The sequence below is a fragment of the Mauremys reevesii genome, linkage group 7, assembly GCF_016161935.1.
Source record: "Mauremys reevesii isolate NIE-2019 linkage group 7, ASM1616193v1, whole genome shotgun sequence".
NCBI classification, from domain to species: domain Eukaryota; kingdom Metazoa; phylum Chordata; order Testudines; family Geoemydidae; genus Mauremys; species Mauremys reevesii.
Genome location: NC_052629.1, coordinates 89,855,000 through 89,915,947, shown reverse-complemented (window position 1 = coordinate 89,915,947; position 60,948 = coordinate 89,855,000). Strand labels below are relative to the sequence as shown.

Genomic DNA, 60,948 nt, shown 5'->3' with positions numbered 1-60,948 from the left:
TCAAACAAACCCTGTCAGCGACCACAAGACTTTTTTAAAGAGTAATATAAACAACACTTCTGCATTAGAAAGAAAAAGAAAGAAAACCCTAGAGCAAACTCCAGAAATCATGGCTGGCATTTTAACACAACCAGCCAAGTTAGAAATCAAATTCACAGCATGATCAGTTTGTTTCCTGCTAGCATGGAGAAGAGCTGTCTTTTTTGGTCTAAAGAAACTCACAATGGGATGGGCAGGTTACTAGAAAATCAGTAGACAAATGACTTTTTAAATGGATAAAACAGGAGACATCTTTGTGAAACCCTGGAAGCACAAATCAGAGCTATTTAGTTTTCAATTAAAAAAACAGTCCAAAAGATTGTATTTTAAATTAATCTGATATTAATTCACATTGCAGAAAGCATACGCTTTACACCCTCACACTTACATTCCTAAGGGAAGCAGCCCTAACTGAAGAATCAGATTTTATGTTCTTTTATTAGCGTATATATAAATATTAAGGACAAAATCCTGCTATCAACAGGAGTTTTGTGCATGTTAAGAACGCAGCACAAGGACCCTGGTAGTGGAGTATAGATGCTGATAATAGCACAGCGTACAATATTCAGGAGAAAACAACAAATCACTGAGTAGAGACAAACTTCAGTTTTGTTTAGGTCAATGGTAAGTATGTGTGCCAGGTAAAATGTGATAAAGGGCTAAACTTTCTAGAGAGCTCAACTCCCATTTAGGCATCTAAATGAAAGGGCCAGATTTTAAAAAGTGTTCTGCACCCCCCATTGTTTTTGTTATTAATTATTTGCATTACTATAGCACCTAGGGGCCCTAATCATGGAGCAGGACCCCACTGTACAACCACAGAACAAAAAGACAGTTCCAATGGGAGTTTTTGCATATTTGATCACTTCATTTAGTTGCCTAGGTGTGAGCAGAGCAATTTTGAGAATCTGGTCACATCATGTAGTTAGAGAGGAAACACCAGCACTTACTCGTAGGTGTTATAGGCAGAAGGGAACATCATGATCATCTGATCTGCAGGCCACAGAACCTCTCCTACCACTCCTGTAATAGGCCCATAAACTCTCACTGAGCCTGGTGTACACTACAAGTTTAGGTCAAATTTAGCAACGTAAGATCGATTTAAACCTGCACCCATCCACACGACGGAGCCATTTTTGTCGACTTAAAGGGCTCTTAAAATCAATTTCTGTTCTCCTCCCCGACGAGGGGATTAGCGCTGAAATCGACCCTGCTAGGTCGAATTTGGGATAGTGTGGATGCAATTTGATGGTATTGGCCTCTGGGAGCTATCCCAGAGTGCTCCATTGTGATCGCTCTGGACAGCACTCTCAACTCAGATGCACTGGCCAGGTAAACAGGAAAAGCCCCGCGAACTTTTGAATTTCATTTCCTGTTTGGCCACCATGGCGAGCTGATCAGCACAGGTGACCATGCAGAGCTCATCAGCAGAGGTGACCATGGAGTCCCAGAATCGCAAAAGAGCTCCAGCATAGACCGAACGGGAGGTACTGGATCTGATCGCTGTATGGGGAGACGAATCCGTGCTATCAGAACTCCATTCTAAAAGACAAAATGGCAAAACATTTGAAAAAATCTCCAAGGGCATGAAGGACAGAGGCTGTAACAGGGACCTACAGCAGTGCCGCATGAAACTTAAGGAGCTGAGGCAAGCCTACCAAAAAAACAGAGAGGCAAACGGCTGCTCCAGGTCAGAGCCCCAGACATGCCGCTTCTATGATGAGCTGCATGCCATTCTAGGGGGTTCTCCTACAACTACTCCAGCCCTGTGTGTGGACTCCGTCAATGGATTCTCACGCAACAGGTATTCAGATTTGGAGGATGAGGAAGATGATGAAGAGGAGGAGGATGAAGATAGCGCATGGCAAGCAAGCGGAGAAGCCATTTTCCCCAACAACCAGGAACTGTTTATCATCCTGGAGCCAGTACCCTCCCAACCCACCGAAGGCCGGCTCCCAGACCTAGAAGGCGGAGAAGGGACCTCTGGTGAGTGTACCTTTGTAAATATTGTATATGGTTTAAAAGCAAGCATGTTTAATGATTAATTTGCCCTGAAGATTTGGGATGCATTCACGGCCAGTACAGCTACTGGAAAAGTCTGTTAACATGTATGGGGATGGAGCGTAAATCGTCCAGGGACATCTCAATGAAGCTCTCCTGGATGTACTCCCAAAGCCTTTGCAAAAGGTTTCTGGAGAGGGCAGACTTATTCCATCCTCCATTAGCATGCCAGGCCAGTAGCACGTAGTCTGGAATCATTGCACAACAAAGCATGGCAGCGTATGGTCCCTGTGTTTGCTGGCATTCAAGCAAGATCCGTTCTTTATCTCTCCATGTTATCCTCAGGAGAGTAATATCATTCATGGTCACCTAGTTGAAATAGGGGAATTTTATTAAGGGGACATTCAGAGGTTGCCATTCCTGCTGGGCTGTTTGCCTGTGGCTGAACAGAAATCATCCCCACTGTGCGCCACACGGTGGGGGGGAGGGGTGAAGCGATCATCCCAGAGAATAGGGTGTGTGTGTGTGAGGGGGGTGTTAGTTGGGTTTCTGCTTCACGTTAACCTGAAAACCGCAGCCCCTCCCTTTAAATGGCCAACCCAATGGGTGCTTGGTATGGGACATGAGGACGCTGCTGTTTGAAACCATTCCCACATGTTATGAAGGTTAAAGAAGCCAAAAGACTGTGGCTTACCATGTCTGCCTGCAAGCCAAATTCTGTTGCCAGCTGGCCCTGCATGTGTGATCTCTCACACCAAACCAGCAGGCCCTCAATATAAGAGGCAAAATGCGACCTTGTAAAGAAAGCACATGTGCTATGTAATATTAACAGCTTGGTTCACCGTGAAAGAGTCTACCCATTGTTCTCTAAAATGTGTCTTTATAAATACTACTCTCCCTTTTTTTTCCTCCCGTAGCTGCAAATGTTTCAATGCTCCCTGTATCATCTCCATCCCAGAGGCTAGCAAAGATTAGAAGGCGAAAAAAATGCACTCACAATGAAATGTTCTGTAAGCTCATGTAGTCCTCCCACACTGAAAGAATGTGTGGAGGCAGACAATGTCAGAGTGCAGGACAGCACAAAATGAAGGCGAGGACAGGAGGGACACGCGAGAGGACAGGTGGCAGGAGCAAGAGGAAAGGTGGTGGGATCAAGATGATAGGTGGTGTCAGCATGATGAAAGGAAGCAGGAAGCAATGCTCAGGCTACTGGAGAATCAAACTGATATTCTCCGGCGTATTGTTGAGGTGCAGGACAGGCAGCAGGAGCACAGACCGCTGCTGCAGCCCCTGTGTAACCAAATGCCTTCCTCCCCAAGTTCCATAGCCTCCTCACCCAGATGCCCAAGAACGCGGTGGGGGGGCCTCCGGGCACCCAACCACTCCACCCCAGAGGACTGCCCACACAACAGAAAGTTGGCATTCAATAAATAAGTTTTGAAGTGCAGTGTGGCCTTTTCCTTCCCTCCTCCCCCACCCCACCTGGGCTACCTTGGCAGTTATCTCCCCATTTGTGTGACGAATTAATAAAGAATGCATGAATTTGAAACAACAATGACTTTATTGCCTCTGCAAGTGGTGATCGAAGTGGGGAGGGGAGGGTGGTTGGCTTACAAGGAAGTAGAGTGAACCAAGGGGACGGGTTTTCAAGGAGAAACAAACAGAACTTTCACACTGTAGCCTGGCCAGTCATGAAACTGGTTTTCAAAGCTTCTCTGATGCGCAGCGCGTTCTGATGCGCAGCGCGTCCTGCTGCGCTCTTCTAACTGCCCTGGTGTCTGGCTGCGCATAATCAGTGGCCAGGTGATTTGTCTCAACCTCCCACCCCGCCATAAACATCTCCCTAGAATTTGCTTGTGTTATAGCAGGAACACTGTCCAGTGGAATGAGCGTTCAATGAGATGAACAGTATTGGAAGTGAAAAGTTGAATAATGGGTTTTGAGTAGACATCAATGCTTTTTTTTTGCTCATAGCGAATGTTAATGCCCAGAACTCTAAGTTACTGCTCAGAAAACCTCCACTCTGAGATGTATGTATGTGTTGCTTTTGTTTCAGAAGAGACACTATCATACATTTAGTTTAATAAAGTAGTTTGTCTTTTATATGACTATTCTGTGACTTATGAAATGTTGCCACAAAAAAGTGTCTCGGTATATGATTTTGAAAACATGATCTCCTTAGGTTAAACTGTGAGGAGAAGGGGAGGCTGTTCTAAGCATACTGGTGACACAAAAAAGGGCAGTGTTTATTATATTATTATTATATAAAACAAAACAGAGCCAAAGTTAACCAGCTCTTGAATTCTCCAATAAGGATTTTAGAGTTTTCTTCTGGATCATTACAATAACAAAGATATGGAGACAGAAATACTTTTAAAAATCTTTTGTGCATGCAAATGAAGAAACAGGAGCACCTGCTCCTACAGCTCCTAGGTTCTTTTGGGAAGAAAGGCAGGTTAGTTTGAAACAATTTTCATACTTCAGTGACACAATAGTCAGTGTCAAACCTTGTGTGGGGTTTTGTACTCCCACAATATGTAGAGGCAAAACTAACAAAAACACAACACTAAAATGCTACAAATTGCAGTTCATATCCTGTTACTTCTCATAAAAATATGCATGATGGAATCCAGCACTTCGAATGAACCCGTAGGAAATCGTATGCTACAGAGTCCAGATTCACTTCCATTTTTTGCACAGAATAGAAGTTGTAAATAGTTTTAAAGCTGCATCTGCTCTTGAACAATATTATGAGGACATGGCACTGGCTATTGCTGGAAATAAACAATAGGGGATCTTAAAGTGACAGTGTAATTGCCTCGAAAATAGTTTGTTCTTGTAGTTTATTCTTTGGCTCATATAAATTGTCACACAACTGAATGTCAAATGCAATCTAATTTCCTCTGTTCTTTCCCTACCACATCACAGCCAACCAAACACCACATAAAATTTTCAATACAAATTATAGCAACTGTGGGAGCAGAGCGTTAGCTAGTCACTCTATGGCCACCACGCTAGAAGGATATTACTGCAGAAGGAGGCAAAAAAAAAAAAAAGCTGTAGCATTATTTTACACAATTAACAGATAAGAACACAATTTAAAAAGGGACAGAGTCATTTGGACCCATATTTAAAATTTATTTTCTAAAATAGTCTGTAAGTGAGGAAGAGAGAGATAAACTGTTTAAGCAATGAATAGTTAGTAGACACACAGTACACACAGATGTTTCTTATAGAGTACAAATAAAAAGCTTCTACATGAGATAAGATTGCCAGTCTAAAAATGTGAGCTTTCATGTATGAGACCTAACAATATGTATAATGTTTTTAATCCATGGGCTACTTATTCCTGTTGGGTCATATCTGCAAAATCCTCTCTCTAAATGGCAGAGTTCTACTTTTTACAATCTTTAAACTCCTTGCCTCTCTTCATTCTCCTGAATTGCATCTTCTAAACAAAGGCTTGCCCCATACAATTAACTGCGCCAAAATGTGTCATCAAGGCTATTTATTCTAAATATTCCCAAAAAACAAAACAAAAACTTTGACAAAAAAAGTATAACATTTTTTCGCAAAAACGATGACAAAAATTTTGAAAAAAAGACAGAAAATTGGTCGATTTCACTGGTGTCCCAAGTTGCCCAACTCTATGGTGTTGAGCAGAGGGCAAGGCCAGATGGCTATAGTAAAGTAGCGAGGAACAGGTATGTTAGCCTGAGGCTAAACAAATCCCTGGTACCATGGTAACCAAATGGCAGTTGTTCCAGGTTAATCAAGACACCTGGGACATAGCTAGGTTGATTAGGACACCTGAAGCCAATCAAGAGCTGGCTGGAACTAGTTAAAAGCCTCCCAGTTAATCAGTGAGGTGCATGCATTAGGAGCTGTAGGAGGGAGCTGCACTGTTGGAGGAACTAAGCAGTACAAATCCATATCAGGTGCAAGGAAGGAGGCCCTGAGGTAATGGTGACGGAGATATTGAGTGGGGGCTGCTGTGGGGAAGTGACCCAGGGAATTGTACATGTCCTATTTCCAAAAAGTCAGCTACCATAGCTGCTACTATTAGGGCCCCTGAGCTGGAGCCCAGAGTAGAGGGCGGGCCTGGGCTTCTCCCTCCCCTCCCCAATTAATCACTGAGACTGGGAGACAACAGAGACTGTGCAAGGGAGGGTAGCTTCTCCTCACCTCCCTTGCTGGCTTATGATGGAAAATGGCTCAGTAAGCTGTGACCCTTGCCTCTAGAGAGAGAGAAGGGCTACGTGGAGGGTCACAGGGAGGCTCTGAGGCTAGCAAAATCCACCAGGAAACGTGGGACCTGTGGAAACAAGGACAGAACTTTGTCACACCATCTAATCTGTATTTTAGAACAAAACTAGGTTTTTTTCACTAAATGAGATTTTTTTCATAAAAAAATCTCATCTGCTTTTTGTGGAATATTTTGTTGGAAAACTGTATACCTCAAAATTAAAAGGTTTTCAGGTGAAGACTGAAATATTTAATCCAGAAACCAAAATATTTAGATTCTGACAGGACTGGGTTTGGGAAGGAGGGACCCATTAGAGAACACTCCTTTTCAGAACCAGGCAAGGAACCCAAGATTGCTTTTGTCTCAACATTCCTCTGTTCTCAGCAAATGGCTGTGAAATCACTGGCAAAAGTGTGTCTCATCCCCTCTAATGGCTGGTCCACAAAGCAGTGGTAGGTTGTCATAATCTGTCAGTTATCATTATTGACTATCTGAATAGTGAGCATGGTAGAATGCTATCATTGTGTCAACTGCACTGTGCCTTGCAGGATAAGTGCCTAGGCAGCAGAAACAGAAGTCCCACTAATAGGCTGGTTTGGTTTAGTTTGTAGCCTCAAGTGGCTTGTTGAAATTAAGAGTTCTTCTCTATGCTAGTCATCAAGAGCATGTCTTAGCCCAAATGATCAGCATCTGAGTTAACCAGTGAGCAGCCACCCTGCAAAGACCTACCCATGTTACCATGTCCTCGTGGATGCTGCACTCCCTCTGGGGAGGCATTCCATGGTTCTTAGTGATGCAGTAAACTAAGCTACTATGATTCTTTCCAAATGAATTGTAGGAGAACTTCTGGGCACAGAGGGAATTGTGGGAAAGCGCTGCGGGACAGAGAATGCAGGACAGTTTAGCCTGCATCCTCACTCTTAAGTGGGTAGGTTACCAGCCCAAGTGAAAGTGGGACATGGGCTTTAACCGATGCTCCCAACTGTGCCAGCTCACCTGGGTTGAAAGCACCACCAAACTTGGGTGAAAAGTCTTGTGTACGTGGGCAGCAGGGTAGCTAGGGGCAACACCCAATAAGAATCATGCCATGAAGATATATCCCCAAGTTGTCTGAACCTGCAGGAGGAGAACATAATTTGTTTACATAAAAATCCTCTAGCTTGAATAATAGGACAGGCACAATTTGGTCTCCTTTCAGAAAGCACTAGGAAGAAAAAAGAAGGCTACATTTATTTTCTATTCTATTGTCTGATAGTCAACTGAATAGAACTGAAGACTATATAAGAAGTCAGTGTGAAACTGAGTGCTGCTGTATCTAGAATGTGAAATTAGTCCTGCACATGGTAATGATTGCTAAGCACATCACTATGGAAATTGAAAGCTCACAGCAGGCATAGGGAGCCCTTAGAAAGCTGGCAAATCAATGTGCTCTATGCTGCGGCAAAGAACAATTCCAGCAGCACGACCTTTAAACAACTTCACGTATTGTAAGTAAATAAAAGGGAAACTGAACTGAGACAAGTATAGTGAAATAAAAGTATACTGTGGTCCTGTAGCACCTTGGCTAGCAACAAAGGATCTCAAAGCACTTTGCAAATAATTGAACCTCACAGCACTTCTGTGAGGTAGGGCAGGAATACTAGCAGGGACTACTTACCCACTGCTGGAGTGAAATAGGCAGCTGTTTAACAACAATATCACAAAGGAAACTGCTCAGTGTATCCAAGTAGAAAGAGTAGACTTAATGAATTTGCCCAGGATAGCAGATTTAACACCCCCACCCTTAGGAAAGTCACATGGCCCTTTTAGATGAGAAGTGGTCAGTGTATTGGGGGTAAAGAAGGTGGGATATCCTTCTCTCCACACTATGGGAAGGGTGGGCTTTAAGGCACTGGGCTGGAATTTAGGAGATGTGGATTCACAATTCTGTGCCTTAGCTCCCAATCTTTTGTCCCTTTCTCCCACACATTTTCCTCCTTGTCTATTTAGAATGTACACTCTTCTGTGGAAGGATTGTCTGTTACTCTGTGTTGTTGGGTTTTTTTGTTTTTTTTTTTACAGTGTTTAACTCCAAAACCAATACAAAATTACAGAAGCAGCTATTTTCTGATGTCCCTTGGACAGGAGGAGGAATGGAAATACTAGGTTCATATGGCTCAGAAAGGAAGCGTGGCAACTGATTTGAGCAGCTGTAGAGGACAGGAGTGAGGATAGTGTATTAGTGACATACAGTATATGCAAAAAAATGGAAAGTAAGGATTAAAGTAACGGAGTGTGGCAGGAAGAGAAAAGGTAACAGAGGGAATGCGAAGAACAGGAAGAGAGGGTTGCAGAATAATCAATCACCCCAAAAGAGATGAGTGCCTGATCTGAGTGTGAGCTTCCAGTGGGAGATGTTGGATTTTTTGGCTGTGATGGGGCATATAAGCCCCATACAGGAGAAGAAGGGATTCAGGAGCAGCTGTTACTTTGTGCACAGTCTGCACTTTGTACATAGATTCCCTGTTCCATTGATGAAATTAAACTGGGCAGGCAGCAAGCAGGTAAACACACAGAAAGAAAGTGTAGGAAGGAAGAGAGGCGAGGGATAGCAGGATTGCTCTCATAGATCTTTTGGTTGGGCCTGAACAGACTAAACAAAATTAGGGGAGCTGAAAAACCTTTCAAGCAATTTTCCAAAGGATTTTTGTAGTGTAATGACATCTTGTTGAAGAGCATTCACCAGAAACTTGAATTTTTAGTCAAATTAGCCTCTTTTTTTTTTTTTCCTGAGTGACCACAGGAAGGAAATAATGGAGGGGAAAAGGCCATGCAACACACACATACAAGGGAAGAGAAGATTTCTGGTTATCTCACCTAAGCTAGAACAGTCAGGACCTAAGTTCTATATCTCATCCAACACCTCTAGACACTCAGCACCCTTGAGCGGAGGCATGGTTCCCACATTTTCTCAGAGAAGAGTGCCACATCTCAATGACCATCACCATTTCCTGCTGCACCTCCTTGCTCCTCAGAAGTTTTCCACCAAAGTACTTACATGACCTAACCATCCTCCGCTTGTGTGGTCTGGTAGGATTCCCTGTACAAGTTTGTCTGGCCCCAGACTAATGCTTATCCTGTTTCCCAGCATATTTTATTTCACTGTACAAAGTGCAGTTCTCCCTTCCATGTATTTCACACTTAACAAAGAGAGATTTCCTGGTATACTGCCACAAGAACATCATCAATCTTTCTTTTATTTTTATATAACTTTATTTTACTAAAAGCAAGCATGGCACAGATTAGTACTGCAGGAAGCTATTGAGCTCCTATAACTTAAAGCTCTGCTGTCAGTACTGCCCTTGATAAGGATATAATTTTTTTTAATAACTGGACCCTTTATTTACTAAGTCAGTGTAGCTTACTGGTCAAAGCAAGGGACAAGAAATCAGAATTCCTGGGTTCTATTCCCAGCTCTGTTACCAAATCACTTACCTTATAGGAGGTTGTGAGACTTAGGCCAGGTCTACGCTAGAAAGCTAGGTCGACCCAGCTATGTCATGAAAGCACCTCTGAATTCTGGGTCTCCACTGACCAAGGACAACAACTCTGAGCGGGATGTGGTGGAAGGAGAAGGGAGGGGCACGTAAAAGGAAAAATTGTTTGTTGGACTATGTTTTAGTGACTTTGCTCCAGAATACTATATTTGTGACTGGGAAACTAATATAAATATACATTTCCTAGTAGGCCAATATTTTTTAAATGCATTATTTGCCAAGGTCATTATCTCATTGTCACTATCTCAAGAGATCACTATCTTGGGGAGTTTCTGTACTAAACATTTTTATTATATTATAAATTACTTTTTACATAAGAACGGTCATACTGGGTCAGACCAATGGTCCATCTAGCCCAGTATCCTGTCTTCTGACAGTGGCCAGTGCCAGGTGCTTCAAAGGGAAAGAACAGAACAGGCAATCATTGAGTGATCCATCTCTTGTCGTCCACTCCGAGCTTCTGGCCAACAGAGGCTAGGGACACTCAGAGCATGGAGTTGCATCCCTGCCCATCCTGCTAATAGCCAGTGATGGACCTATTCTCCATGAATTTATCTAGTTCTTTTTTTGAACCCTGTTATAGTCTTGGCCTTCACAACATCCCCTGGCAAAAAGTTCCATAGGTTAACTATGTTGTGTGAAGAAGTACTTCTTTTATTTGTTTTAATCCTGCTGCCTATTAATGTCATTGGGTGACCCCTAGTTCCTGTGTTATGAGGAGTAAATAACACTTCCTTATTCACTTTCTCCACATCAGTCAAGATTTTATAGACATCTATCATATCCCCCGTTAGTTGGCTCTTTTCCAAGCTGAAAAGTGCTAGTCTTTTAAATCTCTCCTCACAGAGTTGTTCCATACCCCTAATCATTTTAGTTGCCCTTCTCTGTACCTTTCCCAACTCCAATATATCTTTTTTGAGATGAGGTGACCAGAACTGCACTCAGTATTCAAGATGCAGGTGTACCAAGGATGTATATCGTAAAAGCGGTTTGCCAGACTGATCAGCAAACCAATGCTGACAACCTATGTGAAAAGGCTGCAAAACACTACGCCTCTGGACTGCATCGGCATGCAGAAAACTTTATCAACCAATCACTGTCAAAGCCAATTTTAGAAATACTTAATGTGGCTATTAAGAATGCTGGCGAGAAAACACAGTTTATGCAAACAACATGGCTGTCATATCATACTTTCTATTTAAGCAAGAGATACTACAAACTGGAGGCCAATGTTAAGTACATTGTCACTTGTTAATCCTGAAGTTGGACACTGGTTCTGACCAAATTCTCACTATTTTTCTGCAAGAAACTCAACTGAGTGGTTGGAAGCATGCAGCGCAACAGTGAAAGACTCAGCAGTTGAAAAAGCGAAGAACTCTCACCACATTCAGAAAATGTGCATACATGGCCGATGAATGCACCAATGCAAATGGACATCAAGTATTAAGTCATTGCGTACATTATCTTGATGTCAGTGGTAGGCCATTAGATGCATTTCTAGATATTCAGGTTATAGAAGACACATCGGCTGCATCTGTGACATCTTAGAGTTAAATGCTTATAAATTCAACCCCGAAGAGATGGCTACTTGGCTTTGCTCAGGGAAAAGTATAACCCTAATCTCTCCTATACCTATTGCAGAGGCTATCTACCCTAACTAGCACTAGTACGAGCTGCAGAATCTTCAAAAAAGACATTTAAAAAGCCATAAATGTAATGTCTTTGTTATACTTTTTTTTTTCCAGCAAGAATCCAAAAGGACTAAATGTCTTGGAAAAAAATAGATACACTGGGACTGAAGTTCAAAGAAGTCTGACCTGGGAAAACCCACTGGCTTTCTCATGAGCGATCCTTGGCTGTCTTAAAATTATTGCAACCTTTATTATTGGCTTTGGAAGGAAACCCCCAAGATGGGACAGATCTAAGTAGTGAGGCTGATGAACTACATTTGTTACTAAGTTCAGAGAAGACTATCACCATTCTGTCTCAAATAAGTCTATTGTTGAAACCACTTGGGTCATTAAACAATGCCATACAGGCATCTGCTACAATAGTAGTAGATCTTTGTCCAGCAATAGAAGCTATGCTTGGATCAATCAGAGAGCTATCCATTGAAAACATACTGGAAGAAGCAAAGACTTCAGTTCAGAAGCTGACTACTCAAGGCGCTTATATTGAATCCTTAAGTGCAGAGGACAAGCAGTGTTTAAGCCAGCTGAAAAAGTACACAGACTTGATTCTCACAGATCGAAAACAGCAACTTCTCGATTCTACTCAACCTCTATGTAACTTTTACAGATGCATGTTGTATAAAACACCGACAGTTGAGTGGAGTGCGGTACTACCAGCAGTGGGGCTGCTATGTGATCAGGACACAGAGAATTTGAACACTGAGTGATGTATCATATGACAAACAAATGAAGATTTGACTTCGACTTCTTTATCATCACTAATGCTGCGAGTTTGTCATGGAGGTCATGGAAGTCACAGATTCTGTGACTTTCTGGGACCTCTGTAACTTCTGCAGTGGCCAGTGTGGCTGGTCTGGGGGCCGCATGAGGCAGTCTTGGGCCCAGGTGCCCCCGGCCCCCACAGCAGCAGGAATTTGGGTGTGGGAAGGGGCTCAGGGCTGGGGCACGGGATGGGGTGAGGGCTCTGGGCAGCACTTACCGCGGGGGGGAGGGCTCCCTGGAAGCAGCAATATCCCTCAGCTCCTAGGCGGAGGCGCAGCCAGAGGTTTCTGCATGCTGCCTCAGCCTGCAGGCACCAGCCCTGCAGCTCCCATCGGCCATGGCTCCTGGCCAATAAGGAGCTATGGAGCTGGCACTCGGTACAGAGACATCGCACAGAGCTGCCTGTCCACACCTCCACCTAGGATCTGAGGGAGAGGGATGTTGCCACTTTCCAGGAGGCACGGAGCCAGGTAGGGAGCCTGCCAACCCTGCCGTCTGCCCCCAAACCCACCCCCAGCGGCACCCTTCTGGCTTTCCTGGCCTTCCCTCTCCTCTCCCCCCCCAAGATTTAGTCAGGGGTATATAGTACAAGTCATAGACAGGTCATGGGCTGTGAATTTTTGTTTACTGTCCATGACCTGTCCATCAATTTACTAAAAATACCCGTGACTAAAATGTAGCCCTCATCATCACTAGTGGTTAAACCCAAACTTTGTGTTCAGTTTCCTGGGATGAAAGAAGTAAGAATTCATCTCTTGCTACTCCCAGTCACAACAGCCACAGTCTTTCCTCACTGAACAGAATTTTGTGTTCTGAAAGGAATTGCCTTCTGCCTGATCATGAGCATATTATGAAAGACTGGAAGTACCAGACACACGAGAAGCCACCAAAGATCAATGCACTGCATTCAAGAAGTTCATTAACAGAGTTGAGCAAAATTACAAGAAACCAAGAAGGGTGTAGATGTAGTGCTTCATAGTAGGCTTGAGTAGCCAACTTTAATTTGTGTCAGGATTTTAAAAGATGAGTGAAATCTAATAAAATGGTCGCAAAACATTTCAGTTTTTACTATCGTGCCATACAGCCGACCTTCACCCTCCTGGTCTTACCCCGCGTCAGCCATCACCCTCACCCCCATATAATCGAATACCCCCCCCCTAATTTCAATTCCTGGGGAAAAACACAGTTGCAATCCCCATGCAAGGAACTCGCAGTTTGGAGGCAGCTAAGAGACAGGATGCCTGGTCTACACTTAAAAATTAGGTTGACTTAGTTAGGTCACTAGGGGCCATGAAAAATGTCAAGCCATGAGCACCATAGTTAGGTCAATCTAACCCAGTATAGATGTGGCTAGGTTGATGGAAGCATCTCAGAAAGGCAGATTAACTACATAAATGGCAAAACCCCTTCCGTCGATGTAGGAGGCATCTACACTACGTGCTAGTGGCACAGCTGCAATGTTGCAGCTATACTGACACAGTGTAGATATGGCTTGTCAATCTAAAAATCCCCTGCTAAGTATCTTTGCACCCTCTGGTACCCTAAACAGCCTCATTCCCATGTAAAAATTACTTTCAAGGGTGGGATAGAGCTTTCAAAAACACAATCAAAATCCCAGCGGCACTGGATAGAACAAGCAACTGACCATGACAGTTGCCTGGTCTGGTAGGTTTCTGGTTCAAATTCATTCAAAAGCAAAAAAAATAAAAATTTAGGGCTGTCAAGCAATTAAAAAAATTAATTGCATGATTAATCGTGCTGTTAAACAATAATAGAATACCATTTAAATATTTTCAAATATATTGATTTCAAATTACAATAGAATACAAAAAGTGTACAGTGCTCAGTTTATTTTTTATTACAAATATTTGCACTGTAAAAAACAAAAGAAATAGTATTTTTCAATTCACCTAATGCAAGTACTGTACTCTTTATCATGAAAGATGAACTTTAAAATGTAGAATTATGTACAAAAAATAACTGCATTCAAAAATAAAACAAATGTAAAACTTAAGAGCCAACAGGTCCATTCAGTCCTACTTCTTGTTCAGCCAATTGCTCAGACAAATAAATTTGTTTTCATTTCCTGGAAATAATACTGCCTGCTTCTTGTTTACAATGTCACCTGAAAGTGAGAACTGACATTCGCATGGCACTGTTTGTAGCCGGCGTTGCAAGGTATTTACATGACAGATGCATTAAAGATTAATATTTCCCTTCATGCTTCAACCACCATTCCAGAGGACATGTGTCCATGCTGATGATGGGTTCTGCTCAATAACAATCCAAAGCAGTGCGGACTGATGCATGTTCATTTTCATCATCTGAGTCAGATGCTGCCAACAGAAGGTTGATTTTCTTTTTTGATGGTTCGGGTGCTGTAGTTTCCACATTGGAGTGTTGCTCTTTTAAGACATCTGAAAGCATGCTCCACACGCTGTCCTGATCAGATTTTGGAAAGCACTTCAGATTCTTAAACCTTGGGTTGAGTGCTGTAGCTATCTTTAGAAATCTCACATTGGTACCTTCTTTGCATTTTGTCAAATCTGCAATGAAAGTGTTCTTAAAACGAACAGCATGTGGTGGGTCATTATCAGAGACTGCTATAACATGAAATATGGCAGAATGCGGGTAAAACAGGGCAGAAGGCATACAATTCTCCTCCAAGATTAAATTAACACATTTCTTTAAATGAGCATCATTAGCATGGAAGCATGTCCTCTGGAATGGTGGCCGAAGCATGAAGGGGCATACGAATGTTTAACACATCTGGCACATAAATACTTTGCAATGCCAGCTACAGAAGTGCCATGCAAATACCTGTTCCTAGTTTCAGGTGACATTGTAAATAAGAAGTGGACAGCATTATCTCCTGTAAATGTAAACAATTTTGTTTGTCTGAGCAATTGGCTGAACAAGAAGGAGAATTGAGTAGCCTTGTACGCGCTACAGTTTTTCATTGTTTTGTTTTTGAGTGCAGTTATATAACAAACAAACAATCTACATTTGTAAGTTGCACTTTCACAATAAAGAGATTGCACTATAGTACTTGTATGAGGTAAATAGAAAAATATTATTTCTTTTATCATTTTTACAGTAGAAATATTTGTAATAAAAAATAAAGTAAGTACTGTGGCAAATTGCCAGCACTACTATGATGGGTCCCACACTTTCTCTTCTTGTAGGGGTGTTCAGGGTGCCATTTCTCACCCCTGATCTGGGGTAATAACTGTCCCACTAGTATCCCAGAGAAGGGGAGTGGAGAGGGAGGGACCCAGGCCCACCTCTACTCCAGGTCCCAGCTCAGGGGCCCTAGGGATAGTGGCAAACCACTTGAACTAGTGATTCCTTCCCCTGGGCTACTTCCCTCTCTAGCCCTTCAGCTTGTGGGGCTTCCTGCCCTCTCTCTGCTTGGGCAAGGTTTCTCCCAACCCTTTGTCTGTGGCGTCCCTCTGCTCCGTACAAACCAGGTTTCCCTTTACCTACGGTCTTGGTCTTCTGGCCCGCCACAGCACTTTTCCAAACTCTCTTCCGCTTTCCTCCAAACTGCTCTCTGCTCCAACACCAAACCACTCTGCTTCAACTCCTTCAACTGTCTCATTGAAGTGGGGGGGTGGGGAGGAGATCAGGTGACTGGCTTCAAGTGCTCTAATTGGCTTAATTGGCTTCAGGTGCTCTAATTAAACTGTAGCAGCCTCTCTTCCCTCTACAGGGAATAAGGCTCCCATCATCCTGGGGCTTTACATATCTCCCATCTATCACTCTCCTGCTGCCCTCTGGCCATGCTGTATCACAGCACTATACACCTTGTATTCTGTGTTGTATTGAAATCAATTTATTTGAAAATGTAGAAAAACATCCAAAAATATTGAATACATTTCAGTTGGTATTCTATTGTTTAACAGTGTGATTAAAACTGCAATTAATCATGATTAATTTTTTTAAATCACTATTAGGTTTTTTTTAGTTAACTGCACGAGTTAACCGCAATTAATCGACAGCCCTAATTTAGATTCATGCTTTAAGTTAAAATGAGTACAACTTTCCTCTGTAGACAAGGCATAAGAGTGGCTTATTTTGGAGCTAAATCTGTTCCTAGTCAGCTGAAACTGAAATACGCTGCTCTTAAACCGAAATAAGACTATCCACACAGCCTTTTGCACCAGTACAATTATATTGGTTTAAATTACTCCAGTGTAACATATTAGTGCAGGCAAGGCCTAAGTACAAAAGGAATTGTGGTCCCATTTCAGCTTCACATGGAGAGGTGCCCACATCACAAAAACCACCACTAATCACTGCTATCCCCTTGCTGCTCATTGTAGCAGAGAGGCTAAATATTCAGGGGGCATGAAGAGAAGACTGAATTACTTTGCAGCTGCCTGCATTCTATCTATTTTTCTGTGAACAGAGGATTTCTGTGTACGCAGCTCCTTCATTAGCATTACACTCACTTAAAACCACCTAGCAACACTCATCTTTCAGATGGGCAGAATGTGCATGGCTTGCAAACACAGGCCATGGTTTTTCAAGTGCCCTCTCATTCTGCAGGATCTATTACTAGCAACAAGTGTGTTTGATACATTACTAAAAGGGGACAGATTTCAGAGAAAAAAATTATTTTATCTTTAAGAGACACATTGTTTTCAAAATGCCAGAGGCACTCCTGCAGACGGTTCAAATACACTCTGCACACGTAAAAAGGATTGTAGCTCAAACCTCAAGCATACTTACACTAAAGCATTTATTTCTTCTACCATACATAATTCCTCTTCTCTTTGCTTTTGTTATTTCCCTTGTTTCAAGTCTTTTAAATCCATTTTCCTGTCACTTAAGCCTTTCCAGACTGGCAGTAATTAAGTTTCCAGCTTCCTCTCTTTGAGCTACAGCTCACATCATATTTTATGAAGATTGGAGCAGGGCAGAACCAATGACCTCATTAAAATATCTATTTATATAAAAATACTATTTTAATAGTATTTTGCACTGACTCACATCAGAGACCTATTATGCTCACACACACAATAAATGCTAATAACAATCACTGCTATCTTAGTCAATTCCCTCTGCAAGGCACAGTGATTGAAATTCAGTCTTTGTATCCTCTGTAGGAACAGTCACAACCAGCTCATTCCGCATATTTATAATTTCAGCCCCTGAAGTCCAATCAAGTTGCAAACGTTCTGATATGCAGCCATACAGGGGCGACTCTAGGGATTTTGCCGCCCCAAGCTGGCAGGCAGGCTGCCTCCGGCAGTTTGCCTGCGGAGGGTTCGCTGGTCCCGCGGCTTCGGTGGACCTCCCGCAGGCGTCTGCCAAAGCCACGGGACCAGCGGACCCTCCGCAGGCAAACTGCCGGAGGCAGCCTGCCTGCCGCCCTCGCAGCGCCAGCAGAGCGCCCCCCGCGGCTTGCCGCCCCAAGCATGCACTTGGCGTGCTGGGGCCTGGAGCCACCCCTGCAGCCATACAAACGTAGTGGCATATCAAAGCTTATTTAAAAACTAAATGACAAACATTTGACGTGATTGGTAAAAGGGAAGCAATTTCCTTTTAGGTTTAAAAAAAAAAAGATTAAAGAATGTAGTTTTTAAACAGTGACTAGAGGTTTGGGCAACTCGATCTTGCAGCACTCAGTTTAAGGCATCCTAAGAAAAGGCCTGAATGTCAGAGAAGGAGCACTCAACGCTTTCTGAAAATCAGGCCCATTTATGGTGTCACAAGTTGGCCACCCAAAACTGAGGAAGTAAAAATCACTAGTCTCTTTTGGAAATGAAGCCTGAGTTATGGCTCATGAAAGGTGCTAGACTGACAGGAGACCAATGGCCTCTGCTAGGACATTACAAGTTCCCCCCACCTTGTCTCTCCCCCAGGTGCCTCAATCTACAACTCTAGGGGGAACAGGAGAGTCACCAACTTACATTCCATACTTCCCCTCTCTGCTGCAAATGTCCTCAAGTGTGCCAGTGATATTTAATGTGGATTTTGTTTGTTTTCAAGTGTTGTGTGCCCACATTCAGAAGGAAATTAATTCAGACCACAAAACTCATTTCACATAAGCCACTGAACAGTCCTCCTGTGGTAAAAGGGTTTGGTCACTAGTAATTTGAATGGAATGTAAGTCAGTGACCTAAGAGAGAAAGGTTTATATCCCCTTTTGCAATCCCCTAAGCAGTCCAGTACACCATGGAGTATGGGTTTCATCCCCCAAAGGTACAATACAGATATGAATAAAAGGAATTGAGCATAAGCTGTGGCCATAGAAGTAGAAATCATGTTATTTCTTACACACTAATACAGGGGTAGGCAACCTATGGCACAGGTGCCAAAGGCGGCACGCGAGCTGATTTTCAGTGGCACTCACACTGCCCAGATCCTGGCGACTGGTCCGGGGGGGCTCTGCTTTTTAACTGAATTTTAAATGAAGCTTCTTAAACATTTTAAAAACCTTATTTATTTTACATACAACAATAGTTTAGTTATATATTATAGACTTATAGAACGAGACTTTCTAAAGACGTTAAAATGTATTACTGGCACACGAAACCTTAAATTAGAGTGAATAAATGAAGACTCGGCACACCACTTCTGAAAGGTTGCCAACCCCTGCACTAATACAATCTGATAAAAAATCATGACTTCCTTGCATACTAACCCTACTCAAATGTTACTGTGTTGCTAGCTCAGGTTTTAGCCTCCTCCCTTGAAGATTAGACTACAAAGATTATTTTCTAGCCTTCCAGATTTCCTGTTTCTACTAAACTATCAGCAAGAATAATTCCAACTTTTATTTATCTACCAACTTGAGAACTGCAAAGAGTGATCAGCCTCAGGCTGAAAAACAAATTTCTGTCATGAATTTAAAAAGCTGAGAGAAAGGAACCTGTCTGAGCTTTGCAAGAAACAATTTGAGCTCGGTGTGTCAGAATTTAAAATTTGTCGACTCATCCCTTTGTCACTGGTGTCCAGCTGACCAAGAGGCCTAATATTTATACTCACATCCATTTGTTGTCACAGATATGGCCAAGACTAACGACATTTCATTTAGCCATTTTGTTCACTCGTCAGACAGATTATATCATTAATTCCCTCTCAGACTATGTGTACTCCCATTTCCAGAGTCTGAGACAGCCTGGGGGGCAAAACATCAAGAACCAACAGAATAAAAGCTTTTTTCTAAATCTTTTCCAGAAGCGTGTGTAGATTAGCCTCTGTGGCTTAATGCTAGTGATTTTACTTTGAGTGGCCTGGCTCAACAATCCCTCATTATCTGATTTCATTTTGATGTAAAAACCAGATGGGACATATTCTATTCATATAGCAGCCACTAAGTGGCATGGTAGCCCATCATGCCAGTAAAGTGCCAACACAGGGCAGAACCAAAGACCCCCATTAAACAAGGACAGAAAACCTTAAATGAAGATTAAAAAGACCCTGGTTTATTTATTTTTTAATTCTGCCCTCCCCCACCAGTAAGTACAGGCATTGAAATCATTACTAAAGAAGAATAAGCAATTTCAAGGTCAGCTCCCATAAGTCCTTCTAAGATATCTCACTGAGCATTCCACCAGGAAGTGCCAATTTTTTACTAACCACATTTAATTTCACACTGCACATTCTTACAGAGCCAATGACTTGCATAACTTGGTCTTCTAGCCTCAGTGCTTTGCTTCAGGTTTTCAGGCCTGTATCATCAGTTTGGGTTAGCTGCATTAGTAAATCATGGGAAGGTTTCATAGGTGGGAGCTGATATCCCAGCACCATTCAAAAACCCCAAATTCAAATTATACAATTGAAGTTATAGCCAGGAAAGACCATCAAATAGCGTATTCCCATTACCTGATTGCTTCATGAGTTTAACAAGGCCCTGATACAATAGACAGACAATAGATACAACCAGGCAACCTGGTCTGTGAAAGGTGATATCTGAACCATCATTAAGCCTTTGAAAGGTGCTTATTAATCATAATTAGAGAGTCATCCTCTCCTCAGTGGGCTATCTTCTACAGGGTGAATCATGCATCTTTTCCCCTATTGTGTGTATGGAGCTGGAGAAAACAGGTTTGGAAAGCTAGGTTAGCTGCCCTGGATTCTGAGCAGGGAATGGGATTTGCTAATACTGGCTGAGAGATAAAAGGAAATGCACCTCTGGACAGCAGTGCAATGCTGACAGGCAGACCCAGAGCAGACAGAGAGGAGGGATTGCAGGAGGGGCTGCTGTGACGCTCTTAAACATTCCTTTTTTCCCCTGTAACTAAGAGAATGTCTTATCTAGTTTTTCTTATGACAAGTGTAAGCATAATATGTTAAACTGCTTCTTTTGCTTTATATTTTCTCTCCTTTATTTAAACTGTGGGCTCAGAGGGACTGGAGTGATGCTGAGGCTTTGAGCAGGCCTTTGAAATAGGGAGAATGTCACCTTCTATCACAACGTTTACAAAGCTGACCATGTCCTTCTAACTTCAGAAGGGATTTCCTTTCTAATTGCCCCATACATGACCTCAAATGAGCCCCCTGCCACTGCCAGAACATAATTTAGGACCTTTCCACTTTGAGCTGGCAGTTCTCCATACACACCTTTCCACATACTTGACTTGCTGCAGAAAAATCAAGAGATGACCTCAGCTTTATTTCATGAAACAGAGCCCAGACGTCTCATTGTATTTTTAAGCATTCCACCCTCAGGACTTTTTCATCTAAATGGAAAATGCTGTTAGCAACACTGAACATTATGAAAATTCTCATGATGCCAGCATTCTAGCGAGACCTGTAAAAGTCTGGAGGCATGAATCTCAAGAACATTTATTCAGAATCCTAGCCATTTTCCATCTCTGCAAGAAACCACTTCATGTGCAGACTCTAAATAAAAAAGTAGACACTGGTTTATGGATCAAAGACATCCTTGTAAATAATAAAAGACTAAAAATAAGGCAACATCTGCACTGTTTATCCTTAATATTCTGAAGGCTGAGAAGAAAATCTCAAACTCAAACTCTGCTGAATTGAGAATTAGTGTCAATTCTTCTTTCCCCGGGCTGTTAACTTATACCCAACAGGAACTCTGCCCTGCCTGACAACTCCTTATTCCTTTATTCCCACCATTAATCAGAGGGAACATGGAGGCTGCTTCAGCAAGCAATTCTTTTAGGGCTAGTCTACACTTACCAGCCAGGTCGACGCGGTGAGTTCGACTTCTCGGAGTTCGAACTATTGCGTCTAATCTGGACGCGATAGTTCGAACTCCGGAAGCGCCGCGGTCGACTCCGGTACTCCACCACTGCAAACGGCGGTGGCAGAGTCGACCTTGGAGCCGCGGACTTCAATTCCGCGGCGTCTGGACGGGTGAGTAGTTCGAACTAGGGTACTTCGAATTCAGCTACGCTATTCACGTAGCTGAATTTGCGTACCCTAGTTCGACCCCGCTTCTTAGTGTGGACCAGCCCCTATTTTAACTGAACACAGGGGTTTGATGTCCCTACTTTGCATTTTAGGGGGGAAAAACAATGAAACCAGAGTGTCCTAGTGATAAACAGCTTGTGTTTCTCTATTCCTCAGAAACAGCCATTTCACCATCCACAAAAAATATGGAACCTAATTTATTGACCATCACTATGAAGATTATTCAAAGTCCTGTAGAGTGTACTACATTAATACTGGTGCAGGATGTTTCTCTCTCTTTCCCCGCCGTCCCCCTCCACCCCATAAGAAACTGGTGATTTACTGGTCATGGGGATGGGAAGACCCGGAAAAGTAGATCTCTTTCCCTCCACTTTCAGTGAGTGGTTGGTACTTGGCAAGGCCAGGCTGAAGAAAGCGTTCTGGGTTTGTGAGAACTCTACAGTCATTGTTTTCTATACCTGAACTTTGTTGTGGTTTGGAGAGTCCTGTGTTGTTCTGTAAGCTCATATGAAGAAACAACTCTTATTGTTTCCTTTATTGTTCTCGTGTGAAGGGTCACCCACTGGTTGATGTGTACATTTTTGGCTGGGTGTTTTACTGCAGCCTCTTCAACTCTGGCACCCCATTGACAGCCACTCCGACCCTGCAGTGGTTTGCCCCTTCGCATGACTCAGCCCATCAGCCAGGTCATTTCAGTCCCCACCCCTTCTGGATAGTAATAAATCCACAAAGTCCAATTAGCTTATTCCGGGTCTTCAGCCCCCACCCCAGGCTCACTGCTCCTTGCATCAGAAGGGCTTTTTAAAGCTCTTTTCCTGGTGCAGGTTGGGGAACCAAGGTTCTCCCTCTCTTCTGGGTTCAGCCCAGCGACTTTGTCCTCCATCAAAACAGTGAAAAGCTGAAAAAGTGGGTTTTTGAGGTGACCAGGTGACCCAGAAAACTGGCAATCAGCTGTAGATGCTTTCACCAGGTCTAAAAAAGCATAGACATCCATGAGAAAGTTGTTACCACCATAAGCATTTAAAAAATCCATGTTGAATTTTTAAACAAGCAGCCTGTCCTTTCACCACAGTCCCCAAAGAGTCTCTGTTTCAGAAAGTCATGTGGGATGATTCATCATCTTGAAGAAGTTTACTCAAAACAATTGGTTAGTGGGCTTTACATATTTTTAGACCCTGCACAATGTCCTTTGAATCTGTGTAAGTGATACTGCTGCACCTAGACATGCAGCAGGCAGCCATCCAAGGTATTAGACTAATGCTGATTGATTTCAGATGCACACAAGTGGCATGCTGCTGACCAATGAGGACAGAGAGCTTTTTGGCAGTTCCAAGCTCCTATTTTTTCCCCCCATTAGATGGTGTCTCACCATTTGGTGGTGTATCTCTGACAGAGGAGAGACAATGACACAAGTGTCTTTGCAGGACAGCATCAATCTATCGGAATTCATCCAAACTGACATAGGAATTAAATTATAAATAACCTCCAACTAAGTCTGTTAAATAAGAACATTTCACTGAACTCCAACCAGCAACATTTCACTTGACCACAAGGGAGCAGATGAGGGCAAAGGCAGGAATGGACTCTTGCAGCATCGTTCAATGAGCTAACAATCCTTCTTAAAGCAACTCTGCTTTTCAATGTTTCATATTTGTAACATGGCAGTGGGATTCTGTGCTTAATTCATCTGCCACCTTGGTAAAATGGAGTCTCCAAATTGTCAGCATATTAGTATTCAATTATACGAACAAATAAGATTAGTGATTTCATCCCAAATTTTGTGATATTTGATGGTTTTGTCTAAGCACCTGAAGTAATGTGATTCTATCTAGAAGAATCTCAGCTTTCATTTTAAAACAAGTTCTAGCCCTCATGGTTGTGGAAAGAATCTGGAAAATATAAATGTGGATGGAGGCTTTTTGAGCAACTGACAAGGTAAATAAGAGAGAGCCCACATTTATTGCTTTGGCTTAAAAATCACGAGATTTTAAAGCCAATCTCATGGTTTTGGGGGCCTGATGCATTAATTTGACGTACTTGGGGTTGGCAATACTGGCTGAGGAATCTTCTCTCAGATACTCCAGCAAATCACGTTCACGGGAGTGAAATGGTAAATCATGATAATGGACCCCATCCTAAATAAGTGAAAGGGAATCTGTGGATACTCCTAGAAAGAGGAAAAGAAAAATAGGTGACTAGACCCAGGACCTCTACAGATTAAACAGAAAGGTGCAGGTGATGGTGGTGGTGATGTGTTTCATAACACTGACACTTCATTTGTACAGCGAAGGTTTTGTGAGAGCTGTGTAGAAAGCTATAGCACAGCAAGATCACAGATAGCCCTGCACAAATACACAATCCCAACAGCACAGAAATGGGTATTTGAAATCTGGACACAGATCCAAATTTTGTGGTTTGAGCCACTCTACCAAAAATTCATAGATAGATCTGAATCGTAATTTTGTCTTTTGCAGGGTTAGAGAGTTCAGACCTCACAAAGTAGGTCTTCACTGCAGTCATCTCAGACTTTTACTCAGGTGCAGCTCCTAACCCACACACAAAACCCACTCATCCAAGTTTAGTGGTGCTTTCAGCCTGGGCTAGCTGGGGTGTGTGGATTAGAACCTGGATTCCGCTCTCTCGGGCTAATAACCCACCCACTCACTTTGTAGTGAAGACTAAAATCACTGGAGTGCTGATAGTCCTCCAACACCTGCCCTCCTTCTCCTCCTCTCGCTAATCCCTATGAGCCCAGAGGGACAGACAAGTCCTCTCACAACTCACTGGGAAAGAACCTGTCAGAGCCGCTCAGCTTACCGCAGCACAAAAAACATGGGATGTGCCCCCAGAAGTCCTAACGATACATATGGGTGAGTGCAACACCAGTGAAGATGCAATAACTCAGGTAGGGCTTTGCGGTGTGGATGCTTACACCCTGGCTAGGCTAGACCAGGTGCTCAGAGCTGGGTGACAATCACTGGTATTAATTTTGCAGGAAAGACATACCCATAGTCAGCTCGCTTTAGTGGAGCAGTGCTTATGTCATGGCTTGTAGGAGTGGGAAGAGGAGATATTTTAAACTTGCCAAACTAATCATTTACAGACGGCCCTGTGGGGATGGCTAATGGGGAAGTTGCATTACGTGGCTTTTTCCAGCTTTAGTCTCTCGCATCAGCCACAGATTCATTTCTAATTGATGCTGTGGAAAACAACTGTCAATGTGATGGTAAAACTCAATGCCCTGCCCTTGCATTTACTGCTCCTCAAGCAGAAAATAGCAGCACTCTTGCTACTAGAGGCACAGCCAAAGTTTCTTCATATCCAAGCTCCTTTAAATAAAGAAAGCAACAAAGTATTCAGAGTGCTGTTTAATCTTGTTGCATATTTTATGATCCTGTCACAGTTATTACAAAGTAGGTGGGGAAACGGCAATTAAATATCTTTGACTCCTATGGACTGCTCAGCTACCAAGCAACTGACTGGCTCTGCTACAAGTTTAATTTCTGATGAAGCCAACTAACCCATACCAAAATATTAATGGGTGTAATGTTTGCTCTCCAGATTATCCTTCCTCCTTGAAGAAGTTTTATACTTTAAAAATCCCCTAGAAAAACATAGGCAAGATAGGGCACATACTCCTGCAGAGAGAGACAGCAGTGAAGTTGGATTGGTGCCTTCATGGCTTTTGGATGAAAAAGTCAACACTCAAAAGCATTCTGGAGGAGGGACAATTTCAGGTATTGCTTTCTGCCCCATTATGGTAGGTATTGCTGTGAACATCAGAAACAGAAGTGGAGCTGTCAGATGTGGCTAAAATGTGCAGTCAAGAAACTCACTCCCACATTTACAGAAACAGCTGTATATTACAAACACAAAAAACTAGAGACAAGCCTGAAAAAAGCTAGATCCAAACACCCCTGGAGAGCTTCTACACTAGGGAAAGCCTTTACACTAGCATCACTAACATCACTGGATGTCACTGCAAGTGAACTACATAAATGGGGGAAAGAAAGAAGATAAAGAAAAATGGCCTTATCCAGAGAGGGAGACTGGTCTGGGACTTGATCGGAGTTGAATCCCTAGCTGTGCTGCAGGCTCCCTGTACAAACTTGAGTGAGCCACATAATCTTTGTGCCTCGTTTCTCTACCTGTAATCCTCCCTTCCCCATCTGTTCTGTCTATTTAGAATGTAAGCTCTTTAGGGTAGGTACCATTTCTAATTATGTGTTGGTACAGTGCCAGCACGACAGGGCCCAAATCACAGTTGAGGCCTCCAGGTGCTACTGCATACAAATAGTAAGATTTAAAAAAAAAATAGTACGGAATAAAAAAAGAAGTCAACAGATGAAGAAATATTATATGTGTGGGATCAACTAAAATGGTGTTTAGAAAATTATTCTACAGCAGGGGTAGGCAACCTATGGCACGTGTGCCAAAGGCAGCACGCGAGCTGGTTTTCAGTGGCACTCACACTGCCCGGGTCCTTGCCACCAGTCTGGGGGTTCTGCATTTTAATTTAATTTTAAATGAAGCTTCTTAAACATTTTAAAAACCTTATTTACTTTACATACAACAATAGATTCATTATATTTTATAGACTTATGGAAAGAGACCTTCTAAAAACGTTAAAATGTATTACTGGCATGCGAAACCTTAAATTAGAGTGAATAAATGAAGACTCGGCACACCACTTCTGAAAGGTTGCCGACCCCTGTTCTACAGACTTCCTATGTAATAATAATACCACCTGTAGCCATGCCTCAGTGGGCCACAACTGAGAGTGCCAATTTCAGGACGAACTGCTGAGAAATAAGTCAAACACAACCCAAAACTGGTGGTTATTCTTCCATAAGATATACCAAACCAGCAACAAAAGTAAACTCCTGTTTCACCAAACTGGCTAACAAGAAGTCAGAAAAGCCCTTTCCTTGTGCATTCCAGTTCTTATATCCCCACCAAAAAACACTGGATTCTGAGCTGAGTGGTTCTTTATAACCAGTCTCATCAAATAATAGGTTCTTTTGATCCCAAAGGACCAGCCACACACCCAGGTCAATACGTAACTCAGATCTTATCCAAAAATCACATTGATGCCAATCCTTTAGTATCTAAAATCTAAAGATTTATTGAAAGGAAGAAAGAAAGAGTTAGTTAATATTGGTTAAAGGAATCAAATACATACAGTAATTGCAAAGTTCCTAGTTTAGGCTTGTTAGCAGTGATGGAATAAACTGCTGGCTTGATAAGTCTCCGGTTGCTTCCAAATCAATGGACTGGTCCTCAGTCCATTGGTTAGAATGCTCCTATTAGTATAAGTTCATAGTCCAGAGGCTGGACCAGGATAGAGGCAAAATGGAGGGGTTTCCAGGGCCATTTATATCCTCTGCCATGTGGATGGAAACCCATTGTTTCAAACAAAAACCTTAGCACAGCTAGTGGAGAATCACAGGTGACCAGACAGTGTTTGGAGTCACATGGGCAAGTCACATGTTCATGCCCAATTTCGCTCGGTCATTGCAGGAAGCCATTACCTATATTCCAGACAGCACGTTTATAGGACAGTCCACTCAGTGTAGATGGGTGTATCCCATGGTCCACTGTGAGTTAAATGTCCTTTTGATGGGCCACTCAATTTGAATAGTCCCGCCAAGATACACTGGCTAACTACTTTGTGGGCATTACCCCAGGAGCAAACATTTGAAATCCAGGTATAAAGCCAACATGCATAACTGCAAATACAAAAATGATACATGCATAAAGATAGCATAATCATAACCAGCAAATCATAACCTTTTCATGGATATCTTACATGCCACATTTTGTACAAGATTCGTTGCAAATATATAATTGTGGTTGCAACAATGATCTATATAGTCATATTTTAATCAGATAATGTCACACCACCACCTACCCCTCTTTCATCCCTAGAGCTCTAGCACATTAGTAAGGAGGTTAGTATCATCATCCCCATTTTAGAGATGGGAAAACTGAGGCATACAGAGGTAAAATGACTTGCCTAAGGTCACCCAGCAAGCCAGCGGCAGAGCCAGGAACAGAACCCAGCTCTCCTGAGTCTCAGGCCAGTGCTTTACCCTCTAGGTCACACTGCCTAGGGGAAAATTAACAAGAGTGACAGTTTTGAAGTGACAAAGAAAAATTTAGACACAATTTGCCCATGAAAACAAAACAAGAGTATTGTCACAAGAGAGCTTTTTTGTCAGGGTGATTTATATGAGAGGGAAACTAACATTTTTTGCTAAATAAATTAATGATCATAAAAGTAAAAATATTAGAATCAAAAGCCCAGCAGTATCAAGCAACAGCAACAAATACCAGATAAGTCAGTCTCTTTAATGTGATTGTAATTTAACTTCTACAGCCTAGCTGTAAAATGGAAAAAACACTATGGTAAGATTTTAACATATTCACTACGATTTAAAATATGATATAGTAAAAAAGATAGGCAGCAATTTAATCACCCTGATGAGGTATTAGATTTTGCTAATTTCCTTACAGCAATATTTCTTACAAAGCAGCAATTATTATGATACATTACCCAAAGTGTTAACTTAATAAAACAACAAATGTATAATAGAGGAATATTACCAGTTCAAACCTCATTCCAATATTGGCTTGAAATGCCTGTACTCCCTTCTTGGCCCTGTCTTTCCTCAAAAAAATGATGCCACTTTCAATTAAATCCTTACCTGCTCCCCCAGGCATCAGCTTTGGATCGATCAGTCCTGTCGGGGTCACAATGGGTGATGATTTGACTGAAAAGCGATTGCTACAGATATGGTGTTTAGAATGAAAGAAAGAGACCGGATGGGGAGCTAGAAAACTAGTTGCTTTTAATAAGAGCAAGATATTTAATTTAGTAATACAAGCAAGATGGAAAGGGGCAGAGCTGATTTTTATTTTTTTAAACAGAAACCTCCAAAGCTTCCCAGCAGGATATTGATAACACACTCTGCTAATGAAACATGCATTAAAACTTATTGACTGTCCTTAGGATCACTGACCATTAATTAGTAACTCTGTGAGATGATTAATTGTCCAGGGAGCACAGCAAACAGGATAGGCACTAGCAGGTCCTGAAAAACACTGCATTAGTGATGCATCCCTTAAAGATGATGATCTTAGGGTCAGCTATAACGAGACATTCCCCAAGTGCACCTCTATCATCGTTATAATGGACCATAAATGACAGTAATATTTTACCAAGAATTATTTGAATCCAAACCCTGGGTGAACATTCATTTCACTAAGAAATGCAAGCCCAGGGGATTTTTATAAAGCAAACAAATGTGATCAGTCATCTGATTTATAAAACTTCATCGATTCCAAGGCCCAAAGAGACCACGGTGACCATCTAGTCTGACTTCCTGCACAACATAGGCCATAAAACTTCCCTAAAATAATTCATAGAGCATAGAAAAACATCTAATCATGATTTAAAAATTGTCAGTGATGGACAATCCAGCTTAGTACAAATGCTTAGTTACTCTGTTAAAAATTGATGCCTTATTACCACTCTGAATTTGTCTAGCTACAACTTCCAGCCAGTGAATTGTGTTACACCTTTTCCTGATAGATTGAAGAGTCCATTATTAAATATTTGTTTCCAGTATAAATACTTAGAGAATGTGATCAAGTCACCCCTTAAGCTTTTCTTTGTTAAACCTAATAGATTGAGCTCCTTGAATCCATCACTATAAGACAGGTTTTCTAATCTTTTAATTGTTTTTGCGGCTCTTCTCTGAAGTCCAGTGTTCCCTCTAAGCTGCGCGCCTGCACGGCCACACAGCACTCCAAGTGCCGCGCAGGTGCGCACATCCTCAGCGAGGGTGGGACGGCAGCACTGGGGAGCGGGGCAGGGCTGGAGAACAGCAGCAGGGGTGGCTGTGGAGCAGGGGAGGGAGACAGCTGGGGCCAGGCAGCTGAAGGGGAACTGGGCGGTGGGGAGTGCCAGCCAACCTGGCTTGTGGGGAGGGGGCAGCAGTTCAGCACTTCTCTCTGCAGCAGATAGGCTCAGCACTAGGTGGGCCCCTATCCCTGTCCCACCCCAGGACTCACAGGGCCACTGCACAGTACCCTGCCTTCTGATTTTTACATAAAACCCTCCCCATCCTCCTCCCTCAGGCCATGCTGAGTTGTCAGGATGGGGATGCTCTTCTCTCCCCCACCCCTCACTGGGAAGGAACCAGCAAGAGCAGAGGCTTGTCATTGTGAATAGCTGCAAAGTAGCCAGGAGTTCAGGGGAGCAACAAAGGGACCGGGAAACAAGCGGCTGAGCTGCCTGGCCGTGCTTAGTGCAGCTGCAACCCCAAGTGAGTGGTACCAGCAACTTCTGGGTCTGCTTCAACACACTGGGCGGGCGTGTGACTGGCACACACAAGGGAACCCGAACTGGGAAACCTGGACTCAGGGGTATTGGGCCTGGGGAGAGAGTAGGCAATTTCTCTAGGCACAAAGTCATGGCTCTGCTTCTGGGCTAGTGATGCTGTTTGCGCTCTGCAAAAGTAGAGGGAGGGCCCTGAAATAGTAAGGGATGATTTTTTTTTAAAAGCAAAATTGTAATTGCACTTCAACTCTGGACACTGCATTGCTTTCTCTACCCCACTTCTTTCCTTTTTTTAAAAAAAAAGTTCATCAATTCCTTAGAGAGACATTGTAGTTGTTAGCAAGTACTTCTAAAAACAATGGTTACTATAAATCAATCCACTCTATCAGGAGTTCAGCTGCAATAGTCTACAAAAGAAATAATCAATCAACTGTTGCTTCTCCAAAAAAACAGCAGTTATTTTCTGTATAGATTGTAGTGGCACAAGTCTGTGCTTTTTTAAAATCATTTAATTAGTTTAAAAAAAACATGAAGAATTAAAAGAAAAAAAGAAACTGAAAAATCCCTTTGCTATATAGTTGCAAGTTTCCACTTGGAAACTAATTAAGGGCTAGTACCTGTAGATAATCTTCAGGAGTCTATAAACAACTTGCACATCCAAAGAAAGAGGTTTCTTATGAATTTTTGCAGGGAAAGCCTGATCTTTGTGGATATGCATGTTTGATTTTGAATCTTTAAAAACTTAGCTCAAAACACTTCCTAAATAAAAGGGCTTGGTATTAATCTATTTGGCTCCTTCATTGTATGCTAATTCCTGCTCCTGTTGCAAAAACTCCCATGAACTTTGACGTGCTGAATAAATTGGCAAATGTTGACCATCAGTTCAATATGTAGAAATAGCAACACACTGAAGTAATGTAACAGGCAATACTGCATTTCTATAAGCTCCATGTTGTTTCACAATCCACTGTTAGAATCAGGTAATTTTCTCTTCTTGAATGTAAATGTACTATGTATTTTTTAATATGAGAAGAACATTTTAACAGTGTATGTACTGCTGTTAGTACTGGAGTAATTACATTCTCTGTGCCTGTAACTCACTTTAAAGAAGACTAATAGGGATTCTAATTTTCATATTGCATACATTGCTAGCAGGTCTCAGCTATGACGCTTGTACATGAAGATTTGGATTTTGTTTGCAGATTTCACGTTAATAAAATACTGTGTACAAATACTTCACTGCACATACTTATACTCCAGCTGTTTTCAAACTGATGGATTGAACATTTGATGTTGCCAGACAGTGGGTAGACTGAATTTTTAAATTTGTTGAACTTGAAGGTGACAATCCAGGTTTAAATATGCTGCTGATTGTAAATTTTTGGAAGTATTCACCTCTAGGGCCAAATTCTGCCATCGTTAGTTAAGCAAAACTCCCACGGGCTTTCTGCTCAAGTGAGGAGCACAGACTTTGGCCCATGTTTAAATTGCTGCCTTTCCATTAATGAAAAAAAACATGGTTGGGTTAAACTATACTATATAATATGTGAGGGTGATTTATATCCACACATTACCTCCATATTGGTGCACATAACAAAATTCATTCCAGACATCAATGGAAAAAAATTAGAGGGGACATGGCTCTGAACCCTCTCCAATTTATCAACATCCTTCTTGAATTGTGGATACCAGATCGGGACATAGCATTACAATATCAGTCAGACCAGGACCAAACTGGTAAAATAGCCTATTTCTACTTGAGATTCTCCTGGTTATGCAGCCAAGGAATGCATTAGCCCTTTTGGCCACAGACACATACACACACACACACGTATCTCTGCTATATTTTGATCTCAGAAGATATTCTAAAACAATGTTTCAGTCTTGCAGACAATTATTTTAATTTAAGACATGTATAATATAGATTGAGCCAGAAGCCATAGACACAGCATCCATCAAGAAAAATGACTTCAGTGACCCCTAGTGGAAAAAAATGAAGATGATCTGGTGTTTTGTTTTGTTTCTTGTAAATTCTCTCTAATGGAGTCTATCTATGTAATTGTCAATATGTAAAATCAGACCTCACATTTACATTGACCCAGCATGTAAGGCACACCGTTTAAAACTTTAAATGCAAAAGGAAGCTAAAATAAAAATATGAAAAAGCACATTTTAAAAAATACACTCAGGTTTGACTTGTTCTGCGTAGACTCTTTTTATATTAATGTCTAACCAGCCCTGCTTTCTAGATCATCAGATTTGTCATTTGTGTTCATTCAGAGAGAATGATGAAAGTTTTGGAGACAGCAATCACTGAGGTGAACATTGTAACAATGTACAAATATTTGAAGGATGTAAACCAAGGAGGCAGAGGCATTATTTTCCATAATGAAAAAGGGTATAAACTAGGAGTACTTTGATACAGTTAGGGATATTTTAGACAGAAGATTTTCTTAAAAGTAAGATCTATTCACCTGTAGAAAAAAATCTCCCAAGCAAGTGGTAGAATGCTTGAGGTATTTAAAGCTAAATTGTACAAATCCATAGTGAACATACAATAAAAAAGAAGCCTACAAACGACAGGAAGATGGGACTTAAATGTCTTCTCAGTGTCCAAATGGTATAGTCACTTAATAGGCTAGAGGACCCGGTGTGTTAGAGCAGTACACGAAGGTATAGGTGGCTTTTGTCCACCCCTTTGGTCCGGGGAGCCACACCAGCCTCTAGAATATGTTAAAGCAGCCAGAACAAGTGCATGTTGTGATCCATTATCCTTTGTTTTGTTTCTTTAATCATTTGCTTACTCACTCATTTACAATGGGTCTCCCAATGACGAATGTTAATTCTGCATATTTGTTATACAGAGGACTACTTTGATACTTCCCAAGAATTCAGTGGCAGCAATCCTACCCAAAAGCCCTTAATGAAGGCATCAAGACCAGGTTTTATCAGAGGGAAAACTCAGAGGAGAAAAGAGGTGGGTTAATGATGTTGCATATTGAAAACGTGTGACAAGGTAATAGCAAAGCCATTCAGCAGGAGGAATGGGTACAGTTCTCTAAAGACCTCCATCTTGAAGTGTTTAAGAGTAGCTGATGGCAATGAATGACAATAGCTCTTTATAAACTTCCTATAAAGAGGATTCAGATTTCTGCTATGCATGTTACTTGGACTTGACATAGCAGGCAGCCCGGCTAGTGATGCACCTAGCTTGGGCATTTAGTTTTAATTTGTGTCCTTTCTCCTAAACAGTAGGAGTCCAGTCATCCAGCCCTTTGCATGTTCATTTCTTCTCTGTAAGTGAATACAAGCTGCACTCATGCAACTGATGAGAGAATTAGGCCCCAGAAGAAAAGTCTCCAAGAGTACTTTGAAGAGACAAGGTTGTGAATGAGGTTGTTTGGAAAACTTGATAATGTCCATCAAATCTTCACTGTTCCTTAAGTCCAGAAGAAAGTAGCAAAAACTCTGATGCTGTAAATATAAGGCCCAATCCTGCAGGCTTTACTCATCCCAAAGACACGTTAAGACCCACTGGGACTAACCTGTATGAATAAGGACTGTAGAATCTGACCCACAGTCCTCTCCACACAGGGACTGGGAAGAATAGGGGAAACTAGGCATTTTAAGGAACCTTTATATTCTAAGAAGCTGCATCACTTTCAACAAACTTGTCTGCTGTTAAAGGAAGAGAACCATATATGCAGGAAGATATAGATATATAGTATATTTAGTAGACACACAACTACCTAGCTTCTAAATTTATTCTTTTCTGTGTTCCAAAGGCAATTCCATAGCTGCAATATCATCATGGCCTTTATTTTCCATTTCAGAATGTACTACCCTTCCTGATCTCTCTTTACTTGGATGCATCACTAGCTGTATTTACAATTCACCTTCTGAGTTGCCTTTACTCTCTATTAAGGGTTTTTTAAGCCACAGAGTCCTAATGAATCAAAGCAGTTAAAACACAGACACCCTGTCAAAATCTTCCAAGAAACAATCCTAAATCAGCAAGATCTTCCCCATCCTCACCACTCATAACATCAGCAGTCTGTTCACAAATCAGACTGTTGTGCACCTGACAGGCAGATGGACTATTTATTTAAATAGGGGTCAAATCACTTTCTCCAATTCATAGGCAAAAGATTGGAATTATAAAAGCCCTACAAATCCTTTTAGCTTTCCCCCATCATAGCACTGTTCAAAACAGCTTTTAAAAACATTCGCAAACAAACAGGCACCAAAAATCATCTTTTAAGAAAAAGGTCCTAACTAATTTTGGGCTGCTGGTCACAGGTTTGGGCTCCCTAAAGGTCAGTCAATTTAAAAGTAAATAAATATACCCCAGAAGTTTCTCTTCCCTCTTCTTTTTCCCCAGTGGACAGCTGTTCATTGTCATTCATGAAATAGAGGAGAGGCCTTGCAAAGTAGGGATGTGTAGCATGTTTGTAACACACACAAAACTCACCTGGGTTTTATTACACATTCTAAATGCAGATCAGATTCACTGAAAAGATGTGCTAAAGTTCACAAGCAACTTGAGCAGAGTTGAGTCTGAACTCTCAGAACACAATACTTCCGAGCTTTCGTTAGGTTTTGATCCAAACCTCAAAAAGTCAGGGTCCATCTTAACATGGACACTTTTGAGAAATGGGTTTTGAAACCAAAACTGCAAGTAAAACTCACATAGTTGGTGGGTGAAACTAAGGAAAAGCTATTTCAAGTCCATTCTTAACTTTCATAGAAGAAAGCCCAGAAAGGTGAAAAGCAAATGATTGTTATGCTGTGTTGTTAAACAAACCATTCATTATATACACCAACTGATATAGCTACATGCACAAATACACACTCATATATAATATTGAATAACACGCCTTTACATAAACGCATACAAAGCATTATACATTTTGGTCTTAGCGCAATAATGAACAAATTTATTTGAAAATGTGCATAACTTCAATACAATATTATTAGATCAAGGTCTATGCTGCCACTTTTAGTCATTAAATCCATTGAGAGTTTGTCTAAATAAAAGCTTCAGGCAGCTGGCCCAGATGATACCGAAGGAGTCAGGAACCTCTGCATTTTTAAATTTTTTTTTTTTAAGGAAGGTGGATTATTTTATGTTTTTGACACTAACTGTTCTTTATGTTAAAAATCAGTGCTTTTAAAGACAGTTTTCACCAAATTAACCCTAGTTAGGGCTTCCAGATGTTTTCCTTTGGAGTTTTACTTTATGAATCCCAAAAGTTTTATTTTGATTCTTTAAGTGTATATCATTTCTGTGTATATCATTTCTGTGTGTATTACTAATAAAATGTAGCATTTACTCTCAATTCTCCCCTTGGGTTACCCCCAACAGAATGGTATCAGAGACAATTGTACTCAGGGAACAGAGATACATGTTATCATTTTCCCCAGCCAGTTGACCTGCAGGATCTATGGGATGGATTACTATTAGAAGGTAGACAAGAATAAATGGAAATAGATTATATTAGTAGATTGTAAAATTATCTGTGCTCTGACTTCTCTGCTTAGAGCCCAAATCCAAATCTGACTGCTCACAACTAATTTTTTTTTAATTTTTTTTGAATGTAGTAGTTATGTTATAGAGACTTGACAGACTTCCAGACTAGGTGATCAGATGTCCCAATTTTTTAGACAGTCTTTTTTTTTTTTTTTTTTTTTTTTAGGCAGGGCAGGCGCAGACCCCGCCCCAAGCCAAGCGCGCGCGCGGCGGCGCGCGGGGGGGCGGCGGCGGGGCGGGGCGCGGGGGTCCTCAGGTGATGGCATGCCTGGGCCTGTCGCTGGGGTCCCAGGTCGGTGGTCCCCCTGCAGCCCTGCCTGCAGGGGTCCGTCTGGTCGTCTGGTGGACCGCCTCAGACCGGCGTGGAGGCGGGGAGTCCACCCGGGACGGGGACCAGGACCGCGCGCGCGCGCTGCAGGGAGGTCACCCGAGCAGCGGACGGCAACAGCCAGAGCCGCCCGCGCGCGCGCCCGCCGTGGGCAGGGCAGCGCAAATCCTAGAGCCGCCCCTGTATAGGCGTCTGTTACCCCCCACCCCCTGTCCCGATTTCTCATACTTGCTATCTGGTCATCCTACTCCAGACTGAGGTGCTGGATTTATCCGTAGAACCAGCTACAACACAAGCAGTACTAATGCAAGCTTTCCCACTCAGTTCCTCCTTTGTGCTTGTATTTGCAGGTCAGAGTCTCATTTCTTGAAGTGAAAGACTGGTCTGGTCTCAAAGCCTATTTGGTCTCTTGACCTTCCAGCTAAGACTGTCAACAAGTGTGCTATTTAGTGGCAATAGTGGGGTGGTTTTGGTGATGCAGATGTGTCCCCTGGGAAGAGGCCTAAAACAACTCCATTTATTTCAGACAGGCCACTGAATAGTTATTAGTGGTATCCACTTTCAGTTGGTGCCAACCTAGGCACTCTGTATTGAAAATGGTTGTGTCCAAGTGTGAATCGTAGGACGCATCTGTGTGCTGGATGAATGGATATGTGAAAATAGGGATCAGGCAGGATATGAAAGGGATGAAGTAACCTGACTGAACTATTTCCAGGACCCAGTGCCAGACATGGTGGAAAACCTGGAGGCGGTGGCCAAATGGGAAAACAGACAGTGGAGTCAATGGGTGGTCGTGCAGATGCCCAACCAACAGTTCAAAATTGCTGTTTGTTTCCCGATGGGTGGGAGGTAGCTGATTGCACATGGTTTTGTCTGCGCTTAGGAGGTCTGCTGTGGTTCCTCCCAATACCATACAGTCTGGGCTGGGGCCAGTGATATTGTTGTGCGAGGGACCTCTGATCAGGTTGATCCTGTTGTCTCCTGGGGAGGGATGGGTATATGCCCAGTGTGCGCAGGGTGGCTCTAGAGTCTTTCATAGTGTGAAGGACTTCATCGTTTTTTTTAGAAAAAAGTTTATCTTTGTCAAAGGGAAGGTCCTTCACTTTGGTCTGAAGATCTTTGGGGTACCAGATGCAGACAGCCAGGAAGACCTGCGCATGACCACCGCAGTTGCAGTAGTGCAGGCTGCTGTGTCTGCCATGTCCAGGGATGCTTGTAGCACTGTCCTGGACACCAACTGACCTTCAACAAGGACTGACTTAAAGTCCGCTCTCCTGTCCTCTGGAATATGGGAGGTAAAATCAAAGAGCTTGTTGCAGTTGTCATAGTCATAGCTTGCGGGGAGGGCAGAGTAATTTGCAATTCTAAATTGCAAAGTAGAGGAGGGATAAACCTTGTGGCCCAGGAGGTCAAGCCGTTTGAGGTCCTTGTCTTGCGGGGTGCGCCAGTATTATGGCTGTTTTGTCCTGTGTGTCACTGTATCCACTACAAGAGAGTTTGGTTGTGGGTGGGAAAATAAGGATTCTATATCCTTAGTGGGAACATAATATTTACATTCAGCCTTTTTGTATGTTGGTGGGATGGAGGCAGGGGTCTGCCAGAGAGTGTCAGCTGGTTCTAGGTGGGCTTCGTTTAGTGTGATCTTTGAGGGCACAGAGGATTGGAGGATTTTGAGGAGTCTGTGTTGTGTCTCCTGGACTTCCTCCAAAGGAATGTCCTGGCTGAGTGCCACCTTCTTGAAAAGTTCCTGGAATTGCTTAAAGTAGTCCACATTTTGTGGAGGTGGAGGCATGAGGGCTCCATCTGCAGCTGATGGAGAGTTAGGAGCCAGTGAATCAGGGAAGGGTTCATGGCCCAGCTCTTCAGGAGCGGGTTCAGGAGCTCTAGATGTAGATGGAGAACGCAGAGCGGGCTTGTGGTCTGGTGGAGGGGCCGCAAGGAGGAGTGTGGCAAGAGCTGACTAAGGGTACCACTGAGGCCAAGGCATAGGGTAAGAGAAGTGAGGCCCACCCACAGGGGGACAAAGTAGGGAAACTGAGGCTGGTTCTTGTGAGGCTCTGTGCCTTGAGATATATATAGCTCCGGTGGAGGAGGAGAATCAGGCGGGGAGAACTTTGCCTGCTGCTGCATGTCGTTCTCGCTGTCAGTGAGGGCAGCCAGGTCGGGTGGTGAGAGCGGCTGTTCAAACAATGAGTGCTCCATGCCGAGTAGAGGAAAGTCAGGCTCAGGGGCCATGGAGCTATCATCTTGATGCAAAAATTGCTGTTGCTTCATGGTCTGTGGTCCTGAAGAGCGCAAAGTGTGAGTGGAAGCCTGCGGTGACTTTTGTTTTGCTTTCGCGGGTGCTGCAGGCCGTTTATAGGCACCCTGCAGGGGGTCCGCGTCTGCTGCGGGGGTGATAGGCAGGCTCGGTGCCGACATTCTTGTTGGCACTGCGGTGGAATACGCTGCCAGTGCCGGGTCTATCTTCGATGCCGACAGGACAGGTGCCAAGGAGAGCTTCCCACTCTGGGAAGTCGGGTCCCTACTTTTGCGCCCCGTGTGAGCCACGGCTGAGGTGCTAGGGCGGTCGGAGGCAGCTGCTTTTGGCACTGTCAGCACCGAGGGTAAAGATCTCGCAGGAGACCCTTCACCCTTTTGAAAGTCTCTGTGCAGAGACATTGGGGCTTCCTGCCTCTTCACTTGAGAGAGTGAAGCCGCGCTCCTGATTGGTTCCGACTAGCCGTGGAGCATGAGGGAGAGGGTGTACTGCTCATTTCCATAGGCGGCTGTAGAAATTTCTCCATCAGGAGCATTTTTAGCTGCAAGTCCCTGTCACAATGAGCCCTGGTTTTCAGGCTGGTACAATAGAGACACTTGGCAGGGATGTGTGTCTCGCCGAGCCACTTCACACACCATAAGTGTCTGTCAGACCGCGGCATAGGCTCCTTGCAGGAGTCGCATTTCTTAAAGCCCGGGGACCCCGGCATCACTGAACTATGATTGCCTGCGGAGAGTGTCTCAACAGGAGACGAATGTGAGAGAAATTTTTTTTGTTTTTTTTTAAACTAATGAACTATTCTAAAGGAAGGGAGAGAACTAGGATATTTCTATCTAACTATTTCTATTTCTTTTTACTTATTTCCTTCAGTGACCAGGGAAGAGGTTCAGCACCGCCCTGAGTCCCATCTTCAGTTGAGGACAGTTGAGAAGGAAATGAGGGGGGTGCGGGATGTGCGCGCCTAGGCATACCCTAACAACACCGTGAGACAGCAGCTGAGCATGTGCGTCCAGATCAGTCACTGCTACCAAAGATCTCCGATCAACGGCGCCGGGATGCACCATCACCTGGAGTGGAGCACCCACAGGGACAGCACTCGAAGAAGAACCTTAATTCTGGCATCTCCTGACTTTTGAGTGCTTGACTTTGCAACTTTAATAGTGTTCTTTTAGCATATGGGTTTTGGGTGGGCATGTGAGAGAGTGTGGGGGGTGGGGCAGTTAATTTCCTATATATTTTTTTTGAAAAGCAAACTGATAAAACAGAAATTCCATTATGTAGCATCCTACTGACACCTCCATGAATCAGCAGCAGCGTTGGAGCCCTTGCTTAGATCCATCTCACAGACCTCTGCCGCTTGAGCTGACGGAGTAACTCAGAGTAGTAGTAGGCTGTCATCCTGTATGTGGACCAACAGTAGAGGGGGAGGGGACATTTTACCAGTACATTTCACAGTTATTTATTGATACCAGAGAAATAGTGAGACTCAGGAATCCGAAGAAGTGGGCTGTAGCCCACAAAAGCTTATGCTCAAATAAATGTGTTAGTCTCTAAGGTGCCACAAGTTCTCCTGTTCTTTTTGCGGCTACAGACTAACACGGCTGCTACTCTGAAATCGGAAATCTTGGGTTCCATTCCAGGTTCTAGAGGAGAGTGGGCTCTGTAGGCACAGACTCTTCTGACCATTCCCTCCAAGAGTATGTCTACATTACAATTAGACACCCACAGGTGGCCCATGCCAGTTGACTCAGGCTCACAGGGCTCAGGCTGCTGGGCTGTTTAATTGTGGTGTAGATGATCAGGCTTGGGCTGCAGCCTGAGCTTTGGGACCCTCCCCCCTTGCAGGATCCTAGAGCCCAGGCTCCAGCCCAAGCCCAAAATCTCTGCCCTGCAATTAACAGCCTTGCAGCCCAAGCCCAGCCTCAGCTGGCACTGGCCAGCTGCAGGTTTTTAACTTCAGTGTAGCCATACTCCAAGTTTGACCCACTTTTCCTGGTTCCTTCCAACCTATCCCTGTCCAGTCCTGTCTCTTTCCTATCCCTGGCCCCTTGACCCAGACCCATTCTCCTCACTAACTGGTGCCATTCTCTACCCAAGCCAATTTGGGCAGATTTGAAGAGAGACAGCAAACGGCAAATCCCTGACACAAAGACCACTCCCTGCCAAATGTCAAGTCCCTGCGCCAAAGCATGGGGGCACAAAAGCTTTTAAAAAACAAAGTAACCAGAATTTTTTAAACAGAGTAAAACAATGTATATTTCCCTAGCCTTGTTCTTAGAAATAGCAAAAATATTTTTGCTGAAATTTTCCAAAAGCATTCACCCTGAGGAAGGCACTGAGCATGGGCAATATCATTAATTCCAAATGGTTAAAATCTGGCACGGTTATAAACAACTGCAAACAAGGTCTCATAAATGGGAAATGTCAGGCATCCTTCTGATTCCAGTTAAGATCCATCACATTTTTGCTACGGGGGGAGCTTCATTGCAGGAGGTGAGAGGAAAGGGGAACATTCTTGCACATGTGCTGGTTGAATCCAGGAATTAGATAGTGTTGGCAGGAAATTATTAAGGAGATTCATCTTATGACAAAACACCAGGTTCCTAGAGATCCCCTGACCTCATTACTTAATGCTCCAGTAAAGGATCTGCATTTTAAACAGAATGACAAATTTACTTCTTTTTATTGTTGGCAGCAAGACTTAATATTGCACATTACTGGAATAATGTGACTCCTCCTCCTCTGGAATTATGGTAAAGTAAAATGTGGACTGTCCTTATAAAAGAAAAGCTTTCACACCAAGTATATACACAAAAGAGAAGTCCCAGAAAAGAGGATAGGTATTTTAAAATTTGGTAACCTCTTTTAGTGCACTCAGAGAAGTAGGGCTCCCCTGACAGCAATCCAGCATCTATAAGCAAGTTCTTTGACTATTAACATAATCCTGAATAAGGAATAAGTAATGTACAGTGTAATATGTTCATGTTTTATCGGAACTTTGCCTTAATAAAACAGTTTCCAAAAAAATAGTATGTGGTGCTACCAGCACCACCTATAATGCATGCAAACACACACACACACACCCCTCTCCCCCACACCCAATAATTGCACATTTGCTATTGTTCAACGTACCCTTGCTGAACATCTCTATTTTCTGTGTCTGTGGTAAAAACATACAGTGCCCAAATTTTAGAACTCTGCACAATTTTCTGTTTAACTGGAGCATACAGTCACTGAGACTGCATGCACGAGCTATTCAACTGCATATGCAAATATAGCCATTTATGCATCTAACTGACCATTTGTGGGTTCAAATACCTGAGTTGCAGGAATAACGAGGATAATGGCAGGGGCGGCTCTAGGAATTCCGCCGCCCCAAGCAGAACGGTGCGCCGCGGGGCGTGCTCTGGCGGTCGCCGGTCCCGCGGCTCTGGGGGACCTCCTGCAGACGTGCCTGCGGAGGGTCCGCTGGTCCCGCGGCTCTGGTGGACCTCCCGCAGGCATGCCTGCGGATGCTCCAGCGGAGCTGCGGGACCAGCAGACCCTCCGCAGTCATGCCTGCGGGAGATCCACCGGAGCCGCCTGTCGCCCTCCCGGCAAAATGCCACCCCAAGCGCGCACTTGGCGCGCTGGGGTCTGGAGCCGGCCCTGGATAATGGCACTTGCAAATTAGCCATGAATTTACAAAATCACTTTTGTGCATGTACATACAGGTATGCAGTTTTAAAAATTGAGGTCCTCAATGACTGATCATTTATTAAATTCCCAACTTGAATGTGTAGCCATACATTTACAGTTAATGTATAGAACAGATGTGCAAGGAGTGATAATATCTATTGGTCCTCCTTTATAAGAGGGAAGAAGGAATTGCAAAGTATAAGTTCAGCTGTTTAAGTATTCAGAACCACAGTTTTGACAAATCTCAAACCTGTGTGGTTTTTCACATCCACCTTTGTGCATGCAACTGAGTGTATGGTGCAAATATGACAACATGTCTATTTAGCACACATAGAGCAACTACCGGTAGGTAGCCAAATGCCCAGTTTATATGCACAAATAGGTTTTTGGCCCACAAAATCGTTGCATGTCCACTTTTATGGGTACAATCAGTTGTGTGCACATGAAAAGAAGATACTAAATGAAGGCCAGAGCTGAAAATTTGGACCTGGGTAACTTTTTGTAACAGTGGTGATTGGTTTGCTGTTCCAAAAGATGGATGAAGCAATAAAAAATCATGGCCAGTCTCCTCACCTGACAGGCACTATAACTTCTGCTGGAGTATTTCATTGCCTTATATATGTTTTATTCTTACATGTTGTCAACTTAAAGTGGCTTAGATTTAATTTTACAAAATGTGCAAGTTCAGCGGAAAGGGCTGAATGGAAACACTCTTAGCTTTGATGAAAAAAAAACCCCAAAACTCTTATGGTCTAGCTTTTGCTGTTTCTGGAACTTAACACCTATGTCTTATCCTGCCTGTCCCACTGATTGATAAAGTCCAAGCTGACTTTTATACCTCTAGATTTTTACTTCTGATGAAGAAATACTTGTCAGACTGGAGGTGAGTCATTTCAGGATTTTAAGAAACCTGCCACCTTTCAAAGAGGAAAAATATTTAAATAACAGAAGCATAATAAAATATGAAATTCTTCTCTTTTCTGCTGAAACAATAAAAAAAGCTCAAAGAGCTATTTGACTCTACGCATTTCCCAAGAGGAATTGCTGCCTAACAGACGAGACAGAAGGCTTGTCATCTGTTACATTCATTTCCTTCCTAGATCTTTAAAACCCGACAATGTTTTGATTAATCCAGCACTGCAGATCTTCAAAGCCTTACTACGCAAACGAGGGAAAGGATCGAACGCTTGAATATATATATATATATATACATATATATATATATACACACACACACACACACACACACATACACAGAGAGGTAAGCAAGCTATGCAGCTCACCAATTCCTTTCTCCCTGCTTCTCTTGCCCAGGTCTCATATCCTTTTGATTTGGGGTTTCTTGGTGTTTACTCAGTAAACCATGGTAGTGGATCCTGAGCATAGGCTTCGCTCACCCTGTTTTTAGTTAGATAAAGATCTTTATCCACAAACTGACACGTCAGGTTGCACTTAAAAGGTGTAGCCACTTTTAAGAAGTTACCAACTGCTGCTGGATTCCTGAAGCTGCAGCAGGGCACGCCTTTAGACTCAGCACCAAAGGGTTAAATTGTGATTATGAAGAGATTAGAAACTGTCAAAATTAATATTCCATCTGTTCTGTGATGAAGTTCATAGTATTATGGAGAAGAAATCCCACATAAGCTATAGGGAAATGGTATTTCACTGGACAATTATGATAAAAATCAAGAGGTGCCTCACTTAATTTTAAGAAACGAATTACCTGGGCTGTACTATTATTTTTTAAACACAGGTCTCAGTCACATATTTGTAAATAGAATTAGTAAAATGTGAAATCTCCCTTAAGCAGGGTGTGCTTCTTACAAGTGTTTAAAAGAGAATTGTGGGGGGTTGGTTTTGTTGATTGGTTTGCTTAGACAATATAAGAGTTTAAAACTACTTTGGGTTATCAAGTTCGTGAAAGCAAAAGATTTTCTTAAATAGGTCAAAGCTGGCATTGCAGCATTACCTGGTTTTAAAGCTCCAAGATTGTAAGTCTTTTCCCAGTATCCAAATCAGCTGGAAATTGAAACAAATGGCTTTTGTTTATATTTGTTGCTTTCACTATAGTTTAGAAGAAAGGTTTTCATGCCCTTGTTTTTCTGTGTTATGGTTGTCACGTTAGCTGCATTTAGATCTCTCTCTCGCTCTCTCTGATGGATCTAGGATTTCATTAAGAAAACAGGACCAGCATTTAGATCATCATATTTCAGAATGGATAAAATGAGTTTTAAGCAGGTCCGTCATCCCACGCTGGTCACTTTTCATTATGCAGGGCTTTTGGATTGAAAATAAAAGTGTTGTGTTGTATCTACATCTGGGCACATGTAGATACCTAAATAATTTCTTGTTCAAAAATTCAAGACTTGACCAGAATTCATGCCTTCAGTATCTTTGAATTAATCATTTGTATTGCAATCTACTTTAAAGGAAACTGATACCTTCTCTAGATTCTGAAGCAAAAAGTTATTAAAAGCAAAACCAATCCAACCTCAGCCTTTAATAAGTTTACTGACAGAAAGCAATATCAATTCAATTTTTACCCTGTCAAATGAGACATTTTCCTACTGGGGCTATTAAGGCTGGTCACATTTTAAGATCTCAAAGAATATTCTGTCCAGGTTCTATACTTATATATGTATAATTTCCATTCTATATTATTTTTATGTAAAAGGCACTCTAACATGAGGTTAGAGATAGATAGACTAGATCCATTAGATAATTTCTATTTGTCGGCCAACTCCAATGCTTTGCCTACTTCAGTTTTAAATTGCTTTTGTGTTGGGCTTCGAACGTTCACCTGCAAAGTAAGTTCTATAGTCTAATACAGTAGCTCTCACCTTCTTTTTTGGGGTGGGGTGGGGCTGGAGAAAGAGGACAGGGAAAGTCTGAGTGTACAATAAGAAGAAAACTGACGCCTATTAACAGCATATCGCACTCCCCAGATAAGTATTCAGGGCACTATACAATCAAAATTATTTTCTTAAAATCTCACATTTAATCAGTGGATTTCCATAAAGAAGTAAGAGGAAAAGAAAAGTTCTAGTTATGGGGTGAATTATGGTCATAATTAGAGATGGTTCCAATATACAAAGTTTGGATCTGGATTTCCCCAACAGTGCAAAGAAGTTTGGATCTGGAATTCCAGTTAGGTCCCTTGATTGGCCATACTTAAAAAAAAAAAAAAAACCTGGGGGATGGGGAGGAAATATTTGCAGATGTATAAAAAGAGAGTATGGATGGGACCAAGATGGATGTTAGGCGGGAGCCAGCTCCAAACAACAGGGGCTGCCACAGCAAAGGGAAAACTACCTGCCAACCTAAGACATGATGGTGGTATCCCCCCAAAAGTAAGCTCTGAGCCTTGTCAGAGCACAGATAAACACAATGTGTAGTTTTGTATTTATTTTACATCTTAAAACAATAAGCTCTTATAGATGGATGCATGAATTCAGGCACAAAGTAAAAGAGCAGTGATGGGCCAAAAAAAGAGAACTTCTAATCCACACCCTGCAAATTCTCACATCAGAACTCAGCCCTAACGTACCAATTCTTGTCAGATCCATAACAGAAAGGATCCATTTTCCGAATGGGATGTAGCTAAAAATCTCTGGAGATAACTTCTTAAAATCAACTTACGCCATTCAAGATGGCAAAAGTCAGCATTTGTAATCTCACATGATTTCAACACCAAATTCAAACCCTAGCCTTGAACCTAAATCAAAAACCCTAACCTAAAACTAACCTCTATCTAGCCACCACCTACCTGGGCCATCTCTATTCAGGGGCTTTTGGCAGTAATATTCTGTATAATAAAGCATGACGTGAGAGTGGCAACGACTCACCACACTCTTTCATAAATGTATTAGTATTAACCAGGTTAAGACAGACTGGCATTATGGGAACTGTAGGGCGTGAAAAAAATCTTCCAGGAAACTAAAGATTTCCTGCTGATCCTAAAGCAGGATGAAGTGGGGACAATTTTATATTCTAGCTTTACATTTAGAACCATGACAATTCATCAGTTGTTTTTAGATATATGTTTTTGTCCTTTATTTAGTGAAAACATAACCACCATGAAGATCCCCACTGCTGCAGGATTTGTTACATTAATGCTGTTCTGTTTAGTCCATGCGGAAATCTGCCCTCTGTCCTGCATCTGTAAGCGACTTGGAGAAATGAAGGGTTGGTTAGTAGACTGCAGCTCAAAGGGACTAAAGGAAGTGCCTGCCCTGCCTGTCAGCACCAGGAAACTTTATCTACAGAATAACAGCATGACCACAGTTCGTACTGGTGCATTTGACAACTTACATAACCTAGAGGAAGTGAATGTGTCCGACAATCCCTGGAATTGTGACTGTGACATTCTGTATCTCAAACTCTGGCTGGAGGACTTCTCCGAATCTTCTATTGCTAACGTCATCTGTGCAACCCCAGCTTCCAATGAGAGGAAGCCTCTGAGCCAGTTGAGTGGGAATGAGCTGGACAGCTGCAGGAAATCCCTCCCAATTAAATGCCTCGATTTCTTTTGGCGAGATCTTGCTTTGATCACTTCTGCAGTAATTGTACTTATTTTAACATCATGTGCTCTGAGGTTCTCCAAAAAGCTAGCCTACCCGGTTACCACAAGAGATTATTATTCTGCTGCCCCGCTGCTGCGGAAGCATAACCTAGAAAATTACATGTCACAGTGAGATGTTGCTGTCACCAATAGCTCTTCACAGAAATGCCAAACTAACCTAATACAAAGGATACCCTTCTTAGCTATTACTGGCTATGCAAGTGTAAGTGTACTCAAGATGGATCCCAGACCACAAAGTTTGCCAGGGGAGAAGTTCGTATGAAGATCCAGTATTCAGATCCAAGGTTTTGGTTGGAGGCCACCTCTAAAATGCACTTAAATTTACTTACTGGCAAGTCAGAATAAGTTATTTTAATATTACATTCTCTAAATATCTAAGGAAAGTAGTTAGGAAATTTTACTTGTCCAGTCTTGTGATTTTTGAAGAATTAATTTCCCATTTTTACCAATGAAATCCCAGCTCTTCTAGCAAAAGGCTATTTACAGTCTACTGCTAGCTAGTTTCTGGTGGATTTTGATTGCACTATTGTTACTAATTTAGACTCTGATCCTAAAGCTGACTGCACCCCATCATGCTGGCGGAGTCCTATTGACTTGAACAGGCACACACTTGCACCTGCAGAGGAGAGGGCTGGATTTGACAGCATGCAGAGATTCCCCTGGCAGCAGAACCAGTGTGGCTATTGGGGCCAGCCCTTGGATTTACCCCTTAATAAACATGATTTTAAGCTTCCTGAAAATTAATGTGCATCCATTAAGGAGTCCTTTTAAATACTACTGAATTTCCTAGAAAACACTTGAGAAAAATTGTATTCTGTGTGTGATATTTAAATAAAGGGTGTTTCTTACGCATCCACACTTATCCAAGTCTGTGTTGCATAATTACATGGGACAACCACAGATGTTGGTTAAACATCCTGCACAATTTCTGGGTTGTTTTTCTGGGGGGGGGCACAAATTACTAGGATTTTTGCAGAAACCATGAAAAGATTCTTTCTCTCTGGGGAGTAAAATATCTCCTCATAGGAAAATTACAGGAGCAGCTAAAGCTTCTATCGTCTCCCCAACCTGAACTACCCATAAGGGCCCGAGGCATGAGACTTTATGCTGTGATCTTCTCAGATCTGTCACGTTAGGCTGGGTCACCAGCCCCAGCACCAAGCTGGTTAGGTGGGGGGGGGGGGGGGGGGGGGGGGGCTGGCTGCCGTGCCGCAGTCGTGCGCCGGCTGGGCGGACCGGGCGAGCGGACGACGACCTGCCGCAGGCGGGATGGCGCGGGGGGGGGCGGCTCCGCGCGGCTCCGCTGGGGGGGCTGCGGCAGCATAGGCGCGCGCCGCCGCCAGCGCCCCCCCGACCCCGCCCCGCGCCGCGCGCGCGGGAGAGTCCCACCCCCGTCCCGTGGACCCCTGCCGGAGCAGAGCTCAGCGAGGAAGAGGGGGGGACCCCCCCCGGACCGAGGAAGGGCGGCGCAGCACACCGCGCTGCCTGGGGCAGCCTATTTTCTAGAGCCGCCCCTGGCTGGGTCAATACTTAGATTGGAGAACTGTGAATAATTCCTAGAAGAAACACAGTATGTGGCACACTTCACACGCAGCTCCTGCTAACCCAAAGCCCTAGCATAGGGCTGGAGGAGGTTCTCTGCTTCTAGAGCTTCTCTTTTTTGGATGCAACATAGCACTGACGTCACTATTGCATGATTGCATGGCTGAAGCTGGTTGCTGTTCAGCTTCCATGATGCAAGTAAGCTTGCTATGACTGTTTATCGGAACTGCTCTAAGAGGAGCTAGGCCTCCAGCCTCAAACACACACAGCAGTGCCAGTAGAGGGATAAGGGGCCATTACCTGTCCGTGCTCACTACTGATGAGCCACGCTGATCTAGGAGCTTGGAGCTGAGCTGCACCATCTGCAGCAGCCTCCCTCTCTTTCCCAACCTCCCCATCCACTCAGCCCAGAATTTGCAACCAGGGGCCCCACTACAAGTCAGGCGGGGAAGACATCCTGATTAACTGACTTTCCTCTCTCCCCAGGCCTCAAGGGGGCCAGTCCTCAACCAATTACTTCACCTCCCAGGACTCAGGAAGCCTACTTCTTACCTGACCCCTGAACACAGGCCTCAGGGGACATAGCACACCTCACTTGAGAGGCATAGGATCTACCCCTCCAGGCCACAGGAGATCCTCTTTTCACCCAGCTGCCCTCCTTCAGGTCAGAAGGGACTCAAACTCCAACCCCTCAGGCCACAAGTTACCTACTGTCCATCCAAACCCCTTCCCATAAAAAATCAAAAAAGTGACCTGCCGCTCCCCTGCCAAAGAGTAGCCACTCCCCACTCAATCATCAGATCCAGAGGCCACACGATGACACCCCCTCCATCTGCCACCAATTCTAACTCAAGGAAAAGCACACCAGGTACACAAGCTGCTGAGAGGAGTGTCCAAGAGGTGCTGGCGGTTTCTTGTTAGGGGAGAGAGAAGCATAGTGGGTGTGAGTGATTATCCAATGGCACAGAGACTTAAACTGAAGGTAGGGAAAGCAAGGTGCTTTATGGTTGGAGAGAGGGGAAAATGTGGTGGAGGAGAGCAAAAGAGAAACCACAGCAGAGAGGTTTTTAGGAAGCCTCCTCACAATTTTGGCAGCACATTTCTGAAGTAGGTGCATGCTAACCCTGGTGTCCTGGCCAAATTCCAACAGTGTCAATCACCTTCCACCCAGCTAACTTCCCCCGATCTTTCAATTCTATATTGTATTCTTCACTGCTGTTCCTCAGTGCAACATACTGTTTGATGTTAAATCTTCCAGCTGCAATGAGGGGACTACAATCAATGGTGCCCTTATCTACCCAGCCAGGATGTTGCATGACTTATAGAGGTTTGACCATTCTCAGGTGAAAAACCAGGGACAAATTCTAGCTCCAGATTCATGTGCACATTTCAGTGAGAGCTACAAACAGAAATCCAATATTAGAATTTGGCTGTCATTGTTAAATCGGGCACATAGATGTTACCTCTACAAGAGAGAATCTCAAGGAAACAGACACCAGTATTATACTTATGTAGCTCAAGGACTGTTTTCTCGGCACCTTAAAATTCAGCTGCCATTTTGTGAGGGAGTGTTAATGTAGCCCATTGCAGAGGAAGTATTCTCCCATGGAGACTTCCCTATTGTCTTGATTCCCTTCATCTAAAACATAAATTATTCAGACTGAAGCACATGATTGCCTTTTGTGCATGGAAAGGCAAATATGTATTTTTGTACAAAAATGGTTACATTCTGCCCTGTGAAACCGCACTATAATGAATGGGAGAAATAGAATGTAGAACAGAGGTGGGCAAGCTACGGCCCATGGGCCACAGCCGCTGGCACAATGCTCTGGGCAGCCAGACAGTGCAGCTGCAGAGCCATGGCCACAGCCTGACCCAGTGCTCTGTGCTGCACGGTGGTGTGGCTGGCTCCAGTCACAGCCGTGCCGCCAGCCACCGGGACTCCAGGCAGTGCAGTAAGGGGGCAGGGGGGATTGGATAGAGGGAAGGGGAGTTTGGGGTGGTGCTCAGGGGGTGGGGGTATGGATAGGGGGCAGGGCGGTCAGAGGGCGGGGAACAGGGGTTGAATGGGTGCAGGGGTTCCAGGGGCAGTCAGGCCGGAGAGAGGGGGAGGGATAGCTCAGTGGTTTGAGCATTGGCCTGCTAAACCCAGGGTTGTGAGTTCAATCCTTGAGGAGGCCACTTAGGGATCTGGGGCAAAAATTGGTCCTGCTAGTGAAGGCAGGGGGTTGGACTCAATGACCTTTCGCGGTCCCTTCCAGTTCTAGGAGATTGGTATATCTCCAATTATTACCTTTATTACCTAAGGGGTTGGATGGGGGTTCTGGGGGTGGTCAGGGAGTTGGGGGAGTGTGGATGGGGCAGAGGTTCTGGGGGGGCCATCAGGGAACAGGGGGGTTGGATGGGGCAGGTGTCAGGGGGCAAGAAGCGGGGGTGGGGTTAGGGGGCAAGGGCTGGGCCACACCTGGCGGTTTTGGGAGGCACAGCCTCCCCAAACCGGCCCTCCATACAATTTCCGAAACCCGATGCAGCCCTCAGGCCAAAAAGTTTGCCCGCCCCTGATGCAGAACATGGCTCCTTACATACCAATCTACATGCAGTTAAGGGACAGGGAAGTTTTACTAGATTCAACTATCATGTAGTCCCATGCATAACTGGGAAGCTTACCTGTTACTCTCAACTAGTGCACCTCACCTTTGCAGCATTTTGTTTGTTAGAACATACACAGAAATGAACCAGGGACAAATAGGGTAGCTTCTACTTTGAGCCTGTAGAAGAGTGCATGCTGAATAAGGAGCACTGTAGATAAAAAAAATATCAACATACTATACAGTTTGCAAAAGGGTTGCTTCAGGAAGATGCGTTTCCTGGTCTCTGGTATTGTGAGCCCAATAGTAAATGAGGAAAAGGGGAGAATCATTTCCAATACAGCATTTCCGTTCCACAAGGCAGAGTTCTGTTTATCACTTCTGAACCACTTGGCTTTTATCCAGAGAAGCCCTGAAAAAGAGGCAGCTGACCTGAATGGCTATCTAGGTTGGAGAGTACTATTAAATGCTTATCTGACCAGATCACTGCTGTCTATGTAAGACACGTTCTCTAGCCAGCTTTCCCCACAGCCAATCAAATCTGTCAGCTACAGCCCATTCACAACAGACAGAAGCAAAAATAAATAAATGCTACACCAGCCACCTACAGTGGAACAGACCGATCCCAAAGCATATTGTGAAAGGCCCAGAAGACAACAATGCTCTATTTCACCATCTCATACTTTCAAGTTTGCAAAGCAGTGAATATATCCACTTTCATATTTCTCTAGGAATCACAGTAAGTGATGTACTATTTAAAAAGGAATTTACACTTTGTGATTTAAGCTTAATGACCACATACTTTTCCCTGTATCTAAATAAAGAGGGAAATAACTTAAGATAATGAATGAGTAGGAAAGACACCACCAGAGATGGATGAGTCAGTATTTGTTCAAAGATAAGTGTCTAATCCATCTGTAATTATCCAGTCTATTTATAACAAGAAATCCTTGATCCCGGAGCTTATCAAAAGTCAGCAGCAGTTCTGTATCTGAAAGGGCAGGAGATTTTGGATCAGACAACAGTTGCTGGTATTAATAAGGAAGATTGTACATGTACAAGGTGCTATGCCTTTTAGACTCCCAAAGCGTTAAGGTTGAGATGAACTTATTGTTTAACAGCTAATCTTGTTGTACAGAAATACTGGAATTCAGCCACTGCTGGTGTGGATGGCACCAACCAACCAGTACATAGCATGCTGTGCAAAACAGCTTGTTCCTATAACACTTATGTGAATAGTCTCATTAAAATCAACACCTGTTCACATGAGTAAATGCTGAAGGATTGGACATCAAACTTTATCATTGTTATTCTGTTGCTTACAAGTAAGGAAACTAAATAGTTTATTCCTTGTCTCACAGATGTGTCCCTAGGACTTAATATTTGTAGTTACTTGAAATCCTCAGACAAGCAGTACTATAGAAATGAAAAATTGTGTATCATATTAATAAGAGATACAAGTTCATATTCACAAAAGGATCATAAAATAAGCCTTGGTAGACTTCAGAAAAGACAAAACCTTCAGTGAGGGAAAAGTTTACCTCAAAGTATAATTGCTGGGATTCTGAGTAATTAAGAGGTTTGATATTTGGTTTTAGATTTAACAAGACAAATGGCCTTACACAATATTAAAGCAGAGGGCAGTAAAAAAATATTGATCATACTAAATATGTTCATAAGAAACAATTGTTCCCCGAACTACAATAAGCTGAGAATATGTTTATGTAATTGACAATTAAAAGGCTGTAGTGGAAAATGTTTTTTAGGCTTCACTTGAATAGAAGTATCTGCTACATAAAAAAGCAGCCAAAAACATCCTCTTCGCTTAAATAACTGACATGCTTACAATACTCATAAATCATATGCACGCAGAGTAATTTAACATGAATACCTTTAATTTACTTTAATGTTTTCATTTATTATGTGACATATAATTAGGTCCATGAAAGACTCACTTTTAATTTCATGCATCATAAGGTTTTGTTGCTTATTTCACCCACCAGCAGCTGGCTTCTGATGTATGTGGATTTGTGTTGCTCTTTCCATAACAGGACATACTATCAAATGTGAAAAGTCCTCAGAACAAAGGAGCAAATTCCAACTGGTGTAATAGAGCCCTCCCACTCAAAACAGGTGCAACCCAAAATCATAGAAACATAGGGCTGGAAGGGACAACAACAAGTCACCGAGTCCAGCCTTCCTGTGCTGAGACAGGATCAAGTAAACCTAGACCATCCCTGACAGGTGTTTGTCCAACCTGTTCTTAAAAACCTTCAGTGAGAGATTCCACAACCTCCCTTGGAAGCTTGTTCCAGTGCTTAACAATCTTTACAGTTAGAGAGTTTTTCCTAATATTAATCTGCAACAAGGGAGATTTAGGTTAAGACCATTACTTCTTGTCCTACCTTCTGAGGACATGGAGAACAACTGATCACCTTTATAACAGCCCTTAATATATTTGAAGCCTGTAACAACCTAATGCCTAATATTAGCACTTAATATATAGTGGCTGCAAACATACAGGTGTTTGTTCAATGACACTAGAACCCAGGACCTCAGCACTAAAAAAAACACCAACAGGCATCATTTGCCACCACTTTTGTAAAATAAGAATTCCTTTATCTGTAGGCAGCAGGTTACTAGTATAATCAAACATGAATGGGTGTTTCCTATTGCCCTCTGGTGGATCAAGAGGGAGGGAGGCAGGGAGACAGACAGATCATGCCAGTGTATTATACATGTAGGTTTCTACAGAAGCAGCATTAACATATATACATATTCTGGCTCAAGCCAGATATCCCTTTCAATTATCCTGGGCATGATTCTCCAGTGCCTTGCATCTTGTGTCATTTACATCAGTGCGAAGTGAATGGTAGGATTTTACTCCCCATTTTCACAGCTATAAATTTTATTAGAGAATATTTAAAATAAATGATACAAAGTGTTTGAAGCATCAGTTATTGTGTCATTGGGGGTAACATACAGGTTGTGGGGGGATGTTAGCGTTTTGGTGTTAGGCAGCATATACATATACACAGTCTGTCATGTCCCCAATGCGGGGTATACGGTGGGTGAGTTTAAGGTACAGCCAGTAAACAGTCAGGGTACATCACTCATACATACGGGTTACAGATAGTCATGGGCATGGATAAGCGGGCTGAGTAATGGGGTTAGGACGACCCTCACATGGTGGAGTACGGTTTGGTGGGTTCAGGGCTTAGGGGATAAAGTCCAACGGGGGGTACACAGGTCTCGTCCCCCCCTCGAGTGCACAGAGTCACGCCCGCTCACTCCTGGTATTGGCAGTGGCCGGTGACGTGCTCCGTGTAAATGTCTCTGGACCAGCGAATAGTGTCCGAGACCATTAGGTGTCTCATAAGCTGCGCGTAGCGACGGCCCACCCCACAGGTCCGAAGCATGCGTTCGTTGCAAGGGTCCCAGGTGACCAGGGCCCCCACGATCAGGGCGTCGGTTGAGACCTCGTAGCCCTTTGACCGCAGGGTGTCCACCAAGGGGGCGTATTTCTCGAGTTTGCGGGCTCGGGCCTCGCGGAAGGCCGGGGTCCTGTTTTCGAATGGGATCGTCACGTCAACGAGGATGATCTTTTTCCGCTCCTCGTCCGTGACGACGATGTCCGGGCGCAGCGGGCTGTTGATGCCGGGGATGGCGCGATTGACAGCGATCTTTCCCAGGTGCGGGGCGATGGCCTTCACCAGGCGGTCCTGGACGGCGTTGTGGCGCAGCTGCCAGGCTCTGGCGTGGGGCTTGCAGCTGCATAGGACGTGGGGCAAGGTCTCCATGGCGTACCCACACTTCCGGCAGCGTTTGTCGGGGTTCCCGTGGCGGACGGCTCCGTTGAGAGGGACGCAGTTCAGCCGGGCGCGGTGTATGAACCGCCAGTCGGCAAATCGGGTGAAGCTGCCTGCGGGGAGGAAGTGGTTGCTGGAGTCCCACTTGCTGGTCACCTCAAAGGCCTTCCTGGTCAGGTTTTTTCCTCAGGGTGTCCACGTAGAGCGCGTGGACGGCGGCCTTCAGGGACTTCTCCAGCGCACCTCTGGCTCCGGGGTTGATGAAGGTGTTGCCCTCTGTCTCGATCCACGGTACCAGGACTCCCAGCTCCTGCCGATCTCCGCTCCATACCCAGCGGCAGCCCAGTCGCTTTCCCAGCCGGCGTGTGGCGTTGCGGGCGCGGGACCACAGCGAGGCGATGTCGCCCCCGTCCTGGGCGAATTCTCCATCCATGGAGCCGCTCAGGAAGGTGGCCATGTCTTGGTCGGAGGGGGGTCTGCCGATTCGCTTCTTGACGACGTCACATAGGGCGGTCGTCGCAATGTTCTTAACCGTGGCGTCCGGGCACGTCAGGAGGCGGAAGGCGTGCGTGACGACCGCGATGTCGCAGAGGTCTCCCATGCGGGGGACGTTGGCGCCCCCGTGCCAGTGGGCGATATAGACGAGCTCGTTGCTGGCTCTCTGGGGTAGGGACAGCCACTTCTTCACCAGCTGCCGGATGCTGTTGTCCGCTTTGTTGAGGGGCACCTTTGCCACGGCGGACCCTCTCAGGACAAAGGCGATGCGGGGGATCAGGAAGGTGTTGAGGGCGTTGATTTTTTGCCACGGCGCCAGCAGGGATGCGTCGATCTTGGCGGCGTCCTGCAGGATCTCCCGGATGGTGTCCTCGGGGGTCTGCCGGACGCGGAAGCCCGTTGGCGTGCCGAGGTGCTGGTAAGCCTGCCCCTCTGCCAGGGGAACGACGGGCTCGCCCTGGACGAGGAACTCCGTCGTCAGCACCGAGTCCCTCTTGCTCCCGTCGACGTGGAGGGACGCGCACTTCTTGGCGTTGGTAAAGGTAAAGAACAGTAGAGAATCAGACCCTTTATTCCTAATAAAAAGGAGGACTCAAACTAATCTATCAGTCTCTGGGCAGGGGCGGCTCCAGGCCCCAGCACACCAAGCGCGTGCTTGGGGCGGCATGCCATGGGGGGTGGCAGGCGGCTCCGGTGGACCTCCCGCAGACGGGAGGTCCACCGGAGCCGCGGGACCAGTGGACCATCCGCAGGCACGTCTGCGGGAGGTCCACCGGAGCCGCGGGACCGGCGACTGGCAGAGCGCTCCCCGCAGTGTGCCGCCGTGCTTGGGGCGGCGAAATGGCTAGAGCCGCCCCTGTCTCTGGGGCAATCAAACTTTGGCATATTCTTTCCCAGTTAGCTCTTTGCATAGTTCCACAGTCCATGTAACACCTGATTAGGCAGAGTTCTATTAAGTCACAGAAGGAGATGTTCACACAGGGCTGGGGCTCTGCATTCAAACCCCTTTTTGTTTTAAAGAAAAGATATGTATATAGTACTTGTGACAGTGTACTCCATAAGGCTTTATGGGATGGGGGTGCTCATAAATGTATGTATGATATAACTGGAATAGAGTTTTGCTGCATATGCCATGTAACATATCTATGTACAGGTTATGTTCATCCTAGTTGTATGTAGGCACCATTTGTGTGCTCAAAGTTATGAACATTGGCTGTATAATTGCTTGATTTCTAAGTAGCCTTAGTTAAAACATTTGGTCACTCCTTGGGAGAGGAATGTGCTCAATCAGGAAGCATTTAATAGACAAAAGAGCTTGGAAAACTCCAATCCACATAAGAAGTCTCCCTGAGGACATTCAAGGTAGCATGTGGGTAATGGCTGCTCCCTGCAAGTCCTGAGTCATGCCTGGCCAGGTAACTTGCCTATGTGATTCCAAATCTCCATTTGGTGACTGTATTCTACACAGGGTGAGGAGGGTGGTCTCCACCCACAAGAGAGAGTCTATTTAAATCTCTGGGAGACCCCTCCATGTTGTCTTCAGCTGGCTAAAGAAGGAGCCTCTCCACCCCCACACCCAGGATACTTAAAGGAAACTGGAACAAAGGACAGTAACTACAGGGTGTGTGTGCAATTGCTGGACCCAGGCTAAAAGGAGATTAGCCTGTAAAAGGGAGCATTCTGGAACTGGTGAGGATCCTATCTGTATCTAGTTTGATTAGACATAGATTTGCGCATTTTATTTTATTTCGCTTAGTAAGTTACTTTGTTCTGTCTGTTACTTCCTGGAACCACTTAAATCCTACTTTCTGTATTCAATAAAATCACTTTTTACCTATTAGTTAACTCAGAGTATGTATTAATACCTGGGGGAGCAAACAGCTGTGCATATCTCTCTATCAGTGTTATAGAGGGCGAACAATTTATGAGTTTGCCCTGTATAAGCTCTATACAGGGTAAAACAGATTTATTTGGGTGTAGACCCCATTGGGAGTTGGGCATCTGGGTGCTAAAGACAAGCATGCTTCTGTGAGCTGTTTTCAGGTAAACCTGCAGCTTTGAGGCAGGTAATTCAGACTCTGGGTCTTTGTTGAAGTAGACAAGTGTGTCTGGCTTGGCAAGACAGGGTGCTGGAGTCCTGAGCTGGCAGGGAAAACAGGGATAGAAGTAGTCTTGGCACATTGGTTGGCAGCTCCCAAGGGGGTTCCTGTGATGCAACCCCTCACAGTACTATAGTGAGGTGCAAAGTGGACTGAGAGGTGGAGAGTTCAAGCACGCAAGATCCTCTGTCTTGAGGATTCTTTTGCAATATAACCCTGTGGGGGTTTGAAAGCGCAAGTTTCTCAAGTTTGTTCCTACATGAGGACAGCATGTTGAAGAGGTTCAGGATCCTCTCTTTACGTGGTTGGTTGTACTGCTTGGAGGGAAATTTCTGCTCCATCATCTGAAGGGACCTATTCCTGATTTCAGGCCCATGGCTTTTAATATTCTTCCTTGGCTGATTGACTAGTCTGGTCCTGAACAACATGGGAGTTACAAATCCTGCAGATATGCCTTGAGAACTAAATACATACATATAAATAATGTGCACTTTCATCTGTGTAACTCAGAGCATTTCAATCATTATTGAGCCTTACAACACCTCAGAGATAGGGTAACACTAGTCCCATTTTGCAGATGGAGAAGCTGAGGCATATAGAGATTAAGAGTCTTGAAGTGAGTACTACATCTCCCATTTAGTGACCTAAATTGAGACGTTCTCTGCACTTGTAGAAATCAGGCTTAAGGGGCATACCCAATGCCACACAGAAGTCAATGGCAGAATCTGGAATAGACCCCAGGAGTTCGGACTCCCAAGACCTACATAACATAGTAATGTATTTTACTGGCTAAGAAGGCAATAAGAATACCTCTTCTTCTACCTACAAAATACTCACTGAAGGCCTAATCCTGCAGAGCCAAGAGCATTCACCACCTTGCAAATCGGGCCTTTTACACACACATAGAAGTATTCCATTATTCAGAGTACAGAATATTTATATTTGTGTTGCTTAAAGGAAGCTATCTATTTATACAATTCAGTCATTGAACTGTAATGCAGAGGGATTTAGTCCTGCTTTAAGTGAGAGGTTGAGATTTTCAAGTCACTAGCAGCACGTCCACAACATGTGCTAATTTAATACTCCTAGCAGTTGCTGAATTGACGGCCCTGGAATGGATACTGAAGTCCACCATGTATCACAGGACACATACAGCGCAAGCTTCCCCTCTCTGCTCTACTAATGTGCCTCAACCTGATGTAAGGGTCCCCTCACTAATATTCAGTGGAGGTGTTTAGGTTGGCTACCTCCCAGCACTAAAAGATTGGGGAAAGGCCAATGCTCCAGGTCAGCCTGAATGACAGAGTGGGCAGGCTAATCAGGGAGTCAGGAGGCCAAGGTGGGTCCCGTCCTCCATGTGAGCTGGAATTGCCTGGGTAAGACAGAGTGGGGCCAAGTTATGGAGAAAGCAGGGGCCCAAGCTGAGCTAGGGAACAGAGCTGTGCCAGCCAGAGGGGCCAGAAAAGCAGCCCAGGAAGCAGGTCAGAGTTGGGAGCAGAGTCACAGAAGCAGCCTACAGAGCAGACCCTGTGCTAAGAGCAGGGCTGCAGCCACAGAGCCAGAGACACAGCCCAGGGAGAGCAGATCCTGTGCTGGGAGCAGGGCTGCAGCCACAGAGCCAGAGACACAGCCCAGGGAGAGCAGATCCTGTGCTGGGAGCAGGGCTGCAGCCACAGAGCCAGAGACACAGCCCAGGGAGAGCAGATCCTGTGCTGGGAGCAGGGCTGCAGCCACAGAGCCAGAGGGGCTGGAGGCAGAGCAGCAGCATCAGTGCTGAGGCAGAGTGGAGCTGGAGCTAGAACAGTGGATCTGGGGCTGGAGGTGGAGCAGCCTGAAGCCGGGTGCGGTGAGCAAGTGGGGCCAGCCGGGGGAGGGGGGGACCCTGGGCAAAGGGCCCAGCGCAGAAAGATACCCCCAGCCAAGGGTCCTTGCAGGCCAGACTGGGAGGGGGATCTTAACCTGACGGGAGGCTGACGCTGGGAAGAAGGGTCCTACCACCCAAAGCCCAGAGGTGTGTGTCCACCACCAGAGCAAATGTCCAACCTGCAGCATCCCTGCAGCACAGCCAGGGCCTGAGAAGGAGACCTGGGACCTACAAGGAACAGATTGTGAACTGCCCTGACATTCCAGAGACACTGTTTGTAAAGTTCCCTGCCACAGAGCAGGTGATGTGATTTCCTTTAACCTTTCCCATTTTTCCTTATTCTTTTTTTAATTAATTGTTGATTAAATAACTTGTATTGCTTTAAATTGTATGAAATGATCAGTGGTTCAGGGAGGTGTCCAGTGCAGAGAGAGCATGCTGGAGTGGGAACACCCTAGCCTTTGTCCTAGGTGACCACAGCAGTTTGGGGTTTGAGTCCCCCAGGAATCCTGGGCCCAGCCTTGTCGGGGTTACGAGGACTCTGCCAGACAGGAGAGTGGGAGGGGAGTCCTCAAGGAGAGGGAGGCCTCTGGGTAAAGGAAGTGGGAGTGAGGACTCAGATCCTTCCACTACTACCTCACCGGGGTAGTGCAGAAGCCAGGAAAGTTCCCCACAATAGCGGGACCATTCCCCCGCTTGCAGTGACTTGGAGGGTCTGCTGTAATAAATAGTTGGGCCTACACATGTATCCCAATTGTGATCTCAACTGTACGGAGGGAGTGAAAGTTCATAATGTCGCAATAACCTTATAACCATAAAAGCTGATGGGAAAAGGTGCAAGACTGAATTAGTACAAACAGAAAGGCCTACTGATGTAGTTCAAGGACTGCGTTAATTTTATGACTGGTAAACAAGAAAAGTGGGGGACTGGAATTCAACCAACCAGAATTGGTGGGTCAGAAATTAGGCCTAATTGGTGAATCAAACAAATAATGTGGAGACGGGTTATTCCACCCATCACTCCCTTTGGCATAGGGTGACCAGGTGTCCGGTTTTTGACTGGAACACCCAGTCAAAAAGAGACCCTGGCGGCTCCGGTCAACATTGCCGACTGGGCCTTTAAAAAGTCCAGTCAGCGGTGCTGCAGAGGTAAGGCAGGTTAGTCCCTACCTGTCCTGGTACCGCGCTGCAGCCCGGAAGCAACCAGCAGGTCTGGCTCCTAGGCAGCAGGGCCATGGAGCTCCACATGCTGCCCCCACCATGAGCACCAGCTTTGCACTCCCATTGGCCGGGAACCACAGGCAATGGAAGCTGCGGGGGCGGTGCCTGCGGGTGAGAGCAGTGTGCAGAGCTGCCTGCCGCGCCTCCACTTAGGAGCCAGACCTGCTGGCCGCTTCTGGGGCACAGTGCAGAGTCAGGACAAACAGGAAGCCTGCCTTAGCCCCCCAGCCGCGCCACTGACTGGGAGCCGCCGGAGGTAAGCCTGCCCCCCAGCCCCTGGCCCCAGCCCTGAGCCCACCCAAACCTGGAGTCCCCTCCTGCACCCCAAACCCACTCATCCCTAGCCCCACCCCAGAGCCTGCATCCCAAGATGGAGCCCTCACCCCCACACACACCCTAACTCCCTGCCCCAGCCCAGAGCCCCCTCCCACACCAGGAACTGCTTTGCCCCACCCCCCAGCTGGACCCTACCTCCTGTATCCCAAGCCCCTCATCCTCAGCCCCTCCAGAGCCTGCACCCCCAGATGGAGCCCTCACCCCCCTGCACCAGCCCAGAGCCCCCTCCCACACCCTGAACCCCTCTGCCCCACCCCCCAGCATGGAGCCCCCTCCTGCACCCCAAATCCCTCATCCCAAGCTGCACTCCAGAGCCCGCACCCCCAGCTGGAGCCCTCACCCCCTCCCACACACAACCCCCTGCCTCAGCCTGGAACCCCCTCCCACATCCTGGACCCCTTATTTCTGGCCCTGTCCCATTTCCTGCATCCCCAGTTAGAGACCTCACCCCCTCCTGCACCCCAACCCCCTGCCCCAACCCAGTGAACGTGAGTAAGGGAGAATGAGCCGCCAAGGGAGGGGGAATGTATGAGCAGGGGGCAAGGCCTCGGGGAAGGGGCAAGGCTAGAGTGTTTGGTTTTGTGCGATTAGGAAGTTGGCA

General features: G+C 44.4%; 1 protein-coding gene across 1 annotated transcript; it reads left to right on the top strand.

Annotated features, from left to right (window-relative positions):
* The first annotated feature begins 669 nt into the window (after positions 1–669).
* On the top strand, positions 670–47,224 carry GP9 (glycoprotein IX platelet). The gene is made up of 5 exons (XM_039481942.1): positions 670–680; positions 1,844–2,025; positions 40,829–40,886; positions 42,947–43,072; positions 45,872–47,224. Exons 1-5 carry the CDS (start codon positions 670–672, stop codon positions 46,503–46,505), a joined length of 1,011 nt encoding a protein of 336 aa, XP_039337876.1. The 3' UTR covers positions 46,506–47,224.
* Positions 47,225–60,948: the final 13,724 nt, after the last annotated feature.

Bases quoted from the DNA above. Each gene is read 5' to 3' on its own strand.
- GP9 (XM_039481942.1), top strand. The intron at 40,887-42,946 runs GTAAAGTAAAAT...TGATTAATCCAG, and splicing joins CCTCCTCCTCTGGAATTATG to CACTGCAGATCTTCAAAGCC. The intron at 43,073-45,871 runs GTAAGCAAGCTA...TCCTTTATTTAG, and splicing joins ACACACACATACACAGAGAG to TGAAAACATAACCACCATGA.